Source organism: Eschrichtius robustus, chromosome 1, assembly GCF_028021215.1.
Source record: "Eschrichtius robustus isolate mEscRob2 chromosome 1, mEscRob2.pri, whole genome shotgun sequence".
Classification (NCBI taxonomy): Eukaryota; Metazoa; Chordata; class Mammalia; order Artiodactyla; family Eschrichtiidae; genus Eschrichtius; species Eschrichtius robustus.
In genome coordinates this window covers 101196930-101269018 of record NC_090824.1, presented here as the reverse complement: position 1 = coordinate 101269018, position 72089 = coordinate 101196930, and positions in this window count along the sequence as shown.

Here is a 72089-nt window from a genome sequence, read left to right as displayed (position 1 = left end):
GTTTTCGATGTAGGAAGATGCCCTTGAACCTGGAGATTTGGGACCCATGGGATGGGTACCACGCAGTATTACTTAAAAGGGTCTGCTTTTGCTCACCCAACCTCACGAAACCTCTCAGCCCCAAGAGTGTTCACCCATATGTCTCAATCAGCAGTGGGTCTAGATATGGTCAATCCAGGTGGCATCACAGCCCCTGAACGAATTTTGTAAGAATTTCTCTCTCTTTCACTGTCTTTGTTTCACGGGTTTTTAAAAGTAGTTGATTTTTATAATGGGGTTTAGCTGCTTTTCACTGCTGTGTTTAGGCCGCTTTACACCCACTTGACTCACTTACAGAGGGATATCAACACATAGGTTTTAAGATTCTTACTAGTCAGATATATTCTTGGGCGTTGAATAGGGGGTGTTGAGTCCAGTTCACTGAGCAAGGAGTAGGTCTTGTCTATTACATATTGGGTTTATGGAACGGTATCTGAGCTAATTTGAAACCCTTCTTTTACGCATCACCCCACCTCACCTTTCCCGTTAAGCAGCCATAGTGTGTTTTCTAAACGTGTGACTCTGTTCTGTTTTGTAATTCAGTTCAAGTGTAGCGGTTTTTACATTCCCTTTATAAGTGATATCTTATGATAAGTGTCTTTTTCTGTTTGACTTATTTCACTTAGAATCGTCGTACCTAAATCCACTCATCAAGCTGCTACTAGCTTTATGACGTAGATTTCATGGCTGAGTGATATTCCATTGTACATAAGGACCACAACGTCTTTATCCATTTTTCTCTTTCCTGGGATATTTAAGGTGTAACTCAGTGGAGGTTCTTGTCAGCAGAGCAGCCCTAAACTTTGGGGTGCCTGTGTCTTGCTGATTTTTAGTTTTCCCAATTTATACGCCCATGAGTGGAAGTGCCCTATGCTCTCTAAGCTGAGTTTTTTAGGTGTTTCAGGACACACCGTACACTTCTCCAGAGTGGCTGTTGGCAATTGACATCCCGCCCATCAGCGTAGGAAGGCTCCCGTTTCTTCATGGCCTGTCCTGCATTCCTGGTTTTGACAGTTTATACAGCAGGGCCCTTTTGACCGATGGGAAGCGAGACTTCTTTGTAGCGCTGATTTGCCTTTCCAGGTTGCTTGGTTGGCCAAAAAGGGCGTATGCGTTTTTTCCTGAATATATTCAGGAAAAAACGCATACGCCCTTTTTGGCCAAGGGCATCATTGTCGAGGTTTTGCCGCTTTTCCTGTGCTTTAAAGGCGATTCGATTCTACCTCCTGAAATCAGTTTCCTGCAATTCTGCCTTGCTTTCAAATCCTTTTCGTTGCCTTCCCTCAAGATATTTGTGGACGAGAGTTATCATTGATAACTCTGCAGGTTTGTGAATTGCAGTGTCCCTGGGCTACGTTTTTCAACTCGCATTTTTGGGAGCAGGCCGCAAAAGCGCAGGATTGCTTCAGGCCCTATTCTGGTTCCGGGGGGGCAGGCTGAGCCTGTGGTTAATTCTTCTTCCTGATGGGAAAATAGAGTGACCTGTGCCTGTCCCAACACCTAGAGCTAGTCTCTCATTGGTTCCCCCTCTTCCCGTTCATCCTCAGGACAAATGGCTACCTGTACGGAACAGGAGGTGAAAGGTGCTGATTCTCCAAGGAGGGAGATTGCTAGTAAAGCGGTTGGAATGGCGAACCCGAGCACAAGGAGATGAGAAATGAGGTGCGTTTTGGAAACCTTTCCCGATCACACGGTGTACCATCTTCTGGGTTTCTCATGCATGTTTTCGATGTAGGAAGATGCCCTTGAACCTGGAGATTTGGGACCCATGGGATGGGTACCCCGCAGTATTACTTTAAAGGGTCTGTGTTTGCTCACCCAACCTCACCAATACTCTAAGCCGCAAGAGTGTCCACACTTATGTCTCAATCAGCAGTGGGTCTAGATATGGTCAATCCAGGTGGCATCACAGCCCCTGAACGAATTTTGTAAGAATTTGTCTCTCTTTCACTGTCTTTGTTTCACGGGTTTTTAAAAGTAGTTGATTTTTATAATGGGGTTTAGCTGCTTTTCACTGCTGTGTTTAGGCCGCTTTACACCCACTTGACTCACTTACAGAGGGATATCAACACATAGGTTTTAAGATTCTTACTAGTCAGATATATTCTTGGGCGTTGAATAGGGGGTGTTGAGTCCAGTTCACTGAGCAAGGAGTAGGTCTTGTCTATTACATATTGGGTTTATGGAACGGTATCTGAGCTAATTTGAAACCCTTGTTTTACGCATCACCCCACCTCACCTTTCCCGTTAAGCAGCCATAGTGTGTTTTCTAAACGTGTGACTCTGTTCTGTTTTGTAATTCAGTTCAAGTGTAGCGGTTTTTACATTCCCTCTATAAGTGATATCTTATGATAAGTGTCTTTTTCTGTTTGACTTATTTCACTTAGAATCGTCGTACCTAAATCCACTCATCATGTTGCTACTAGCCTTATGACGTTGATTTCATGGCTGAGTGATATTCCATTGTACATAAGGACCACAACGTCTTTATCCATTTTTCTCTTTCCTGGGATATTTAAGGTGTAACTCAGTGGAGGTTCTTGTCAGCAGAGCAGCCCTAAACTTTGGGGTGCCTGTGTCTTGCTGATTTTTAGTTTTCCCAATTTATACGCCCATGAGTGGAAGTGCCCTATGCTCTGTAAGCTGAGTTTTTTAGGTGTTTCAGGACACACCGTACACTTCTCCAGAGTGCCTGTTGGCAATTTACATCCCGCCCATCAGCGTAGCAAGGCTCCAGTTTCTCCATGGCCTGCCCTGCATTTCTGGTTTAGACACTTTACTCAGCATGGTCCTTTTGACCGATGGGAAGCGAGACTTCTTTGTAGCGCTGATTTGCCTTTGCAGGTTGCTTGGTTGGCCAAAAAGGGCGTATGCGTTTTTTCCTGAATATATTCAGGAGAAAACGCATACGCCCTTTTTGGCCAAGGGCATCATTGTCGAGGTTTTGCCGCTTTTCCTGTGCTTTAAAGGCGATTCGAATCTACCTCCTGAAATCAGTTTCCTTCAATTCTTCCTTGCTTTCAAATCCTCTTCGTTGCCTTCCCTCAATATATTTGTGGACGAGAGTTATCATTTATAACTCTGCAGGTTTTTGAATTGCAGTGCCCCTGAGCTCCATTTGTCAACTCGCTTTTTTGGGAGCTGGCCGCAAAAGCGCAGGATTGCTTCAGGCCCTATTCTGGTTCCGGGCGTCAGGCTGAGCCTGTGGTTAATTCTTCTTCCTGATGGGAAAATAGAGTGACCTGTGCCTGTCCCAACACCTAGAGCTAGTCTCTCATTGGTTCCCCCTCTTCCCGTTCATCCTCAGGACAAATGGCTACCTGTACGGAACAGGAGGTGAAAGGTGCTGATTCTCCAAGGAGGGAGATTGCTAGTAAAGCGGTTGGAATGGCGAACCCGAGCACAAGGAGATGAGAAATGAGGTGCGTTTTGGAAACCTTTCCCGATCACACGGTGTACCATCTTCTGGGTTTCTCATGCATGTTTTCGATGTAGGAAGATGCCCTTGAACCTGGAGATTTGGGACCCATGGGATGGGTACCCCGCAGTATTACTTTAAAGGGTCTGTGTTTGCTCACCCAACCTCACCAATACTCTAAGCCGCAAGAGTGTCCACCCTTATGTCTCAATCAACAGTGGGTCTAGATATGGTCAATCCAGGTGGCATCACAGCCCCTGAACGAATTTTGTAAGAATTTGTCTCTCTTTCACTGTCTTTGTTTCACGGGTTTTTAAAAGTAGTTGATTTTTATAATGGGGTTTAGCTGCTTTTCACTGCTGTGTTTAGGCCGCTTTACACCCACTTGACTCACTTACAGAGGGATATCAACACATAGGTTTTAAGATTCTTACTAGTCAGATATATTCTTGGGTGTTGAATAGGGGGTGTTGAGTCCAGTTCACTGAGCAAGGAGTAGGTCTTGTCTATTACATATTGGGTTTATGGAACGGTATCTGAGCTAATTTGAAACCCTTCTTTTACGCATCACCCCACCTCACCTTTCCCGTTAAGCAGCCATAGTGTGTTTTCTAAACGTGTGACTCTGTTCTGTTTTGTAATTCAGTTCAAGTGTAGCGGTTTTTACATTCCCTTTATAAGTGATATCTTATGATAAGTGTCTTTTTCTGTTTGACTTATTTCACTTAGAATCGTCGTACCTAAATCCACTCATCAAGCTGCTACTAGCTTTATGACGTAGATTTCATGGCTGAGTGATATTCCATTGTACATAAGGACCACAACGTCTTTATCCATTTTTCTCTTTCCTGGGATATTTAAGGTGTAACTCAGTGGAGGTTCTTGTCAGCAGAGCAGCCCTAAACTTTGGGGTGCCTGTGTCTTGCTGATTTTTAGTTTTCCCAATTTATACGCCCATGAGTGGAAGTGCCCTATTCTCTCTAAGCTGAGTTTTTTAGGTGTTTCAGGACACACCGTACACTTCTCCAGAGTGGCTGTTGGCAATTGACATCCCGCCCATCAGCGTAGGAAGGCTCCCGTTTCTTCATGGCCTGTCCTGCATTCCTGGTTTTGACAGTTTATACAGCACGGCCCTTTTGACCGATGGGAAGCAAGACTTCTTTGTAGCGCTGATTTGCCTTTCCAGGTTGCTTGGTTGGCCAAAAAGGGCGTATGCGTTTTTTCCTGAATATATTCAGGAAAAAACGCATACGCCCTTTTTGGCCAAGGGCATCATTGTCGAGGTTTTGCCGCTTTTCCTGTGCTTTAAAGGCGATTCGATTCTACCTCCTGAAATCAGTTTCCTGCAATTCTGCCTTGCTTTCAAATCCTTTTCGTTGCCTTCCCTCAATATATTTGTGGACGAGAGTTATCATTGATAACTCTGCAGGTTTGTGAATTGCAGTGCCCCTGGGCTACGTTTTTCAACTCGCATTTTTGGGAGCAGGCCGCAAAAGCGCAGGATTGCTTCAGGCCCTATTCTGGTTCCGGGGGGGCAGGCTGAGCCTGTGGTTAATTCTTCTTCCTGATGGGAAAATAGAGTCACCTGTGCCTGTCCCAACACCTAGAGCTAGTCTCTCATTGTTTCGCCCTCTTCCCGTTCATCCTCAGGACAAATGGCAACCTGGACGGAACAGGAGGTTAAAGGTGCTGATTCTCCAAGGAGGGAGATTGCTAGTAAAACGGCTGGAATGGCGAACCCGAGCACAAGGAGATGAGAAATGAGGTGCGTTTTAGAAACCTTTCCCGATCACACGGTGTACCATCTTCTGGGTGTCTCATGCATGTTTTCGATGTAGGAAGATGCCCTTGAACCTGGAGATTTGGGACCCATGGGATGGGTACCACGCAGTATTACTTAAAAGGGTCTGCTTTTGCTCACCCAACCTCACGAAACCTCTCAGCCCCAAGAGTGTTCACCCATATGTCTCAATCAGCAGTGGGTCTAGATATGGTCAATCCAGGTGGCATCACAGCCCCTGAACGAATTTTGTAAGAATTTCTCTCTCTTTCACTGTCTTTGTTTCACGGGTTTTTAAAAGTAGTTGATTTTTATAATGGGGTTTAGCTGCTTTTCACTGCTGTGTTTAGGCCGCTTTACACCCACTTGACTCACTTACAGAGGGATATCAACACATAGGTTTTAAGATTCTTACTAGTCAGATATATTCTTGGGCGTTGAATAGGGGGTGTTGAGTCCAGTTCACTGAGCAAGGAGTAGGTCTTGTCTATTACATATTGGGTTTATGGAACGGTATCTGAGCTAATTTGAAACCCTTCTTTTACGCATCACCCCACCTCACCTTTCCCGTTAAGCAGCCATAGTGTGTTTTCTAAACGTGTGACTCTGTTCTGTTTTGTAATTCAGTTCAAGTGTAGCGGTTTTTACATTCCCTTTATAAGTGATATCTTATGATAAGTGTCTTTTTCTGTTTGACTTATTTCACTTAGAATCGTCGTACCTAAATCCACTCATCAAGCTGCTACTAGCTTTATGACGTAGATTTCATGGCTGAGTGATATTCCATTGTACATAAGGACCACAACGTCTTTATCCATTTTTCTCTTTCCTGGGATATTTAAGGTGTAACTCAGTGGAGGTTCTTGTCAGCAGAGCAGCCCTAAACTTTGGGGTGCCTGTGTCTTGCTGATTTTTAGTTTTCCCAATTTATACGCCCATGAGTGGAAGTGCCCTATGCTCTCTAAGCTGAGTTTTTTAGGTGTTTCAGGACACACCGTACACTTCTCCAGAGTGGCTGTTGGCAATTGACATCCCGCCCATCAGCGTAGGAAGGCTCCCGTTTCTTCATGGCCTGTCCTGCATTCCTGGTTTTGACAGTTTATACAGCAGGGCCCTTTTGACCGATGGGAAGCGAGACTTCTTTGTAGCGCTGATTTGCCTTTCCAGGTTGCTTGGTTGGCCAAAAAGGGCGTATGCGTTTTTTCCTGAATATATTCAGGAAAAAACGCATACGCCCTTTTTGGCCAAGGGCATCATTGTCGAGGTTTTGCCGCTTTTCCTGTGCTTTAAAGGCGATTCGATTCTACCTCCTGAAATCAGTTTCCTGCAATTCTGCCTTGCTTTCAAATCCTTTTCGTTGCCTTCCCTCAAGATATTTGTGGACGAGAGTTATCATTGATAACTCTGCAGGTTTGTGAATTGCAGTGTCCCTGGGCTACGTTTTTCAACTCGCATTTTTGGGAGCAGGCCGCAAAAGCGCAGGATTGCTTCAGGCCCTATTCTGGTTCCGGGGGGGCAGGCTGAGCCTGTGGTTAATTCTTCTTCCTGATGGGAAAATAGAGTGACCTGTGCCTGTCCCAACACCTAGAGCTAGTCTCTCATTGGTTCCCCCTCTTCCCGTTCATCCTCAGGACAAATGGCTACCTGTACGGAACAGGAGGTGAAAGGTGCTGATTCTCCAAGGAGGGAGATTGCTAGTAAAGCGGTTGGAATGGCGAACCCGAGCACAAGGAGATGAGAAATGAGGTGCGTTTTGGAAACCTTTCCCGATCACACGGTGTACCATCTTCTGGGTTTCTCATGCATGTTTTCGATGTAGGAAGATGCCCTTGAACCTGGAGATTTGGGACCCATGGGATGGGTACCCCGCAGTATTACTTTAAAGGGTCTGTGTTTGCTCACCCAACCTCACCAATACTCTAAGCCGCAAGAGTGTCCACACTTATGTCTCAATCAGCAGTGGGTCTAGATATGGTCAATCCAGGTGGCATCACAGCCCCTGAACGAATTTTGTAAGAATTTGTCTCTCTTTCACTGTCTTTGTTTCACGGGTTTTTAAAAGTAGTTGATTTTTATAATGGGGTTTAGCTGCTTTTCACTGCTGTGTTTAGGCCGCTTTACACCCACTTGACTCACTTACAGAGGGATATCAACACATAGGTTTTAAGATTCTTACTAGTCAGATATATTCTTGGGCGTTGAATAGGGGGTGTTGAGTCCAGTTCACTGAGCAAGGAGTAGGTCTTGTCTATTACATATTGGGTTTATGGAACGGTATCTGAGCTAATTTGAAACCCTTGTTTTACGCATCACCCCACCTCACCTTTCCCGTTAAGCAGCCATAGTGTGTTTTCTAAACGTGTGACTCTGTTCTGTTTTGTAATTCAGTTCAAGTGTAGCGGTTTTTACATTCCCTCTATAAGTGATATCTTATGATAAGTGTCTTTTTCTGTTTGACTTATTTCACTTAGAATCGTCGTACCTAAATCCACTCATCATGTTGCTACTAGCCTTATGACGTTGATTTCATGGCTGAGTGATATTCCATTGTACATAAGGACCACAACGTCTTTATCCATTTTTCTCTTTCCTGGGATATTTAAGGTGTAACTCAGTGGAGGTTCTTGTCAGCAGAGCAGCCCTAAACTTTGGGGTGCCTGTGTCTTGCTGATTTTTAGTTTTCCCAATTTATACGCCCATGAGTGGAAGTGCCCTATGCTCTGTAAGCTGAGTTTTTTAGGTGTTTCAGGACACACCGTACACTTCTCCAGAGTGCCTGTTGGCAATTTACATCCCGCCCATCAGCGTAGCAAGGCTCCAGTTTCTCCATGGCCTGCCCTGCATTTCTGGTTTAGACACTTTACTCAGCATGGTCCTTTTGACCGATGGGAAGCGAGACTTCTTTGTAGCGCTGATTTGCCTTTGCAGGTTGCTTGGTTGGCCAAAAAGGGCGTATGCGTTTTTTCCTGAATATATTCAGGAGAAAACGCATACGCCCTTTTTGGCCAAGGGCATCATTGTCGAGGTTTTGCCGCTTTTCCTGTGCTTTAAAGGCGATTCGAATCTACCTCCTGAAATCAGTTTCCTTCAATTCTTCCTTGCTTTCAAATCCTCTTCGTTGCCTTCCCTCAATATATTTGTGGACGAGAGTTATCATTTATAACTCTGCAGGTTTTTGAATTGCAGTGCCCCTGAGCTCCATTTGTCAACTCGCTTTTTTGGGAGCTGGCCGCAAAAGCGCAGGATTGCTTCAGGCCCTATTCTGGTTCCGGGCGTCAGGCTGAGCCTGTGGTTAATTCTTCTTCCTGATGGGAAAATAGAGTGACCTGTGCCTGTCCCAACACCTAGAGCTAGTCTCTCATTGGTTCCCCCTCTTCCCGTTCATCCTCAGGACAAATGGCTACCTGTACGGAACAGGAGGTGAAAGGTGCTGATTCTCCAAGGAGGGAGATTGCTAGTAAAGCGGTTGGAATGGCGAACCCGAGCACAAGGAGATGAGAAATGAGGTGCGTTTTGGAAACCTTTCCCGATCACACGGTGTACCATCTTCTGGGTTTCTCATGCATGTTTTCGATGTAGGAAGATGCCCTTGAACCTGGAGATTTGGGACCCATGGGATGGGTACCCCGCAGTATTACTTTAAAGGGTCTGTGTTTGCTCACCCAACCTCACCAATACTCTAAGCCGCAAGAGTGTCCACCCTTATGTCTCAATCAGCAGTGGGTCTAGATATGGTCAATCCAGGTGGCATCACAGCCCCTGAACGAATTTTGTAAGAATTTGTCTCTCTTTCACTGTCTTTGTTTCACGGGTTTTTAAAAGTAGTTGATTTTTATAATGGGGTTTAGCTGCTTTTCACTGCTGTGTTTAGGCCGCTTTACACCCACTTGACTCACTTACAGAGGGATATCAACACATATGTTTTAAGATTCTTACTAGTCAGATATATTCTTGGGTGTTGAATAGGGGGTGTTGAGTCCAGTTCACTGAGCAAGGAGTAGGTCTTGTCTATTACATATTGGGTTTATGGAACGGTATCTGAGCTAATTTGAAACCCTTCTTTTACGCATCACCCCACCTCACCTTTCCCGTTAAGCAGCCATAGTGTGTTTTCTAAACGTGTGACTCTGTTCTGTTTTGTAATTCAGTTCAAGTGTAGCGGTTTTTACATTCCCTTTATAAGTGATATCTTATGATAAGTGTCTTTTTCTGTTTGACTTATTTCACTTAGAATCGTCGTACCTAAATCCACTCATCAAGCTGCTACTAGCTTTATGACGTAGATTTCATGGCTGAGTGATATTCCATTGTACATAAGGACCACAACGTCTTTATCCATTTTTCTCTTTCCTGGGATATTTAAGGTGTAACTCAGTGGAGGTTCTTGTCAGCAGAGCAGCCCTAAACTTTGGGGTGCCTGTGTCTTGCTGATTTTTAGTTTTCCCAATTTATACGCCCATGAGTGGAAGTGCCCTATTCTCTCTAAGCTGAGTTTTTTAGGTGTTTCAGGACACACCGTACACTTCTCCAGAGTGGCTGTTGGCAATTGACATCCCGCCCATCAGCGTAGGAAGGCTCCCGTTTCTTCATGGCCTGTCCTGCATTCCTGGTTTTGACAGTTTATACAGCACGGCCCTTTTGACCGATGGGAAGCAAGACTTCTTTGTAGCGCTGATTTGCCTTTCCAGGTTGCTTGGTTGGCCAAAAAGGGCGTATGCATTTTTTCCTGAATATATTCAGGAAAAAACGCATACGCCCTTTTTGGCCAAGGGCATCATTGTCGAGGTTTTGCCGCTTTTCCTGTGCTTTAAAGGCGATTCGATTCTACCTCCTGAAATCAGTTTCCTGCAATTCTGCCTTGCTTTCAAATCCTTTTCGTTGCCTTCCCTCAATATATTTGTGGACGAGAGTTATCATTGATAACTCTGCAGGTTTGTGAATTGCAGTGCCCCTGGGCTACGTTTTTCAACTCGCATTTTTGGGAGCAGGCCGCAAAAGCGCAGGATTGCTTCAGGCCCTATTCTGGTTCCGGGGGGGCAGGCTGAGCCTGTGGTTAATTCTTCTTCCTGATGGGAAAATAGAGTCACCTGTGCCTGTCCCAACACCTAGAGCTAGTCTCTCATTGTTTCGCCCTCTTCCCGTTCATCCTCAGGACAAATGGCAACCTGGACGGAACAGGAGGTTAAAGGTGCTGATTCTCCAAGGAGGGAGATTGCTAGTAAAACGGCTGGAATGGCGAACCCGAGCACAAGGAGATGAGAAATGAGGTGCGTTTTAGAAACCTTTCCCGATCACACGGTGTACCATCTTCTGGGTGTCTCATGCATGTTTTCGATGTAGGAAGATGCCCTTGAACCTGGAGATTTGGGACCCATGGGATGGGTACCACGCAGTATTACTTAAAAGGGTCTGCTTTTGCTCACCCAACCTCACGAAACCTCTCAGCCCCAAGAGTGTTCACCCATATGTCTCAATCAGCAGTGGGTCTAGATATGGTCAATCCAGGTGGCATCACAGCCCCTGAACGAATTTTGTAAGAATTTCTCTCTCTTTCACTGTCTTTGTTTCACGGGTTTTTAAAAGTAGTTGATTTTTATAATGGGGTTTAGCTGCTTTTCACTGCTGTGTTTAGGCCGCTTTACACCCACTTGACTCACTTACAGAGGGATATCAACACATAGGTTTTAAGATTCTTACTAGTCAGATATATTCTTGGGCGTTGAATAGGGGGTGTTGAGTCCAGTTCACTGAGCAAGGAGTAGGTCTTGTCTATTACATATTGGGTTTATGGAACGGTATCTGAGCTAATTTGAAACCCTTCTTTTACGCATCACCCCACCTCACCTTTCCCGTTAAGCAGCCATAGTGTGTTTTCTAAACGTGTGACTCTGTTCTGTTTTGTAATTCAGTTCAAGTGTAGCGGTTTTTACATTCCCTTTATAAGTGATATCTTATGATAAGTGTCTTTTTCTGTTTGACTTATTTCACTTAGAATCGTCGTACCTAAATCCACTCATCAAGCTGCTACTAGCTTTATGACGTAGATTTCATGGCTGAGTGATATTCCATTGTACATAAGGACCACAACGTCTTTATCCATTTTTCTCTTTCCTGGGATATTTAAGGTGTAACTCAGTGGAGGTTCTTGTCAGCAGAGCAGCCCTAAACTTTGGGGTGCCTGTGTCTTGCTGATTTTTAGTTTTCCCAATTTATACGCCCATGAGTGGAAGTGCCCTATGCTCTCTAAGCTGAGTTTTTTAGGTGTTTCAGGACACACCGTACACTTCTCCAGAGTGGCTGTTGGCAATTGACATCCCGCCCATCAGCGTAGGAAGGCTCCCGTTTCTTCATGGCCTGTCCTGCATTCCTGGTTTTGACAGTTTATACAGCAGGGCCCTTTTGACCGATGGGAAGCGAGACTTCTTTGTAGCGCTGATTTGCCTTTCCAGGTTGCTTGGTTGGCCAAAAAGGGCGTATGCGTTTTTTCCTGAATATATTCAGGAAAAAACGCATACGCCCTTTTTGGCCAAGGGCATCATTGTCGAGGTTTTGCCGCTTTTCCTGTGCTTTAAAGGCGATTCGATTCTACCTCCTGAAATCAGTTTCCTGCAATTCTGCCTTGCTTTCAAATCCTTTTCGTTGCCTTCCCTCAAGATATTTGTGGACGAGAGTTATCATTGATAACTCTGCAGGTTTGTGAATTGCAGTGTCCCTGGGCTACGTTTTTCAACTCGCATTTTTGGGAGCAGGCCGCAAAAGCGCAGGATTGCTTCAGGCCCTATTCTGGTTCCGGGGGGGCAGGCTGAGCCTGTGGTTAATTCTTCTTCCTGATGGGAAAATAGAGTGACCTGTGCCTGTCCCAACACCTAGAGCTAGTCTCTCATTGGTTCCCCCTCTTCCCGTTCATCCTCAGGACAAATGGCTACCTGTACGGAACAGGAGGTGAAAGGTGCTGATTCTCCAAGGAGGGAGATTGCTAGTAAAGCGGTTGGAATGGCGAACCCGAGCACAAGGAGATGAGAAATGAGGTGCGTTTTGGAAACCTTTCCCGATCACACGGTGTACCATCTTCTGGGTTTCTCATGCATGTTTTCGATGTAGGAAGATGCCCTTGAACCTGGAGATTTGGGACCCATGGGATGGGTACCCCGCAGTATTACTTTAAAGGGTCTGTGTTTGCTCACCCAACCTCACCAATACTCTAAGCCGCAAGAGTGTCCACACTTATGTCTCAATCAGCAGTGGGTCTAGATATGGTCAATCCAGGTGGCATCACAGCCCCTGAACGAATTTTGTAAGAATTTGTCTCTCTTTCACTGTCTTTGTTTCACGGGTTTTTAAAAGTAGTTGATTTTTATAATGGGGTTTAGCTGCTTTTCACTGCTGTGTTTAGGCCGCTTTACACCCACTTGACTCACTTACAGAGGGATATCAACACATAGGTTTTAAGATTCTTACTAGTCAGATATATTCTTGGGCGTTGAATAGGGGGTGTTGAGTCCAGTTCACTGAGCAAGGAGTAGGTCTTGTCTATTACATATTGGGTTTATGGAACGGTATCTGAGCTAATTTGAAACCCTTGTTTTACGCATCACCCCACCTCACCTTTCCCGTTAAGCAGCCATAGTGTGTTTTCTAAACGTGTGACTCTGTTCTGTTTTGTAATTCAGTTCAAGTGTAGCGGTTTTTACATTCCCTCTATAAGTGATATCTTATGATAAGTGTCTTTTTCTGTTTGACTTATTTCACTTAGAATCGTCGTACCTAAATCCACTCATCATGTTGCTACTAGCCTTATGACGTTGATTTCATGGCTGAGTGATATTCCATTGTACATAAGGACCACAACGTCTTTATCCATTTTTCTCTTTCCTGGGATATTTAAGGTGTAACTCAGTGGAGGTTCTTGTCAGCAGAGCAGCCCTAAACTTTGGGGTGCCTGTGTCTTGCTGATTTTTAGTTTTCCCAATTTATACGCCCATGAGTGGAAGTGCCCTATGCTCTGTAAGCTGAGTTTTTTAGGTGTTTCAGGACACACCGTACACTTCTCCAGAGTGCCTGTTGGCAATTTACATCCCGCCCATCAGCGTAGCAAGGCTCCAGTTTCTCCATGGCCTGCCCTGCATTTCTGGTTTAGACACTTTACTCAGCATGGTCCTTTTGACCGATGGGAAGCGAGACTTCTTTGTAGCGCTGATTTGCCTTTGCAGGTTGCTTGGTTGGCCAAAAAGGGCGTATGCGTTTTTTCCTGAATATATTCAGGAGAAAACGCATACGCCCTTTTTGGCCAAGGGCATCATTGTCGAGGTTTTGCCGCTTTTCCTGTGCTTTAAAGGCGATTCGAATCTACCTCCTGAAATCAGTTTCCTTCAATTCTTCCTTGCTTTCAAATCCTCTTCGTTGCCTTCCCTCAATATATTTGTGGACGAGAGTTATCATTTATAACTCTGCAGGTTTTTGAATTGCAGTGCCCCTGAGCTCCATTTGTCAACTCGCTTTTTTGGGAGCTGGCCGCAAAAGCGCAGGATTGCTTCAGGCCCTATTCTGGTTCCGGGCGTCAGGCTGAGCCTGTGGTTAATTCTTCTTCCTGATGGGAAAATAGAGTGACCTGTGCCTGTCCCAACACCTAGAGCTAGTCTCTCATTGGTTCCCCCTCTTCCCGTTCATCCTCAGGACAAATGGCTACCTGTACGGAACAGGAGGTGAAAGGTGCTGATTCTCCAAGGAGGGAGATTGCTAGTAAAGCGGTTGGAATGGCGAACCCGAGCACAAGGAGATGAGAAATGAGGTGCGTTTTGGAAACCTTTCCCGATCACACGGTGTACCATCTTCTGGGTGTCTCATGCATGTTTTCGATGTAGGAAGATGCCCTTGAACCTGGAGATTTGGGACCCATGGGATGGGTACCCCGCAGTATTACTTTAAAGGGTCTGTGTTTGCTCACCCAACCTCACCAATACTCTAAGCCGCAAGAGTGTCCACACTTATGTCTCAATCAGCAGTGGGTCTAGATATGGTCAATCCAGGTGGCATCACAGCCCCTGAACGAATTTCGTAAGAATTTGTCTCTCTTTCACTGTCTTTGTTTCACGGGTTTTTAAAAGTAGTTGATTTTTATAATGGGGTTTAGCTGCTTTTCACTGCTGTGTTTAGGCCGCTTTACACCCACTTGACTCACTTACAGAGGGATATCAACACATAGGTTTTAAGATTCTTACTAGTCAGATATATTCTTGGGCGTTGAATAGGGGGTGTTGAGTCCAGTTCACTGAGCAAGGAGTAGGTCTTGTCTATTACATATTGGGTTTATGGAACGGTATCTGAGCTAATTTGAAACCCTTGTTTTACGCATCACCCCACCTCACCTTTCCCGTTAAGCAGCCATAGTGTGTTTTCTAAACGTGTGACTCTGTTCTGTTTTGTAATTCAGTTCAAGTGTAGCGGTTTTTACATTCCCTCTATAAGTGATATCTTATGATAAGTGTCTTTTTCTGTTTGACTTATTTCACTTAGAATCGTCGTACCTAAATCCACTCATCATGTTGCTACTAGCCTTATGACGTTGATTTCATGGCTGAGTGATATTCCATTGTACATAAGGACCACAACGTCTTTATCCATTTTTCTCTTTCCTGGGATATTTAAGGTGTAACTCAGTGGAGGTTCTTGTCAGCAGAGCAGCCCTAAACTTTGGGGTGCCTGTGTCTTGCTGATTTTTAGTTTTCCCAATTTATACGCCCATGAGTGGAAGTGCCCTATGCTCTGTAAGCTGAGTTTTTTAGGTGTTTCAGGACACACCGTACACTTCTCCAGAGTGCCTGTTGGCAATTTACATCCCGCCCATCAGCGTAGCAAGGCTCCAGTTTCTCCATGGCCTGCCCTGCATTTCTGGTTTAGACACTTTACTCAGCATGGTCCTTTTGACCGATGGGAAGCGAGACTTCTTTGTAGCGCTGATTTGCCTTTGCAGGTTGCTTGGTTGGCCAAAAAGGGCGTATGCGTTTTTTCCTGAATATATTCAGGAGAAAACGCATACGCCCTTTTTGGCCAAGGGCATCATTGTCGAGGTTTTGCCGCTTTTCCTGTGCTTTAAAGGCGATTCGAATCTACCTCCTGAAATCAGTTTCCTTCAATTCTTCCTTGCTTTCAAATCCTCTTCGTTGCCTTCCCTCAATATATTTGTGGACGAGAGTTATCATTTATAACTCTGCAGGTTTTTGAATTGCAGTGCCCCTGAGCTCCATTTGTCAACTCGCTTTTTTGGGAGCTGGCCGCAAAAGCGCAGGATTGCTTCAGGCCCTATTCTGGTTCCGGGCGTCAGGCTGAGCCTGTGGTTAATTCTTCTTCCTGATGGGAAAATAGAGTGACCTGTGCCTGTCCCAACACCTAGAGCTAGTCTCTCATTGGTTCCCCCTCTTCCCGTTCATCCTCAGGACAAATGGCTACCTGTACGGAACAGGAGGTGAAAGGTGCTGATTCTCCAAGGAGGGAGATTGCTAGTAAAGCGGTTGGAATGGCGAACCCGAGCACAAGGAGATGAGAAATGAGGTGCGTTTTGGAAACCTTTCCCGATCACACGGTGTACCATCTTCTGGGTTTCTCATGCATGTTTTCGATGTAGGAAGATGCCCTTGAACCTGGAGATTTGGGACCCATGGGATGGGTACCCCGCAGTATTACTTTAAAGGGTCTGTGTTTGCTCACCCAACCTCACCAATACTCTAAGCCGCAAGAGTGTCCACACTTATGTCTCAATCAGCAGTGGGTCTAGATATGGTCAATCCAGGTGGCATCACAGCCCCTGAACGAATTTTGTAAGAATTTGTCTCTCTTTCACTGTCTTTGTTTCACGGGTTTTTAAAAGTAGTTGATTTTTATAATGGGGTTTAGCTGCTTTTCACTGCTGTGTTTAGGCCGCTTTACACCCACTTGACTCACTTACAGAGGGATATCAACACATAGGTTTTAAGATTCTTACTAGTCAGATATATTCTTGGGCGTTGAATAGGGGGTGTTGAGTCCAGTTCACTGAGCAAGGAGTAGGTCTTGTCTATTACATATTGGGTTTATGGAACGGTATCTGAGCTAATTTGAAACCCTTGTTTTACGCATCACCCCACCTCACCTTTCCCGTTAAGCAGCCATAGTGTGTTTTCTAAACGTGTGACTCTGTTCTGTTTTGTAATTCAGTTCAAGTGTAGCGGTTTTTACATTCCCTCTATAAGTGATATCTTATGATAAGTGTCTTTTTCTGTTTGACTTATTTCACTTAGAATCGTCGTACCTAAATCCACTCATCATGTTGCTACTAGCCTTATGACGTTGATTTCATGGCTGAGTGATATTCCATTGTACATAAGGACCACAACGTCTTTATCCATTTTTCTCTTTCCTGGGATATTTAAGGTGTAACTCAGTGGAGGTTCTTGTCAGCAGAGCAGCCCTAAACTTTGGGGTGCCTGTGTCTTGCTGATTTTTAGTTTTCCCAATTTATACGCCCATGAGTGGAAGTGCCCTATGCTCTGTAAGCTGAGTTTTTTAGGTGTTTCAGGACACACCGTACACTTCTCCAGAGTGCCTGTTGGCAATTTACATCCCGCCCATCAGCGTAGCAAGGCTCCAGTTTCTCCATGGCCTGCCCTGCATTTCTGGTTTAGACACTTTACTCAGCATGGTCCTTTTGACCGATGGGAAGCGAGACTTCTTTGTAGCGCTGATTTGCCTTTGCAGGTTGCTTGGTTGGCCAAAAAGGGCGTATGCGTTTTTTCCTGAATATATTCAGGAGAAAACGCATACGCCCTTTTTGGCCAAGGGCATCATTGTCGAGGTTTTGCCGCTTTTCCTGTGCTTTAAAGGCGATTCGAATCTACCTCCTGAAATCAGTTTCCTTCAATTCTTCCTTGCTTTCAAATCCTCTTCGTTGCCTTCCCTCAATATATTTGTGGACGAGAGTTATCATTTATAACTCTGCAGGTTTTTGAATTGCAGTGCCCCTGAGCTCCATTTGTCAACTCGCTTTTTTGGGAGCTGGCCGCAAAAGCGCAGGATTGCTTCAGGCCCTATTCTGGTTCCGGGCGTCAGGCTGAGCCTGTGGTTAATTCTTCTTCCTGATGGGAAAATAGAGTGACCTGTGCCTGTCCCAACACCTAGAGCTAGTCTCTCATTGGTTCCCCCTCTTCCCGTTCATCCTCAGGACAAATGGCTACCTGTACGGAACAGGAGGTGAAAGGTGCTGATTCTCCAAGGAGGGAGATTGCTAGTAAAGCGGTTGGAATGGCGAACCCGAGCACAAGGAGATGAGAAATGAGGTGCGTTTTGGAAACCTTTCCCGATCACACGGTGTACCATCTTCTGGGTTTCTCATGCATGTTTTCGATGTAGGAAGATGCCCTTGAACCTGGAGATTTGGGACCCATGGGATGGGTACCCCGCAGTATTACTTTAAAGGGTCTGTGTTTGCTCACCCAACCTCACCAATACTCTAAGCCGCAAGAGTGTCCACCCTTATGTCTCAATCAGCAGTGGGTCTAGATATGGTCAATCCAGGTGGCATCACAGCCCCTGAACGAATTTTGTAAGAATTTGTCTCTCTTTCACTGTCTTTGTTTCACGGGTTTTTAAAAGTAGTTGATTTTTATAATGGGGTTTAGCTGCTTTTCACTGCTGTGTTTAGGCCGCTTTACACCCACTTGACTCACTTACAGAGGGATATCAACACATAGGTTTTAAGATTCTTACTAGTCAGATATATTCTTGGGTGTTGAATAGGGGGTGTTGAGTCCAGTTCACTGAGCAAGGAGTAGGTCTTGTCTATTACATATTGGGTTTATGGAACGGTATCTGAGCTAATTTGAAACCCTTCTTTTACGCATCACCCCACCTCACCTTTCCCGTTAAGCAGCCATAGTGTGTTTTCTAAACGTGTGACTCTGTTCTGTTTTGTAATTCAGTTCAAGTGTAGCGGTTTTTACATTCCCTTTATAAGTGATATCTTATGATAAGTGTCTTTTTCTGTTTGACTTATTTCACTTAGAATCGTCGTACCTAAATCCACTCATCAAGCTGCTACTAGCTTTATGACGTAGATTTCATGGCTGAGTGATATTCCATTGTACATAAGGACCACAACGTCTTTATCCATTTTTCTCTTTCCTGGGATATTTAAGGTGTAACTCAGTGGAGGTTCTTGTCAGCAGAGCAGCCCTAAACTTTGGGGTGCCTGTGTCTTGCTGATTTTTAGTTTTCCCAATTTATACGCCCATGAGTGGAAGTGCCCTATTCTCTCTAAGCTGAGTTTTTTAGGTGTTTCAGGACACACCGTACACTTCTCCAGAGTGGCTGTTGGCAATTGACATCCCGCCCATCAGCGTAGGAAGGCTCCCGTTTCTTCATGGCCTGTCCTGCATTCCTGGTTTTGACAGTTTATACAGCACGGCCCTTTTGACCGATGGGAAGCAAGACTTCTTTGTAGCGCTGATTTGCCTTTCCAGGTTGCTTGGTTGGCCAAAAAGGGCGTATGCGTTTTTTCCTGAATATATTCAGGAAAAAACGCATACGCCCTTTTTGGCCAAGGGCATCATTGTCGAGGTTTTGCCGCTTTTCCTGTGCTTTAAAGGCGATTCGATTCTACCTCCTGAAATCAGTTTCCTGCAATTCTGCCTTGCTTTCAAATCCTTTTCGTTGCCTTCCCTCAATATATTTGTGGACGAGAGTTATCATTGATAACTCTGCAGGTTTGTGAATTGCAGTGCCCCTGGGCTACGTTTTTCAACTCGCATTTTTGGGAGCAGGCCGCAAAAGCGCAGGATTGCTTCAGGCCCTATTCTGGTTCCGGGGGGGCAGGCTGAGCCTGTGGTTAATTCTTCTTCCTGATGGGAAAATAGAGTCACCTGTGCCTGTCCCAACACCTAGAGCTAGTCTCTCATTGTTTCGCCCTCTTCCCGTTCATCCTCAGGACAAATGGCAACCTGGACGGAACAGGAGGTTAAAGGTGCTGATTCTCCAAGGAGGGAGATTGCTAGTAAAACGGCTGGAATGGCGAACCCGAGCACAAGGAGATGAGAAATGAGGTGCGTTTTAGAAACCTTTCCCGATCACACGGTGTACCATCTTCTGGGTGTCTCATGCATGTTTTCGATGTAGGAAGATGCCCTTGAACCTGGAGATTTGGGACCCATGGGATGGGTACCACGCAGTATTACTTAAAAGGGTCTGCTTTTGCTCACCCAACCTCACGAAACCTCTCAGCCCCAAGAGTGTTCACCCATATGTCTCAATCAGCAGTGGGTCTAGATATGGTCAATCCAGGTGGCATCACAGCCCCTGAACGAATTTTGTAAGAATTTCTCTCTCTTTCACTGTCTTTGTTTCACGGGTTTTTAAAAGTAGTTGATTTTTATAATGGGGTTTAGCTGCTTTTCACTGCTGTGTTTAGGCCGCTTTACACCCACTTGACTCACTTACAGAGGGATATCAACACATAGGTTTTAAGATTCTTACTAGTCAGATATATTCTTGGGCGTTGAATAGGGGGTGTTGAGTCCAGTTCACTGAGCAAGGAGTAGGTCTTGTCTATTACATATTGGGTTTATGGAACGGTATCTGAGCTAATTTGAAACCCTTCTTTTACGCATCACCCCACCTCACCTTTCCCGTTAAGCAGCCATAGTGTGTTTTCTAAACGTGTGACTCTGTTCTGTTTTGTAATTCAGTTCAAGTGTAGCGGTTTTTACATTCCCTTTATAAGTGATATCTTATGATAAGTGTCTTTTTCTGTTTGACTTATTTCACTTAGAATCGTCGTACCTAAATCCACTCATCAAGCTGCTACTAGCTTTATGACGTAGATTTCATGGCTGAGTGATATTCCATTGTACATAAGGACCACAACGTCTTTATCCATTTTTCTCTTTCCTGGGATATTTAAGGTGTAACTCAGTGGAGGTTCTTGTCAGCAGAGCAGCCCTAAACTTTGGGGTGCCTGTGTCTTGCTGATTTTTAGTTTTCCCAATTTATACGCCCATGAGTGGAAGTGCCCTATGCTCTCTAAGCTGAGTTTTTTAGGTGTTTCAGGACACACCGTACACTTCTCCAGAGTGGCTGTTGGCAATTGACATCCCGCCCATCAGCGTAGGAAGGCTCCCGTTTCTTCATGGCCTGTCCTGCATTCCTGGTTTTGACAGTTTATACAGCAGGGCCCTTTTGACCGATGGGAAGCGAGACTTCTTTGTAGCGCTGATTTGCCTTTCCAGGTTGCTTGGTTGGCCAAAAAGGGCGTATGCGTTTTTTCCTGAATATATTCAGGAAAAAACGCATACGCCCTTTTTGGCCAAGGGCATCATTGTCGAGGTTTTGCCGCTTTTCCTGTGCTTTAAAGGCGATTCGATTCTACCTCCTGAAATCAGTTTCCTGCAATTCTGCCTTGCTTTCAAATCCTTTTCGTTGCCTTCCCTCAAGATATTTGTGGACGAGAGTTATCATTGATAACTCTGCAGGTTTGTGAATTGCAGTGTCCCTGGGCTACGTTTTTCAACTCGCATTTTTGGGAGCAGGCCGCAAAAGCGCAGGATTGCTTCAGGCCCTATTCTGGTTCCGGGGGGGCAGGCTGAGCCTGTGGTTAATTCTTCTTCCTGATGGGAAAATAGAGTGACCTGTGCCTGTCCCAACACCTAGAGCTAGTCTCTCATTGGTTCCCCCTCTTCCCGTTCATCCTCAGGACAAATGGCTACCTGTACGGAACAGGAGGTGAAAGGTGCTGATTCTCCAAGGAGGGAGATTGCTAGTAAAGCGGTTGGAATGGCGAACCCGAGCACAAGGAGATGAGAAATGAGGTGCGTTTTGGAAACCTTTCCCGATCACACGGTGTACCATCTTCTGGGTGTCTCATGCATGTTTTCGATGTAGGAAGATGCCCTTGAACCTGGAGATTTGGGACCCATGGGATGGGTACCCCGCAGTATTACTTTAAAGGGTCTGTGTTTGCTCACCCAACCTCACCAATACTCTAAGCCGCAAGAGTGTCCACACTTATGTCTCAATCAGCAGTGGGTCTAGATATGGTCAATCCAGGTGGCATCACAGCCCCTGAACGAATTTCGTAAGAATTTGTCTCTCTTTCACTGTCTTTGTTTCACGGGTTTTTAAAAGTAGTTGATTTTTATAATGGGGTTTAGCTGCTTTTCACTGCTGTGTTTAGGCCGCTTTACACCCACTTGACTCACTTACAGAGGGATATCAACACATAGGTTTTAAGATTCTTACTAGTCAGATATATTCTTGGGCGTTGAATAGGGGGTGTTGAGTCCAGTTCACTGAGCAAGGAGTAGGTCTTGTCTATTACATATTGGGTTTATGGAACGGTATCTGAGCTAATTTGAAACCCTTGTTTTACGCATCACCCCACCTCACCTTTCCCGTTAAGCAGCCATAGTGTGTTTTCTAAACGTGTGACTCTGTTCTGTTTTGTAATTCAGTTCAAGTGTAGCGGTTTTTACATTCCCTCTATAAGTGATATCTTATGATAAGTGTCTTTTTCTGTTTGACTTATTTCACTTAGAATCGTCGTACCTAAATCCACTCATCATGTTGCTACTAGCCTTATGACGTTGATTTCATGGCTGAGTGATATTCCATTGTACATAAGGACCACAACGTCTTTATCCATTTTTCTCTTTCCTGGGATATTTAAGGTGTAACTCAGTGGAGGTTCTTGTCAGCAGAGCAGCCCTAAACTTTGGGGTGCCTGTGTCTTGCTGATTTTTAGTTTTCCCAATTTATACGCCCATGAGTGGAAGTGCCCTATGCTCTGTAAGCTGAGTTTTTTAGGTGTTTCAGGACACACCGTACACTTCTCCAGAGTGCCTGTTGGCAATTTACATCCCGCCCATCAGCGTAGCAAGGCTCCAGTTTCTCCATGGCCTGCCCTGCATTTCTGGTTTAGACACTTTACTCAGCATGGTCCTTTTGACCGATGGGAAGCGAGACTTCTTTGTAGCGCTGATTTGCCTTTGCAGGTTGCTTGGTTGGCCAAAAAGGGCGTATGCGTTTTTTCCTGAATATATTCAGGAGAAAACGCATACGCCCTTTTTGGCCAAGGGCATCATTGTCGAGGTTTTGCCGCTTTTCCTGTGCTTTAAAGGCGATTCGAATCTACCTCCTGAAATCAGTTTCCTTCAATTCTTCCTTGCTTTCAAATCCTCTTCGTTGCCTTCCCTCAATATATTTGTGGACGAGAGTTATCATTTATAACTCTGCAGGTTTTTGAATTGCAGTGCCCCTGAGCTCCATTTGTCAACTCGCTTTTTTGGGAGCTGGCCGCAAAAGCGCAGGATTGCTTCAGGCCCTATTCTGGTTCCGGGCGTCAGGCTGAGCCTGTGGTTAATTCTTCTTCCTGATGGGAAAATAGAGTGACCTGTGCCTGTCCCAACACCTAGAGCTAGTCTCTCATTGGTTCCCCCTCTTCCCGTTCATCCTCAGGACAAATGGCTACCTGTACGGAACAGGAGGTGAAAGGTGCTGATTCTCCAAGGAGGGAGATTGCTAGTAAAGCGGTTGGAATGGCGAACCCGAGCACAAGGAGATGAGAAATGAGGTGCGTTTTGGAAACCTTTCCCGATCACACGGTGTACCATCTTCTGGGTTTCTCATGCATGTTTTCGATGTAGGAAGATGCCCTTGAACCTGGAGATTTGGGACCCATGGGATGGGTACCCCGCAGTATTACTTTAAAGGGTCTGTGTTTGCTCACCCAACCTCACCAATACTCTAAGCCGCAAGAGTGTCCACCCTTATGTCTCAATCAGCAGTGGGTCTAGATATGGTCAATCCAGGTGGCATCACAGCCCCTGAACGAATTTTGTAAGAATTTGTCTCTCTTTCACTGTCTTTGTTTCACGGGTTTTTAAAAGTAGTTGATTTTTATAATGGGGTTTAGCTGCTTTTCACTGCTGTGTTTAGGCCGCTTTACACCCACTTGACTCACTTACAGAGGGATATCAACACATAGGTTTTAAGATTCTTACTAGTCAGATATATTCTTGGGTGTTGAATAGGGGGTGTTGAGTCCAGTTCACTGAGCAAGGAGTAGGTCTTGTCTATTACATATTGGGTTTATGGAACGGTATCTGAGCTAATTTGAAACCCTTCTTTTACGCATCACCCCACCTCACCTTTCCCGTTAAGCAGCCATAGTGTGTTTTCTAAACGTGTGACTCTGTTCTGTTTTGTAATTCAGTTCAAGTGTAGCGGTTTTTACATTCCCTTTATAAGTGATATCTTATGATAAGTGTCTTTTTCTGTTTGACTTATTTCACTTAGAATCGTCGTACCTAAATCCACTCATCAAGCTGCTACTAGCTTTATGACGTAGATTTCATGGCTGAGTGATATTCCATTGTACATAAGGACCACAACGTCTTTATCCATTTTTCTCTTTCCTGGGATATTTAAGGTGTAACTCAGTGGAGGTTCTTGTCAGCAGAGCAGCCCTAAACTTTGGGGTGCCTGTGTCTTGCTGATTTTTAGTTTTCCCAATTTATATGCCCATGAGTGGAAGTGCCCTATTCTCTCTAAGCTGAGTTTTTTAGGTGTTTCAGGACACACCGTACACTTCTCCAGAGTGGCTGTTGGCAATTGACATCCCGCCCATCAGCGTAGGAAGGCTCCCGTTTCTTCATGGCCTGTCCTGCATTCCTGGTTTTGACAGTTTATACAGCACGGCCCTTTTGACCGATGGGAAGCAAGACTTCTTTGTAGCGCTGATTTGCCTTTCCAGGTTGCTTGGTTGGCCAAAAAGGGCGTATGCGTTTTTTCCTGAATATATTCAGGAAAAAACGCATACGCCCTTTTTGGCCAAGGGCATCATTGTCGAGGTTTTGCCGCTTTTCCTGTGCTTTAAAGGCGATTCGATTCTACCTCCTGAAATCAGTTTCCTGCAATTCTGCCTTGCTTTCAAATCCTTTTCGTTGCCTTCCCTCAATATATTTGTGGACGAGAGTTATCATTGATAACTCTGCAGGTTTGTGAATTGCAGTGCCCCTGGGCTACGTTTTTCAACTCGCATTTTTGGGAGCAGGCCGCAAAAGCGCAGGATTGCTTCAGGCCCTATTCTGGTTCCGGGGGGGCAGGCTGAGCCTGTGGTTAATTCTTCTTCCTGATGGGAAAATAGAGTCACCTGTGCCTGTCCCAACACCTAGAGCTAGTCTCTCATTGTTTCGCCCTCTTCCCGTTCATCCTCAGGACAAATGGCAACCTGGACGGAACAGGAGGTTAAAGGTGCTGATTCTCCAAGGAGGGAGATTGCTAGTAAAACGGCTGGAATGGCGAACCCGAGCACAAGGAGATGAGAAATGTGGTGCGTTTTAGAAACCTTTCCCGATCACACGGTGTACCATCTTCTGGGTGTCTCATGCATGTTTTCGATGTAGGAAGATGCCCTTGAACCTGGAGATTTGGGACCCATGGGATGGGTACCACGCAGTATTACTTAAAAGGGTCTGCTTTTGCTCACCCAACCTCACGAAACCTCTCAGCCCCAAGAGTGTTCACCCATATGTCTCAATCAGCAGTGGGTCTAGATATGGTCAATCCAGGTGGCATCACAGCCCCTGAACGAATTTTGTAAGAATTTCTCTCTCTTTCACTGTCTTTGTTTCACGGGTTTTTAAAAGTAGTTGATTTTTATAATGGGGTTTAGCTGCTTTTCACTGCTGTGTTTAGGCCGCTTTACACCCACTTGACTCACTTACAGAGGGATATCAACACATAGGTTTTAAGATTCTTACTAGTCAGATATATTCTTGGGCGTTGAATAGGGGGTGTTGAGTCCAGTTCACTGAGCAAGGAGTAGGTCTTGTCTATTACATATTGGGTTTATGGAACGGTATCTGAGCTAATTTGAAACCCTTGTTTTACGCATCACCCCACCTCACCTTTCCCGTTAAGCAGCCATAGTGTGTTTTCTAAACGTGTGACTCTGTTCTGTTTTGTAATTCAGTTCAAGTGTAGCGGTTTTTACATTCCCTTTATAAGTGATATCTTATGATAAGTGTCTTTTTCTGTTTGACTTATTTCACTTAGAATCGTCGTACCTAAATCCACTCATCAAGCTGCTACTAGCTTTATGACGTAGATTTCATGGCTGAGTGATATTCCATTGTACATAAGGACCACAACGTCTTTATCCATTTTTCTCTTTCCTGGGATATTTAAGGTGTAACTCAGTGGAGGTTCTTGTCAGCAGAGCAGCCCTAAACTTTGGGGTGCCTGTGTCTTGCTGATTTTTAGTTTTCCCAATTTATACGCCCATGAGTGGAAGTGCCCTATGCTCTCTAAGCTGAGTTTTTTAGGTGTTTCAGGACACACCGTACACTTCTCCAGAGTGGCTGTTGGCAATTGACATCCCGCCCATCAGCGTAGGAAGGCTCCCGTTTCTTCATGGCCTGTCCTGCATTCCTGGTTTTGACAGTTTATACAGCAGGGCCCTTTTGACCGATGGGAAGCGAGACTTCTTTGTAGCGCTGATTTGCCTTTCCAGGTTGCTTGGTTGGCCAAAAAGGGCGTATGCGTTTTTTCCTGAATATATTCAGGAAAAAACGCATACGCCCTTTTTGGCCAAGGGCATCATTGTCGAGGTTTTGCCGCTTTTCCTGTGCTTTAAAGGCGATTCGATTCTACCTCCTGAAATCAGTTTCCTGCAATTCTGCCTTGCTTTCAAATCCTTTTCGTTGCCTTCCCTCAAGATATTTGTGGACGAGAGTTATCATTGATAACTCTGCAGGTTTGTGAATTGCAGTGTCCCTGGGCTACGTTTTTCAACTCGCATTTTTGGGAGCAGGCCGCAAAAGCGCAGGATTGCTTCAGGCCCTATTCTGGTTCCGGGGGGGCAGGCTGAGCCTGTGGTTAATTCTTCTTCCTGATGGGAAAATAGAGTGACCTGTGCCTGTCCCAACACCTAGAGCTAGTCTCTCATTGGTTCCCCCTCTTCCCGTTCATCCTCAGGACAAATGGCTACCTGTACGGAACAGGAGGTGAAAGGTGCTGATTCTCCAAGGAGGGAGATTGCTAGTAAAGCGGTTGGAATGGCGAACCCGAGCACAAGGAGATGAGAAATGAGGTGCGTTTTGGAAACCTTTCCCGATCACACGGTGTACCATCTTCTGGGTGTCTCATGCATGTTTTCGATGTAGGAAGATGCCCTTGAACCTGGAGATTTGGGACCCATGGGATGGGTACCCCGCAGTATTACTTTAAAGGGTCTGTGTTTGCTCACCCAACCTCACCAATACTCTAAGCCGCAAGAGTGTCCACACTTATGTCTCAATCAGCAGTGGGTCTAGATATGGTCAATCCAGGTGGCATCACAGCCCCTGAACGAATTTCGTAAGAATTTGTCTCTCTTTCACTGTCTTTGTTTCACGGGTTTTTAAAAGTAGTTGATTTTTATAATGGGGTTTAGCTGCTTTTCACTGCTGTGTTTAGGCCGCTTTACACCCACTTGACTCACTTACAGAGGGATATCAACACATAGGTTTTAAGATTCTTACTAGTCAGATATATTCTTGGGCGTTGAATAGGGGGTGTTGAGTCCAGTTCACTGAGCAAGGAGTAGGTCTTGTCTATTACATATTGGGTTTATGGAACGGTATCTGAGCTAATTTGAAACCCTTGTTTTACGCATCACCCCACCTCACCTTTCCCGTTAAGCAGCCATAGTGTGTTTTCTAAACGTGTGACTCTGTTCTGTTTTGTAATTCAGTTCAAGTGTAGCGGTTTTTACATTCCCTCTATAAGTGATATCTTATGATAAGTGTCTTTTTCTGTTTGACTTATTTCACTTAGAATCGTCGTACCTAAATCCACTCATCATGTTGCTACTAGCCTTATGACGTTGATTTCATGGCTGAGTGATATTCCATTGTACATAAGGACCACAACGTCTTTATCCATTTTTCTCTTTCCTGGGATATTTAAGGTGTAACTCAGTGGAGGTTCTTGTCAGCAGAGCAGCCCTAAACTTTGGGGTGCCTGTGTCTTGCTGATTTTTAGTTTTCCCAATTTATACGCCCATGAGTGGAAGTGCCCTATGCTCTCTAAGCTGAGTTTTTTAGGTGTTTCAGGACACACCGTACACTTCTCCAGAGTGGCTGTTGGCAATTTACATCCCGCCCATCAGCGTAGCAAGGCTCCAGTTTCTCCATGGCCTGCCCTGCATTTCTGGTTTAGACACTTTACTCAGCATGGTCCTTTTGACCGATGGGAAGCGAGACTTCTTTGTAGCGCTGATTTGCCTTTGCAGGTTGCTTGGTTGGCCAAAAAGGGCGTATGCGTTTTTTCCTGAATATATTCAGGAGAAAACGCATACGCCCTTTTTGGCCAAGGGCATCATTGTCGAGGTTTTGCCGCTTTTCCTGTGCTTTAAAGGCGATTCGAATCTACCTCCTAAAATCAGTTTCCTTCAATTCTTCCTTGCTTTCAAATCCTCTTCGTTGCCTTCCCTCAATATATTTGTGGACGAGAGTTATCATTTATATCTCGGCAGGTTTGTGAATTGCAGTGCCCCTGAGCTCCATATTTCAACTCGCTTTTTTGGGAGCTGGCCACAAAAGTGCAGGATTGCTTCAGGCCCTATTCTGGTTCCGGGCGGCAGGCTGAGCCTGTGGTTAATTCTTCTTCCTGATGGGAAAATAGAGTGACCTGTGCCTGTCCCAACACCTAGAGCTAGTCTCTCATTGTTTCGCCCTCTTCCCGTTCATCCTCAGGACAAATGGCAACCTGGAAGGAACAGGAGGTTAAAGGTGCTGATTCTCCAAGGAGGGAGATTGCTAGTAAAACGGCTGGAATGGCGAACCCGAGCACAAGGAGATGAGAAATGAGGTGCGTTTTAGAAACCTTTCCCGATCACACGGTGTACCATCTTCTGGGTGTCTCATCATGCATGTTTTCGATGTAGGAAGATGCCCTTGAACCTGGAGATTTGGGACCCATGGGATGGGTACCACGCAGTATTACTTAAAAGGGTCTGCTTTTGCTCACCCAACCTCACGAAACCTCTCAGCCCCAAGAGTGTTCACCCATATGTCTCAATCAGCAGTGGGTCTAGATATGGTCAATCCAGGTGGCATCACAGCCCCTGAACGAATTTTGTAAGAATTTGTCTCTCTTTCACTGTCTTTGTTTCACGGGTTTTTAAAAGTAGTTGATTTTTATAATGGGGTTTAGCTGCTTTTCACTGCTGTGTTTAGGCCGCTTTACACCCACTTGACTCACTTACAGAGGGATATCAACACATAGGTTTTAAGATTCTTAGTAGTCAGATATATTCTTGGGCGTTGAATAGGGGGTGTTGAGTCCAGTTCACTGAGCAAGGAGTAGGTCTTGTCTATTACATATTGGGTTTATGGAACGGTATCTGAGCTAATTTGAAACCCTTCTTTTACGCATCACCCCACCTCACCTTTCCCGTTAAGCAGCCATAGTGTGTTTTCTAAACGTGTGACTCTGTTCTGTTTTGTAATTCAGTTCAAGTGTAGCGGTTTTTACATTCCCTCTATAAGTGATATCTTATGATAAGTGTCTTTTTCTGTTTGACTTATTTCACGTAGAATCGTCGTACCTAAATCCACTCATCATGTTGCTACTAGCCTTACGAGGTTGATTTCATGGCTGAGTGATATTCCATTGTACATAAGGACCACAACGTCTTTATCCATTTTTCTCTTTCCTGGGATATTTAAGGTGTAACTCAGTGGAGGTTCTTGTCAGCAGAGCAGCCCTAAACTTTGGGGTGCCTGTGTCTTGCTGATTTTTAGTTTTCCCAATTTATACGCCCATGAGTGGAAGTGCCCTATGCTCTCTAAGCTGAGTTTTTTAGGTGTTTCAGGACACACCGTACACTTCTCCAGAGTGGCTGTTGGCAATTTACATCCCGCCCATCAGCGTAGCAAGGCTCCCATTTCTCCATAGCCTGCCCTGCATTTCTGGTTTTGACACTTTATTCAGCATGGTCCTTTTGACCGATGGGAAGCGAGACTTCTTTGTAGCGCTGATTTGCCTTTGCAGGTTGCTTGGTTGGCCAAAAAGGGCGTATGCGTTTTTTCCTGAATATATTCAGGAAAAAAAGCATACGCCCTTTTTGGCCAAGGGCATCATTGTCGAGGTTTTGCCGCTTTTCCTGTGCTTTAAAGGCGATTCGAATCTACCTCCTAAAATCAGTTTCCTGCAATTCTGCCTTGCTTTCAAATCCTCTTCGTTGCCTTCCCTCAATATATTTGTGGACGAGAGTTATCATTTATAACTCGGCAGGTTTGTGAATTGCAGTGCCCCTGAGCTCCATATTTCAACTCGCTTTTTTGGGAGCTGGCCAAAAAAGTGCAGGATTGCTTCAGGCCCTATTCTGGTTCCGGGCGGCAGGCTGAGCCTGTGGTTAATTCTTCTTCCTGATGGGAAAATAGAGTGACCTGTGCCTGTCCCAACACCTAGAGCTAGTCTCTCATTGTTTCGCCCTCTTCCCGTTCATCCTCAGGACAAATGGCAACCTGGACGGAACAGGAGGTTAAAGGTGCTGATTCTCCAAGGAGGGAGATTGCTAGTAAAACGGCTGGAATGGCGAACCCGAGCACAAGGAGATGAGAAATGAGGTGCGTTTTAGAAACCTTTCCCGATCACACGGTGTACCATCTTCTGGGTGTCTCATGCATGTTTTCGATGTAGGAAGATGCCCTTGAACCTGGAGATTTGGGACCCATGGGATGGGTACCACGCAGTATTACTTAAAAGGGTCTGCTTTTGCTCACCCAACCTCACCAAACCTCTCAGCCCCAAGAGTGTTCACCCATATGTCTCAATCAGCAGTGGGTCTAGATATGGTCAATCCAGGTGGCATCACAGCCCCTGAACGAATTTTGTAAGAATTTCTCTCTCTTTCACTGTCTTTGTTTCACGGGTTTTTAAAAGTAGTTGATTTTTATAATGGGGTTTAGCTGCTTTTCACTGCTGTGTTTAGGCCGCTTTACACCCACTTGACTCACTTACAGAGGGATATCAACACATAGGTTTTAAGATTCTTACTAGTCAGATATATTCTTGGGCGTTGAATAGGGGGTGATGAGTCCAGTTCACTGAGCAAGGAGTAGGTCTTGTCTATTACATATTGGGTTTATGGAACGGTATCTGAGCTAAATTGAAACCCATGTTTTAAGCATCACCCCAGCTCACCTTTCCCGTTAAGCAGCCATAGTGTGTTTTCTAAACGTGTGACGCTGTTCTGATTTGTAATTCAGTTCAAGTGTAGCGGTTTTTACATTCCCTCTATAAGTGATATCTTATGATAAGTGTCTTTTTCTGTTTGACTTATTTCACTTAGAATCGTCGTACCTAAATCCACTCATCATGTTGCTACTAGCCTTATGACGTTGATTTCATGGCTGAGTGATATTCCATTGTACATAAGGACCACAACGTCTTTATCCATTTTTCTCTTTCCTGGGATATTTAAGGTGTAACTCAGTGGAGGTTCTTGTCAGAAGAGCAGCCCTAAACTTTGGGGTGCCTGTGTCTTGCTGATTTTTAGTTTTCCCAATTTATACGCCCATGAGTGGAAGTGCCCTATGCTCTCTAAGCTGAGTTTTTTAGGTGTTTCAGGACACACCGTACACTTCTCCAGAGTGCCTGTTGGCAATTTACATCCCGCCCATCAGCGTAGCAAAGCTCCAGTTTCTCCATGGCCTGCCCTGCATTTCTGGTTTAGACACTTTACTCAGCATGGTCCTTTTGACCGATGGGAAGCGAGACTTGTTTGTAGCGCTGATTTGCCTTTGCAGGTTGCTTGGTTGGCCAAAAAGGGCGTATGCGTTTTTTCCTGAATATATTCAGGAGAAAACGCATACGCCCTTTTTGGCCAAGGGCATCATTGTCGAGGTTTTGCCGCTTTTCCTGTGCTTTAAAGGCGATTCGAATCTACCTCCTGAAATCAGTTTCCTTCAATTCTTCCTTGCTTTCAAATCCTCTTCGTTGCCTTCCCTCAATATATTTGTGGACGAGAGTTATCATTTATAACTCTGCAGGTTTTTGAATTGCAGTGCCCCTGAGCTCCATTTTTCAACTCGCATTTTTGGGAGCTGGCCGCAAAAGCGCAGGATTGCTTCAGGCCCTATTCTGGTTCCGGGCGTCAGGCTGAGCCTGTGGTTAATTCTTCTTCCTGATGGGAAAATAGAGTGACCTGTGCCTGTCCCAACACCTAGAGCTAGTCTCTCATTGTTTCGCCCTCTTCCCGTTCATCCTCAGGACAAATGGCAACCTGGACGGAACAGGAGGTTAAAGGTGCTGATTCTCCAAGGAGGGAGATTGCTAGTAAAACGGCTGGAATGGCGAACCCGAGCACAAGGAGATGAGAAATGAGGTGCGTTTTAGAAACCTTTCCCGATCACACGGTGTACCATCTTCTGGGTGTCTCATGCATGTTTTCGATGTAGGAAGATGCCCTTGAACCTGGAGATTTGGGACCCATGGGATGGGTACCACGCAGTATTACTTAAAAGGGTCTGCTTTTGCTCACCCAACCTCACCAAACCTCTCAGCCCCAAGAGTGTTCACCCATATGTCTCAATCAGCAGTGGGTCTAGATATGGTCAATCCAGGTGGCATCACAGCCCCTGAACGAATTTTGTAAGAATTTGTCTCTCTTTCACTGTCTTTGTTTCACGGGTTTTTAAAAGTAGTTGATTTTTATAATGGGGTTTAGCTGCTTTTCACTGCTGTGTTTAGGCCGCTTTACACCCACTTGACTCACTTACAGAGGGATATCAACACATAGGTTTTAAGATTCTTACTAGTCAGATATATTCTTGGGCGTTGAATAGGGGGTGTTGGGTCCAGTTCACTGAGCAAGGAGTAGGTCTTGTCTATTACATATTGGGTTTATGGAACGGTATCTGAGCTAATTTGAAACCCTTCTTTTACGCATCACCCCACCTCACCTTTCCCGTTAAGCAGCCATAGTGTGTTTTCTAAACGTGTGACTCTGTTCTGTTTTGTAATTCAGTTCAAGTGTAGCGGTTTTTACATTCCCTTTATAAGTGATATCTTATGATAAGTGTCTTTTTCTGTTTGACTTATTTCACTTAGAATCGTCGTACCTAAATCCACTCATCAAGCTGCTACTAGCTTTATGACGTAGATTTCATGGCTGAGTGATATTCCATTGTACATAAGGACCACAACGTCTTTATCCATTTTTCTCTTTCCTGGGATATTTAAGGTGTAACTCAGTGGAGGTTCTTGTCAGCAGAGCAGCCCTAAACTTTGGGGTGCCTGTGTCTTGCTGATTTTTAGTTTTCCCAATTTATACGCCCATGAGTGGAAGTGCCCTATGCTCTCTAAGCTGAGTTTTTTAGGTGTTTCAGGACACACCGTACACTTCTCCAGAGTGGCTGTTGGCAATTGACATCCCGCCCATCAGCGTAGGAAGGCTCCCGTTTCTTCATGGCCTGTCCTGCATTCCTGGTTTTGACAGTTTATACAGCACGGCCCTTTTGACCGATGGGAAGCAAGACTTCTTTGTAGCGCTGATTTGCCTTTCCAGGTTGCTTGGTTGGCCAAAAAGGGCGTATGCGTTTTTTCCTGAATATATTCAGGAAAAAACGCATACGCCCTTTTTGGCCAAGGGCATCATTGTCGAGGTTTTGCCGCTTTTCCTGTGCTTTAAAGGCGATTCGATTCTACCTCCTGAAATCAGTTTCCTGCAATTCTGCCTTGCTTTCAAATCCTTTTCGTTGCCTTCCCTCAATATATTTGTGGACGAGAGTTATCATTGATAACTCTGCAGGTTTGTGAATTGCAGTGCCCCTGGGCTACGTTTTTCAACTCGCATTTTTGGGAGCAGGCCGCAAAAGCGCAGGATTGCTTCAGGCCCTATTCTGGTTCCGGGGGGGCAGGCTGAGCCTGTGGTTAATTCTTCTTCCTGATGGGAAAATAGAGTGACCTGTGCCTGTCCCAACACCTAGAGCTAGTCTCTCATTGTTTCGCCCTCTTCCCGTTCATCCTCAGGACAAATGGCAACCTGGACGGAACAGGAGGTTAAAGGTGCTGATTCTCCAAGGAGGGAGATTGCTAGTAAAACGGCTGGAATGGCGAACCCGAGCACAAGGAGATGAGAAATGAGGTGCGTTTTAGAAACCTTTCCCGATCACACGGTGTACCATCTTCTGGGTGTCTCATGCATGTTTTCGATGTAGGAAGATGCCCTTGAACCTGGAGATTTGGGACCCATGGGATGGGTACCACGCAGTATTACTTAAAAGGGTCTGCTTTTGCTCACCCAACCTCACGAAACCTCTCAGCCCCAAGAGTGTTCACCCATATGTCTCAATCAGCAGTGGGTCTAGATATGGTCAATCCAGGTGGCATCACAGCCCCTGAACGAATTTTGTAAGAATTTCTCTCTCTTTCACTGTCTTTGTTTCACGGGTTTTTAAAAGTAGTTGATTTTTATAATGGGGTTTAGCTGCTTTTCACTGCTGTGTTTAGGCCGCTTTACACCCACTTGACTCACTTACAGAGGGATATCAACACATAGGTTTTAAGATTCTTACTAGTCAGATATATTCTTGGGCGTTGAATAGGGGGTGTTGAGTCCAGTTCACTGAGCAAGGAGTAGGTCTTGTCTATTACATATTGGGTTTATGGAACGGTATCTGAGCTAATTTGAAACCCTTCTTTTACGCATCACCCCACCTCACCTTTCCCGTTAAGCAGCCATAGTGTGTTTTCTAAACGTGTGACTCTGTTCTGTTTTGTAATTCAGTTCAAGTGTAGCGGTTTTTACATTCCCTTTATAAGTGATATCTTATGATAAGTGTCTTTTTCTGTTTGACTTATTTCACTTAGAATCGTCGTACCTAAATCCACTCATCAAGCTGCTACTAGCTTTATGACGTAGATTTCATGGCTGAGTGATATTCCATTGTACATAAGGACCACAACGTCTTTATCCATTTTTCTCTTTCCTGGGATATTTAAGGTGTAACTCAGTGGAGGTTCTTGTCAGCAGAGCAGCCCTAAACTTTGGGGTGCCTGTGTCTTGCTGATTTTTAGTTTTCCCAATTTATACGCCCATGAGTGGAAGTGCCCTATGCTCTCTAAGCTGAGTTTTTTAGGTGTTTCAGGACACACCGTACACTTCTCCAGAGTGGCTGTTGGCAATTGACATCCCGCCCATCAGCGTAGGAAGGCTCCCGTTTCTTCATGGCCTGTCCTGCATTCCTGGTTTTGACAGTTTATACAGCAGGGCCCTTTTGACCGATGGGAAGCGAGACTTCTTTGTAGCGCTGATTTGCCTTTCCAGGTTGCTTGGTTGGCCAAAAAGGGCGTATGCGTTTTTTCCTGAATATATTCAGGAAAAAACGCATACGCCCTTTTTGGCCAAGGGCATCATTGTCGAGGTTTTGCCGCTTTTCCTGTGCTTTAAAGGCGATTCGATTCTACCTCCTGAAATCAGTTTCCTGCAATTCTGCCTTGCTTTCAAATCCTTTTCGTTGCCTTCCCTCAAGATATTTGTGGACGAGAGTTATCATTGATAACTCTGCAGGTTTGTGAATTGCAGTGTCCCTGGGCTACGTTTTTCAACTCGCATTTTTGGGAGCAGGCCGCAAAAGCGCAGGATTGCTTCAGGCCCTATTCTGGTTCCGGGGGGGCAGGCTGAGCCTGTGGTTAATTCTTCTTCCTGATGGGAAAATAGAGTGACCTGTGCCTGTCCCAACACCTAGAGCTAGTCTCTCATTGGTTCCCCCTCTTCCCGTTCATCCTCAGGACAAATGGCTACCTGTACGGAACAGGAGGTGAAAGGTGCTGATTCTCCAAGGAGGGAGATTGCTAGTAAAGCGGTTGGAATGGCGAACCCAAGCACAAGGAGATGAGAAATGAGGTGCGTTTTAGAAACCTTTCCCGATCACACGGTGTACCATCTTCTGGGTGTCTCATGCATGTTTTCGATGTAGGAAGATGCCCTTGAACCTGGAGATTTGGGACCCATGGGATGGGTACCCCGCAGTATTAATTTAAAGGGTCTGTGTTTGCTCATCCAACCTCACCAATACTCTAAGCCACAAGAGTGTCCACCCTTATGTCTCAATCAGCAGTGGGTCTAGATATGGTCAATCCAGGTGGCATCACAGCCCCTGAACGAATTTCGTAAGAATTTGTCTCTCTTTCACTGTCTTTGTTTCACGGGTTTTTAAAAGTAGTTGATTTTTATAATGGGGTTTAGCTGCTTTTCACTGCTGTGTTTAGGCCGCTTTACACCCACTTGACTCACTTACAGAGGGATATCAACACATAGGTTTTAAGATTCTTACTAGTCAGATATATTCTTGGGCGTTGAATAGGGGGTGTTGAGTCCAGTTCACTGAGCAAGGAGTAGGTCTTGTCTATTACATATTGGGTTTATGGAACGGTATCTGAGCTAATTTGAAACCCTTGTTTTACGCATCACCCCACCTCACCTTTCCCGTTAAGCAGCCATAGTGTGTTTTCTAAACGTGTGACTCTGTTCTGTTTTGTAATTCAGTTCAAGTGTAGCGGTTTTTACATTCCCTCTATAAGTGATATCTTATGATAAGTGTCTTTTTCTGTTTGACTTATTTCACTTAGAATCGTCGTACCTAAATCCACTCATCATGTTGCTACTAGCCTTATGACGTTGATTTCATGGCTGAGTGATATTCCATTGTACATAAGGACCACAACGTCTTTATCCATTTTTCTCTTTCCTGGGATATTTAAGGTGTAACTCAGTGGAGGTTCTTGTCAGCAGAGCAGCCCTAAACTTTGGGGTGCCTGTGTCTTGCTGATTTTTAGTTTTCCCAATTTATACGCCCATGAGTGGAAGTGCCCTATGCTCTGTAAGCTGAGTTTTTTAGGTGTTTCAGGACACACCGTACACTTCTCCAGAGTGCCTGTTGGCAATTTACATCCCGCCCATCAGCGTAGCAAGGCTCCAGTTTCTCCATGGCCTGCCCTGCATTTCTGGTTTAGACACTTTACTCAGCATGTTCCTTTTGACCGATGGGAAGCGAGACTTCTTTGTAGCGCTGATTTGCCTTTGCAGGTTGCTTGGTTGGCCAAAAAGGGCGTATGCGTTTTTTCCTGAATATATTCAGGAGAAAACGCATACGCCCTTTTTGGCCAAGGGCATCATTGTCGAGGTTTTGCCGCTTTTCCTGTGCTTTAAAGGCGATTCGAATCTACCTCCTGAAATCAGTTTCCTTCAATTCTTCCTTGCTTTCAAATCCTCTTCGTTGCCTTCCCTCAATATATTTGTGGACGAGAGTTATCATTTATAACTCTGCAGGTTTTTGAATTGCACTGCCCCTGAGCTCCATTTGTCAACTCGCTTTTTTGGGAGCTGGCCGCAAAAGCGCAGGATTGCTTCAGGCCCTATTCTGGTTCCGGGCGTCAGGCTGAGCCTGTGGTTAATTCTTCTTCCTGATGGGAAAATAGAGTGACCTGTGCCTGTCCCAACACCTAGAGCTAGTCTCTCATTGGTTCCCCCTCTTCCCGTTCATCCTCAGGACAAATGGCTACCTGTACGGAACAGGAGGTGAAAGGTGCTGATTCTCCAAGGAGGGAGATTGCTAGTAAAGCGGTTGGAATGGCGAACCCGAGCACAAGGAGATGAGAAATGAGGTGCGTTTTGGAAACCTTTCCCGATCACACGGTGTACCATCTTCTGGGTTTCTCATGCATGTTTTCGATGTAGGAAGATGCCCTTGAACCTGGAGATTTGGGACCCATGGGATGGGTACCCCGCAGTATTACTTTAAAGGGTCTGTGTTTGCTCACCCAACCTCACCAATACTCTAAGCCGCAAGAGTGTCCACCCTTATGTCTCAATCAGCAGTGGGTCTAGATATGGTCAATCCAGGTGGCATCACAGCCCCTGAACGAATTTTGTAAGAATTTGTCTCTCTTTCACTGTCTTTGTTTCACGGGTTTTTAAAAGTAGTTGATTTTTATAATGGGGTTTAGCTGCTTTTCACTGCTGTGTTTAGGCCGCTTTACACCCACTTGACTCACTTACAGAGGGATATCAACACATAGGTTTTAAGATTCTTACTAGTCAGATATATTCTTGGGTGTTGAATAGGGGGTGTTGAGTCCAGTTCACTGAGCAAGGAGTAGGTCTTGTCTATTACATATTGGGTTTATGGAACGGTATCTGAGCTAATTTGAAACCCTTCTTTTACGCATCACCCCACCTCACCTTTCCCGTTAAGCAGCCATAGTGTGTTTTCTAAACGTGTGACTCTGTTCTGTTTTGTAATTCAGTTCAAGTGTAGCGGTTTTTACATTCCCTTTATAAGTGATATCTTATGATAAGTGTCTTTTTCTGTTTGACTTATTTCACTTAGAATCGTCGTACCTAAATCCACTCATCAAGCTGCTACTAGCTTTATGACGTAGATTTCATGGCTGAGTGATATTCCATTGTACATAAGGACCACAACGTCTTTATCCATTTTTCTCTTTCCTGGGATATTTAAGGTGTAACTCAGTGGAGGTTCTTGTCAGCAGAGCAGCCCTAAACTTTGGGGTGCCTGTGTCTTGCTGATTTTTAGTTTTCCCAATTTATACGCCCATGAGTGGAAGTGCCCTATTCTCTCTAAGCTGAGTTTTTTAGGTGTTTCAGGACACACCGTACACTTCTCCAGAGTGGCTGTTGGCAATTGACATCCCGCCCATCAGCGTAGGAAGGCTCCCGTTTCTTCATGGCCTGTCCTGCATTCCTGGTTTTGACAGTTTATACAGCACGGCCCTTTTGACCGATGGGAAGCAAGACTTCTTTGTAGCGCTGATTTGCCTTTCCAGGTTGCTTGGTTGGCCAAAAAGGGCGTATGCGTTTTTTCCTGAATATATTCAGGAAAAAACGCATACGCCCTTTTTGGCCAAGGGCATCATTGTCGAGGTTTTGCCGCTTTTCCTGTGCTTTAAAGGCGATTCGATTCTACCTCCTGAAATCAGTTTCCTGCAATTCTGCCTTGCTTTCAAATCCTTTTCGTTGCCTTCCCTCAATATATTTGTGGACGAGAGTTATCATTGATAACTCTGCAGGTTTGTGAATTGCAGTGCCCCTGGGCTACGTTTTTCAACTCGCATTTTTGGGAGCAGGCCGCAAAAGCGCAGGATTGCTTCAGGCCCTATTCTGGTTCCGGGGGGGCAGGCTGAGCCTGTGGTTAATTCTTCTTCCTGATGGGAAAATAGAGTCACCTGTGCCTGTCCCAACACCTAGAGCTAGTCTCTCATTGTTTCGCCCTCTTCCCGTTCATCCTCAGGACAAATGGCAACCTGGACGGAACAGGAGGTTAAAGGTGCTGATTCTCCAAGGAGGGAGATTGCTAGTAAAACGGCTGGAATGGCGAACCCGAGCACAAGGAGATGAGAAATGAGGTGCGTTTTAGAAACCTTTCCCGATCACACGGTGTACCATCTTCTGGGTGTCTCATGCATGTTTTCGATGTAGGAAGATGCCCTTGAACCTGGAGATTTGGGACCCATGGGATGGGTACCACGCAGTATTACTTAAAAGGGTCTGCTTTTGCTCACCCAACCTCACGAAACCTCTCAGCCCCAAGAGTGTTCACCCATATGTCTCAATCAGCAGTGGGTCTAGATATGGTCAATCCAGGTGGCATCACAGCCCCTGAACGAATTTTGTAAGAATTTGTCTCTCTTTCACTGTCTTTGTTTCACGGGTTTTTAAAAGTAGTTGATTTTTATAATGGGGTTTAGCTGCTTTTCACTGCTGTGTTTAGGCCGCTTTACACCCACTTGACTCACTTACAGAGGGATATCAACACATAGGTTTTAAGATTCTTACTAGTCAGATATATTCTTGGGCGTTGAATAGGGGGTGTTGAGTCCAGTTCACTGAGCAAGGAGTAGGTCTTGTCTATTACATATTGGGTTTATGGAACGGTATCTGAGCTAATTTGAAACCCTTCTTTTACGCATCACCCCACCTCACCTTTCCCGTTAAGCAGCCATAGTGTGTTTTCTAAACGTGTGACTCTGTTCTGTTTTGTAATTCAGTTCAAGTGTAGCGGTTTTTACATTCCCTTTATAAGTGATATCTTATGATAAGTGTCTTTTTCTGTTTGACTTATTTCACTTAGAATCGTCGTACCTAAATCCACTCATCAAGCTGCTACTAGCTTTATGACGTAGATTTCATGGCTGAGTGATATTCCATTGTACATAAGGACCACAACGTCTTTATCCATTTTTCTCTTTCCTGGGATATTTAAGGTGTAACTCAGTGGAGGTTCTTGTCAGCAGAGCAGCCCTAAACTTTGGGGTGCCTGTGTCTTGCTGATTTTTAGTTTTCCCAATTTATACGCCCATGAGTGGAAGTGCCCTATGCTCTCTAAGCTGAGTTTTTTAGGTGTTTCAGGACACACCGTACACTTCTCCAGAGTGGCTGTTGGCAATTGACATCCCGCCCATCAGCGTAGGAAGGCTCCCGTTTCTTCATGGCCTGTCCTGCATTCCTGGTTTTGACAGTTTATACAGCAGGGCCCTTTTGACCGATGGGAAGCGAGACTTCTTTGTAGCGCTGATTTTCCTTTCCAGGTTGCTTGGTTGGCCAAAAAGGGCGTATGCGTTTTTTCCTGAATATATTCAGGAAAAAACGCATACGCCCTTTTTGGCCAAGGGCATCATTGTCGAGGTTTTGCCGCTTTTCCTGTGCTTTAAAGGCGATTCGATTCTACCTCCTGAAATCAGTTTCCTGCAATTCTGCCTTGCTTTCAAATCCTTTTCGTTGCCTTCCCTCAAGATATTTGTGGACGAGAGTTATCATTGATAACTCTGCAGGTTTGTGAATTGCAGTGTCCCTGGGCTACGTTTTTCAACTCGCATTTTTGGGAGCAGGCCGCAAAAGCGCAGGATTGCTTCAGGCCCTATTCTGGTTCCGGGGGGGCAGGCTGAGCCTGTGGTTAATTCTTCTTCCTGATGGGAAAATAGAGTGACCTGTGCCTGTCCCAACACCTAGAGCTAGTCTCTCATTGGTTCCCCCTCTTCCCGTTCATCCTCAGGACAAATGGCTACCTGTACGGAACAGGAGGTGAAAGGTGCTGATTCTCCAAGGAGGGAGATTGCTAGTAAAGCGGTTGGAATGGCGAACCCAAGCACAAGGAGATGAGAAATGAGGTGCGTTTTAGAAACCTTTCCCGATCACACGGTGTACCATCTTCTGGGTGTCTCATGCATGTTTTCGATGTAGGAAGATGCCCTTGAACCTGGAGATTTGGGACCCATGGGATGGGTACCCCGCAGTATTAATTTAAAGGGTCTGTGTTTGCTCATCCAACCTCACCAATACTCTAAGCCACAAGAGTGTCCACCCTTATGTCTCAATCAGCAGTGGGTCTAGATATGGTCAATCCAGGTGGCATCACAGCCCCTGAACGAATTTCGTAAGAATTTGTCTCTCTTTCACTGTCTTTGTTTCACGGGTTTTTAAAAGTAGTTGATTTTTATAATGGGGTTTAGCTGCTTTTCACTGCTGTGTTTAGGCCGCTTTACACCCACTTGACTCACTTACAGAGGGATATCAACACATAGGTTTTAAGATTCTTACTAGTCAGATATATTCTTGGGCGTTGAATAGGGGGTGTTGAGTCCAGTTCACTGAGCAAGGAGTAGGTCTTGTCTATTACATATTGGGTTTATGGAACGGTATCTGAGCTAATTTGAAACCCTTCTTTTACGCATCACCCCACCTCACCTTTCCCGTTAAGCAGCCATAGTGTGTTTTCTAAACGTGTGACTCTGTTCTGTTTTGTAATTCAGTTCAAGTGTAGCGGTTTTTACATTCCCTCTATAAGTGATATCTTATGATAAGTGTCTTTTTCTGTTTGACTTATTTCACGTAGAATCGTCGTACCTAAATCCACTCATCATGTTGCTACTAGCCTTATGAGGTTGATTTCATGGCTGAGTGATATTCCATTGTACATAAGGACCACAACGTCTTTATCCATTTTTCTCTTTCCTGGGATATTTAAGGTGTAACTCAGTGGAGGTTCTTGTCAGCAGAGCAGCCCTAAACTTTGGGGTGCCTGTGTCTTGCTGATTTTTAGTTTTCCCAATTTATACGCCCATGAGTGGAAGTGCCCTATGCTCTCTAAGCTGAGTTTTTTAGGTGTTTCAGGACACACCGTACACTTCTCCAGAGTGGCTGTTGGCAATTTACATCCCGCCCATCAGCGTAGCAAGGCTCCCGTTTCTCCATAGCCTGCCCTGCATTTCTGGTTTTGACACTTTATTCAGCATGGTCCTTTTGACCGATGGGAAGCGAGACTTCTTTGTAGCGCTGATTTGCCTTTGCAGGTTGCTTGGTTGGCCAAAAAGGGCGTATGCGTTTTTTCCTGAATATATTCAGGAAAAAAAGCATACGCCCTTTTTGGCCAAGGGCATCATTGTCGAGGTTTTGCCGCTTTTCCTGTGCTTTAAAGGCGATTCGAATCTACCTCCTGAAATCAGTTTCCTTCAATTCTTCCTTGCTTTCAAATCCTCTTCGTTGCCTTCCCTCAATATATTTGTGGACGAGAGTTATCATTTATAACTCTGCAGGTTTTTGAATTGCAGTGCCCCTGAGCTCCATTTTTCAACTCGCTTTTTTGGGAGCTGGCCGCAAAAGCGCAGGATTGCTTCAGGCCCTATTCTGGTTCCGGGCGTCAGGCTGAGCCTGTGGTTAATTCTTCTTCCTGATGGGAAAATAGAGTGACCTGTGCCTGTCCCAACACCTAGAGCTAGTCTCTCATTGTTTCGCCCTCTTCCCGTTCATCCTCAGGACAAATGGCAACCTGGACGGAACAGGAGGTTAAAGGTGCTGATTCTCCAAGGAGGGAGATTGCTAGTAAAACGGCTGGAATGGCGAACCCGAGCACAAGGAGATGAGAAATGAGGTGCGTTTTAGAAACCTTTCCCGACCACACGGTGTACCATCTTCTGGGTGTCTCATGCATGTTTTCGATGTAGGAAGATGCCCTTGAACCTGGAGATTTGGGACCCATGGGATGGGTACCACGCAGTATTACTTAAAAGGGTCTGCTTTTGCTCACCCAACCTCACCAAACCTCTCAGCCCCAAGAGTGTTCACCCATATGTCTCAATCAGCAGTGGGTCTAGATATGGTCAATCCAGGTGGCATCACAGCCCCTGAACGAATTTTGTAAGAATTTGTCTCTCTTTCACTGTCTTTGTTTCACGGGTTTTTAAAAGTAGTTGATTTTTATAATGGGGTTTAGCTGCTTTTCACTGCTGTGTTTAGGCCGCTTTACACCCACTTGACTCACTTACAGAGGGATATCAACACATAGGTTTTAAGATTCTTACTAGTCAGATATATTCTTGGGTGTTGAATAGGGGGTGTTGAGTCCAGTTCACTGAGCAAGGAGTAGGTCTTGTCTATTACATATTGGGTTTATGGAACGGTATCTGAGCTAATTTGAAACCCTTCTTTTACGCATCACCCCACCGCACCTTTCCCGTTAAGCAGCCATAGTGTGTTTTCTAAACGTGTGACTCTGTTCTGTTTTGTAATTCAGTTCAAGTGTAGCGGTTTTTACATTCCCTTTATAAGTGATATCTTATGATAAGTGTCTTTTTCTGTTTGACTTATTTCACTTAGAATCGTCGTACCTAAATCCACTCATCAAGCTGCTACTAGCTTTATGACGTAGATTTCATGGCTGAGTGATATTCCATTGTACATAAGGACCACAACGTCTTTATCCATTTTTCTCTTTCCTGGGATATTTAAGGTGTAACTCAGTGGAGGTTCTTGTCAGCAGAGCAGCCCTAAACTTTGGGGTGCCTGTGTCTTGCTGATTTTTAGTTTTCCCAATTTATACGCCCATGAGTGGAAGTGCCCTATGCTCTCTAAGCTGAGTTTTTTAGGTGTTTCAGGACACACCGTACACTTCTCCAGAGTGGCTGTTGGCAATTGACATCCCGCCCATCAGCGTAGGAAGGCTCCCGTTTCTTCATGGCCTGTCCTGCATTCCTGGTTTTGACAGTTTATACAGCACGGCCCTTTTGACCGATGGGAAGCAAGACTTCTTTGTAGCGCTGATTTGCCTTTCCAGGTTGCTTGGTTGGCCAAAAAGGGCGTATGCGTTTTTTCCTGAATATATTCAGGAAAAAACGCATACGCCCTTTTTGGCCAAGGGCATCATTGTCGAGGTTTTGCCGCTTTTCCTGTGCTTTAAAGGCGATTCGATTCTACCTCCTGAAATCAGTTTCCTGCAATTCTGCCTTGCTTTCAAATCCTTTTCGTTGCCTTCCCTCAATATATTTGTGGACGAGAGTTATCATTGATAACTCTGCAGGTTTGTGAATTGCAGTGCCCCTGGGCTACGTTTTTCAACTCGCATTTTTGGGAGCAGGCCGCAAAAGCGCAGGATTGCTTCAGGCCCTATTCTGGTTCCGGGGGGGCAGGCTGAGCCTGTGGTTAATTCTTCTTCCTGATGGGAAAATAGAGTCACCTGTGCCTGTCCCAACACCTAGAGCTAGTCTCTCATTGTTTCGCCCTCTTCCCGTTCATCCTCAGGACAAATGGCAACCTGGACGGAACAGGAGGTTAAAGGTGCTGATTCTCCAAGGAGGGAGATTGCTAGTAAAACGGCTGGAATGGCGAACCCGAGCACAAGGAGATGAGAAATGAGGTGCGTTTTAGAAACCTTTCCCGATCACACGGTGTACCATCTTCTGGGTGTCTCATGCATGTTTTCGATGTAGGAAGATGCCCTTGAACCTGGAGATTTGGGACCCATGGGATGGGTACCACGCAGTATTACTTAAAAGGGTCTGCTTTTGCTCACCCAACCTCACGAAACCTCTCAGCCCCAAGAGTGTTCACCCATATGTCTCAATCAGCAGTGGGTCTAGATATGGTCAATCCAGGTGGCATCACAGCCCCTGAACGAATTTTGTAAGAATTTCTCTCTCTTTCACTGTCTTTGTTTCACGGGTTTTTAAAAGTAGTTGATTTTTATAATGGGGTTTAGCTGCTTTTCACTGCTGTGTTTAGGCCGCTTTACACCCACTTGACTCACTTACAGAGGGATATCAACACATAGGTTTTAAGATTCTTACTAGTCAGATATATTCTTGGGCGTTGAATAGGGGGTGTTGAGTCCAGTTCACTGAGCAAGGAGTAGGTCTTGTCTATTACATATTGGGTTTATGGAACGGTATCTGAGCTAATTTGAAACCCTTCTTTTACGCATCACCCCACCTCACCTTTCCCGTTAAGCAGCCATAGTGTGTTTTCTAAACGTGTGACTCTGTTCTGTTTTGTAATTCAGTTCAAGTGTAGCGGTTTTTACATTCCCTTTATAAGTGATATCTTATGATAAGTGTCTTTTTCTGTTTGACTTATTTCACTTAGAATCGTCGTACCTAAATCCACTCATCAAGCTGCTACTAGCTTTATGACGTAGATTTCATGGCTGAGTGATATTCCATTGTACATAAGGACCACAACGTCTTTATCCATTTTTCTCTTTCCTGGGATATTTAAGGTGTAACTCAGTGGAGGTTCTTGTCAGCAGAGCAGCCCTAAACTTTGGGGTGCCTGTGTCTTGCTGATTTTTAGTTTTCCCAATTTATACGCCCATGAGTGGAAGTGCCCTATGCTCTCTAAGCTGAGTTTTTTAGGTGTTTCAGGACACACCGTACACTTCTCCAGAGTGGCTGTTGGCAATTGACATCCCGCCCATCAGCGTAGGAAGGCTCCCGTTTCTTCATGGCCTGTCCTGCATTCCTGGTTTTGACAGTTTATACAGCAGGGCCCTTTTGACCGATGGGAAGCGAGACTTCTTTGTAGCGCTGATTTGCCTTTCCAGGTTGCTTGGTTGGCCAAAAAGGGCGTATGCGTTTTTTCCTGAATATATTCAGGAAAAAACGCATACGCCCTTTTTGGCCAAGGGCATCATTGTCGAGGTTTTGCCGCTTTTCCTGTGCTTTAAAGGCGATTCGATTCTACCTCCTGAAATCAGTTTCCTGCAATTCTGCCTTGCTTTCAAATCCTTTTCGTTGCCTTCCCTCAAGATATTTGTGGACGAGAGTTATCATTGATAACTCTGCAGGTTTGTGAATTGCAGTGTCCCTGGGCTACGTTTTTCAACTCGCATTTTTGGGAGCAGGCCGCAAAAGCGCAGGATTGCTTCAGGCCCTATTCTGGTTCCGGGGGGGCAGGCTGAGCCTGTGGTTAATTCTTCTTCCTGATGGGAAAATAGAGAGACCTGTGCCTGTCCCAACACCTAGAGCTAGTCTCTCATTGGTTCCCCCTCTTCCCGTTCATCCTCAGGACAAATGGCTACCTGTACGGAACAGGAGGTGAAAGGTGCTGATTCTCCAAGGAGGGAGATTGCTAGTAAAGCGGTTGGAATGGCGAACCCAAGCACAAGGAGATGAGAAATGAGGTGCGTTTTAGAAACCTTTCCCGATCACACGGTGTACCATCTTCTGGGTGTCTCATGCATGTTTTCGATGTAGGAAGATGCCCTTGAACCTGGAGATTTGGGACCCATGGGATGGGTACCCCGCAGTATTAATTTAAAGGGTCTGTGTTTGCTCATCCAACCTCACCAATACTCTAAGCCACAAGAGTGTCCACCCTTATGTCTCAATCAGCAGTGGGTCTAGATATGGTCAATCCAGGTGGCATCACAGCCCCTGAACGAATTTCGTAAGAATTTGTCTCTCTTTCACTGTCTTTGTTTCACGGGTTTTTAAAAGTAGTTGATTTTTATAATGGGGTTTAGCTGCTTTTCACTGCTGTGTTTAGGCCGCTTTACACCCACTTGACTCACTTACAGAGGGATATCAACACATAGGTTTTAAGATTCTTACTAGTCAGATATATTCTTGGGCGTTGAATAGGGGGTGTTGAGTCCAGTTCACTGAGCAAGGAGTAGGTCTTGTCTATTACATATTGGGTTTATGGAACGGTATCTGAGCTAATTTGAAACCCTTGTTTTACGCATCACCCCACCTCACCTTTCCCGTTAAGCAGCCATAGTGTGTTTTCTAAACGTGTGACTCTGTTCTGTTTTGTAATTCAGTTCAAGTGTAGCGGTTTTTACATTCCCTCTATAAGTGATATCTTATGATAAGTGTCTTTTTCTGTTTGACTTATTTCACTTAGAATCGTCGTACCTAAATCCACTCATCATGTTGCTACTAGCCTTATGACGTTGATTTCATGGCTGAGTGATATTCCATTGTACATAAGGACCACAACGTCTTTATCCATTTTTCTCTTTCCTGGGATATTTAAGGTGTAACTCAGTGGAGGTTCTTGTCAGCAGAGCAGCCCTAAACTTTGGGGTGCCTGTGTCTTGCTGATTTTTAGTTTTCCCAATTTATACGCCCATGAGTGGAAGTGCCCTATGCTCTGTAACTGAGTTTTTTAGGTGTTTCAGGACACACCGTACACTTCTCCAGAGTGCCTGTTGGCAATTTACATCCCGCCCATCAGCGTAGCAAGGCTCCAGTTTCTCCATGGCCTGCCCTGCATTTCTGGTTTAGACACTTTACTCAGCATGGTCCTTTTGACCGATGGGAAGCGAGACTTCTTTGTAGCGCTGATTTGCCTTTGCAGGTTGCTTGGTTGGCCAAAAAGGGCGTATGCGTTTTTTCCTGAATATATTCAGGAGAAAACGCATACGCCCTTTTTGGCCAAGGGCATCATTGTCGAGGTTTTGCCGCTTTTCCTGTGCTTTAAAGGCGATTCGAATCTACCTCCTGAAATCAGTTTCCTTCAATTCTTCCTTGCTTTCAAATCCTCTTCGTTGCCTTCCCTCAATATATTTGTGGACGAGAGTTATCATTTATAACTCTGCAGGTTTTTGAATTGCAGTGCCCCTGAGCTCCATTTGTCAACTCGCTTTTTTGGGAGCTGGCCGCAAAAGCGCAGGATTGCTTCAGGCCCTATTCTGGTTCCGGGCGTCAGGCTGAGCCTGTGGTTAATTCTTCTTCCTGATGGGAAAATAGAGTGACCTGTGCCTGTCCCAACACCTAGAGCTAGTCTCTCATTGGTTCCCCCTCTTCCCGTTCATCCTCAGGACAAATGGCTACCTGTACGGAACAGGAGGTGAAAGGTGCTGATTCTCCAAGGAGGGAGATTGCTAGTAAAGCGGTTGGAATGGCGAACCCGAGCACAAGGAGATGAGAAATGAGGTGCGTTTTGGAAACCTTTCCCGATCACACGGTGTACCATCTTCTGGGTTTCTCATGCATGTTTTCGATGTAGGAAGATGCCCTTGAACCTGGAGATTTGGGACCCATGGGATGGGTACCCCGCAGTATTACTTTAAAGGGTCTGTGTTTGCTCACCCAACCTCACCAATACTCTAAGCCGCAAGAGTGTCCACCCTTATGTCTCAATCAGCAGTGGGTCTAGATATGGTCAATCCAGGTGGCATCACAGCCCCTGAACGAATTTTGTAAGAATTTGTCTCTCTTTCACTGTCTTTGTTTCACGGGTTTTTAAAAGTAGTTGATTTTTATAATGGGGTTTAGCTGCTTTTCACTGCTGTGTTTAGGCCGCTTTACACCCACTTGACTCACTTACAGAGGGATATCAACACATAGGTTTTAAGATTCTTACTAGTCAGATATATTCTTGGGTGTTGAATAGGGGGTGTTGAGTCCAGTTCACTGAGCAAGGAGTAGGTCTTGTCTATTACATATTGGGTTTATGGAACGGTATCTGAGCTAATTTGAAACCCTTCTTTTACGCATCACCCCACCTCACCTTTCCCGTTAAGCAGCCATAGTGTGTTTTCTAAACGTGTGACTCTGTTCTGTTTTGTAATTCAGTTCAAGTGTAGCGGTTTTTACATTCCCTTTATAAGTGATATCTTATGATAAGTGTCTTTTTCTGTTTGACTTATTTCACTTAGAATCGTCGTACCTAAATCCACTCATCAAGCTGCTACTAGCTTTATGACGTAGATTTCATGGCTGAGTGATATTCCATTGTACATAAGGACCACAACGTCTTTATCCATTTTTCTCTTTCCTGGGATATTTAAGGTGTAACTCAGTGGAGGTTCTTGTCAGCAGAGCAGCCCTAAACTTTGGGGTGCCTGTGTCTTGCTGATTTTTAGTTTTCCCAATTTATACGCCCATGAGTGGAAGTGCCCTATTCTCTCTAAGCTGAGTTTTTTAGGTGTTTCAGGACACACCGTACACTTCTCCAGAGTGGCTGTTGGCAATTGACATCCCGCCCATCAGCGTAGGAAGGCTCCCGTTTCTTCATGGCCTGTCCTGCATTCCTGGTTTTGACAGTTTATACAGCACGGCCCTTTTGACCGATGGGAAGCAAGACTTCTTTGTAGCGCTGATTTGCCTTTCCAGGTTGCTTGGTTGGCCAAAAAGGGCGTATGCGTTTTTTCCTGAATATATTCAGGAAAAAACGCATACGCCCTTTTTGGCCAAGGGCATCATTGTCGAGGTTTTGCCGCTTTTCCTGTGCTTTAAAGGCGATTCGATTCTACCTCCTGAAATCAGTTTCCTGCAATTCTGCCTTGCTTTCAAATCCTTTTCGTTGCCTTCCCTCAATATATTTGTGGACGAGAGTTATCATTGATAACTCTGCAGGTTTGTGAATTGCAGTGCCCCTGGGCTACGTTTTTCAACTCGCATTTTTGGGAGCAGGCCGCAAAAGCGCAGGATTGCTTCAGGCCCTATTCTGGTTCCGGGGGGGCAGGCTGAGCCTGTGGTTAATTCTTCTTCCTGATGGGAAAATAGAGTCACCTGTGCCTGTCCCAACACCTAGAGCTAGTCTCTCATTGTTTCGCCCTCTTCCCGTTCATCCTCAGGACAAATGGCAACCTGGACGGAACAGGAGGTTAAAGGTGCTGATTCTCCAAGGAGGGAGATTGCTAGTAAAACGGCTGGAATGGCGAACCCGAGCACAAGGAGATGAGAAATGAGGTGCGTTTTAGAAACCTTTCCCGATCACACGGTGTACCATCTTCTGGGTGTCTCATGCATGTTTTCGATGTAGGAAGATGCCCTTGAACCTGGAGATTTGGGACCCATGGGATGGGTACCACGCAGTATTACTTAAAAGGGTCTGCTTTTGCTCACCCAACCTCACGAAACCTCTCAGCCCCAAGAGTGTTCACCCATATGTCTCAATCAGCAGTGGGTCTAGATATGGTCAATCCAGGTGGCATCACAGCCCCTGAACGAATTTTGTAAGAATTTCTCTCTCTTTCACTGTCTTTGTTTCACGGGTTTTTAAAAGTAGTTGATTTTTATAATGGGGTTTAGCTGCTTTTCACTGCTGTGTTTAGGCCGCTTTACACCCACTTGACTCACTTACAGAGGGATATCAACACATAGGTTTTAAGATTCTTACTAGTCAGATATATTCTTGGGCGTTGAATAGGGGGTGTTGAGTCCAGTTCACTGAGCAAGGAGTAGGTCTTGTCTATTACATATTGGGTTTATGGAACGGTATCTGAGCTAATTTGAAACCCTTCTTTTACGCATCACCCCACCTCACCTTTCCCGTTAAGCAGCCATAGTGTGTTTTCTAAACGTGTGACTCTGTTCTGTTTTGTAATTCAGTTCAAGTGTAGCGGTTTTTACATTCCCTTTATAAGTGATATCTTATGATAAGTGTCTTTTTCTGTTTGACTTATTTCACTTAGAATCGTCGTACCTAAATCCACTCATCAAGCTGCTACTAGCTTTATGACGTAGATTTCATGGCTGAGTGATATTCCATTGTACATAAGGACCACAACGTCTTTATCCATTTTTCTCTTTCCTGGGATATTTAAGGTGTAACTCAGTGGAGGTTCTTGTCAGCAGAGCAGCCCTAAACTTTGGGGTGCCTGTGTCTTGCTGATTTTTAGTTTTCCCAATTTATACGCCCATGAGTGGAAGTGCCCTATGCTCTCTAAGCTGAGTTTTTTAGGTGTTTCAGGACACACCGTACACTTCTCCAGAGTGGCTGTTGGCAATTGACATCCCGCCCATCAGCGTAGGAAGGCTCCCGTTTCTTCATGGCCTGTCCTGCATTCCTGGTTTTGACAGTTTATACAGCAGGGCCCTTTTGACCGATGGGAAGCGAGACTTCTTTGTAGCGCTGATTTGCCTTTCCAGGTTGCTTGGTTGGCCAAAAAGGGCGTATGCGTTTTTTCCTGAATATATTCAGGAAAAAACGCATACGCCGTTTTTGGCCAAGGGCATCATTGTCGAGGTTTTGCCGCTTTTCCTGTGCTTTAAAGGCGATTCGATTCTACCTCCTGAAATCAGTTTCCTGCAATTCTGCCTTGCTTTCAAATCCTTTTCGTTGCCTTCCCTCAAGATATTTGTGGACGAGAGTTATCATTGATAACTCTGCAGGTTTGTGAATTGCAGTGTCCCTGGGCTACGTTTTTCAACTCGCATTTTTGGGAGCAGGCCGCAAAAGCGCAGGATTGCTTCAGGCCCTATTCTGGTTCCGGGGGGGCAGGCTGAGCCTGTGGTTAATTCTTCTTCCTGATGGGAAAATAGAGTGACCTGTGCCTGTCCCAACACCTAGAGCTAGTCTCTCATTGGTTCCCCCTCTTCCCGTTCATCCTCAGGACAAATGGCTACCTGTACGGAACAGGAGGTGAAAGGTGCTGATTCTCCAAGGAGGGAGATTGCTAGTAAAGCGGTTGGAATGGCGAACCCGAGCACAAGGAGATGAGAAATGAGGTGCGTTTTGGAAACCTTTCCCGATCACACGGTGTACCATCTTCTGGGTTTCTCATGCATGTTTTCGATGTAGGAAGATGCCCTTGAACCTGGAGATTTGGGACCCATGGGATGGGTACCCCGCAGTATTACTTTAAAGGGTCTGTGTTTGCTCACCCAACCTCACCAATACTCTAAGCCGCAAGAGTGTCCACACTTATGTCTCAATCAGCAGTGGGTCTAGATATGGTCAATCCAGGTGGCATCACAGCCCCTGAACGAATTTTGTAAGAATTTCTCTCTCTTTCACTGTCTTTGTTTCACGGGTTTTTAAAAGTAGTTGATTTTTATAATGGGGTTTAGCTGCTTTTCACTGCTGTGTTTAGGCCGCTTTACACCCACTTGACTCACTTACAGAGGGATATCAACACATAGGTTTTAAGATTCTTACTAGTCAGATATATTCTTGGGCGTTGAATAGGGGGTGTTGAGTCCAGTTCACTGAGCAAGGAGTAGGTCTTGTCTATTACATATTGGGTTTATGGAACGGTATCTGAGCTAATTTGAAACCCTTGTTTTACGCATCACCCCACCTCACCTTTCCCGTTAAGCAGCCATAGTGTGTTTTCTAAACGTGTGACTCTGTTCTGTTTTGTAATTCAGTTCAAGTGTAGCGGTTTTTACATTCCCTCTATAAGTGATATCTTATGATAAGTGTCTTTTTCTGTTTGACTTATTTCACTTAGAATCGTCGTACCTAAATCCACTCATCATGTTGCTACTAGCCTTATGACGTTGATTTCATGGCTGAGTGATATTCCATTGTACATAAGGACCACAACGTCTTTATCCATTTTTCTCTTTCCTGGGATATTTAAGGTGTAACTCAGTGGAGGTTCTTGTCAGCAGAGCAGCCCTAAACTTTGGGGTGCCTGTGTCTTGCTGATTTTTAGTTTTCCCAATTTATACGCCCATGAGTGGAAGTGCCCTATGCTCTGTAAGCTGAGTTTTTTAGGTGTTTCAGGACACACCGTACACTTCTCCAGAGTGCCTGTTGGCAATTTACATCCCGCCCATCAGCGTAGCAAGGCTCCAGTTTCTCCATGGCCTGCCCTGCATTTCTGGTTTAGACACTTTACTCAGCATGGTCCTTTTGACCGATGGGAAGCGAGACTTCTTTGTAGCGCTGATTTGCCTTTGCAGGTTGCTTGGTTGGCCAAAAAGGGCGTATGCGTTTTTTCCTGAATATATTCAGGAGAAAACGCATACGCCCTTTTTGGCCAAGGGCATCATTGTCGAGGTTTTGCCGCTTTTCCTGTGCTTTAAAGGCGATTCGAATCTACCTCCTGAAATCAGTTTCCTTCAATTCTTCCTTGCTTTCAAATCCTCTTCGTTGCCTTCCCTCAATATATTTGTGGACGAGAGTTATCATTTATAACTCTGCAGGTTTTTGAATTGCAGTGCCCCTGAGCTCCATTTGTCAACTCGCTTTTTTGGGAGCTGGCCGCAAAAGCGCAGGATTGCTTCAGGCCCTATTCTGGTTCCGGGCGTCAGGCTGAGCCTGTGGTTAATTCTTCTTCCTGATGGGAAAATAGAGTGACCTGTGCCTGTCCCAACACCTAGAGCTAGTCTCTCATTGGTTCCCCCTCTTCCCGTTCATCCTCAGGACAAATGGCTACCTGTACGGAACAGGAGGTGAAAGGTGCTGATTCTCCAAGGAGGGAGATTGCTAGTAAAGCGGTTGGAATGGCGAACCCGAGCACAAGGAGATGAGAAATGAGGTGCGTTTTGGAAACCTTTCCCGATCACACGGTGTACCATCTTCTGGGTTTCTCATGCATGTTTTCGATGTAGGAAGATGCCCTTGAACCTGGAGATTTGGGACCCATGGGATGGGTACCCCGCAGTATTACTTTAAAGGGTCTGTGTTTGCTCACCCAACCTCACCAATACTCTAAGCCGCAAGAGTGTCCACCCTTATGTCTCAATCAGCAGTGGGTCTAGATATGGTCAATCCAGGTGGCATCACAGCCCCTGAACGAATTTTGTAAGAATTTGTCTCTCTTTCACTGTCTTTGTTTCACGGGTTTTTAAAAGTAGTTGATTTTTATAATGGGGTTTAGCTGCTTTTCACTGCTGTGTTTAGGCCGCTTTACACCCACTTGACTCACTTACAGAGGGATATCAACACATAGGTTTTAAGATTCTTACTAGTCAGATATATTCTTGGGTGTTGAATAGGGGGTGTTGAGTCCAGTTCACTGAGCAAGGAGTAGGTCTTGTCTATTACATATTGGGTTTATGGAACGGTATCTGAGCTAATTTGAAACCCTTCTTTTACGCATCACCCCACCTCACCTTTCCCGTTAAGCAGCCATAGTGTGTTTTCTAAACGTGTGACTCTGTTCTGTTTTGTAATTCAGTTCAAGTGTAGCGGTTTTTACATTCCCTTTATAAGTGATATCTTATGATAAGTGTCTTTTTCTGTTTGACTTATTTCACTTAGAATCGTCGTACCTAAATCCACTCATCAAGCTGCTACTAGCTTTATGACGTAGATTTCATGGCTGAGTGATATTCCATTGTACATAAGGACCACAACGTCTTTATCCATTTTTCTCTTTCCTGGGATATTTAAGGTGTAACTCAGTGGAGGTTCTTGTCAGCAGAGCAGCCCTAAACTTTGGGGTGCCTGTGTCTTGCTGATTTTTAGTTTTCCCAATTTATACGCCCATGAGTGGAAGTGCCCTATTCTCTCTAAGCTGAGTTTTTTAGGTGTTTCAGGACACACCGTACACTTCTCCAGAGTGGCTGTTGGCAATTGACATCCCGCCCATCAGCGTAGGAAGGCTCCCGTTTCTTCATGGCCTGTCCTGCATTCCTGGTTTTGACAGTTTATACAGCACGGCCCTTTTGACCGATGGGAAGCAAGACTTCTTTGTAGCGCTGATTTGCCTTTCCAGGTTGCTTGGTTGGCCAAAAAGGGCGTATGCGTTTTTTCCTGAATATATTCAGGAAAAAACGCATACGCCCTTTTTGGCCAAGGGCATCATTGTCGAGGTTTTGCCGCTTTTCCTGTGCTTTAAAGGCGATTCGATTCTACCTCCTGAAATCAGTTTCCTGCAATTCTGCCTTGCTTTCAAATCCTTTTCGTTGCCTTCCCTCAATATATTTGTGGACGAGAGTTATCATTGATAACTCTGCAGGTTTGTGAATTGCAGTGCCCCTGGGCTACGTTTTTCAACTCGCATTTTTGGGAGCAGGCCGCAAAAGCGCAGGATTGCTTCAGGCCCTATTCTGGTTCCGGGGGGGCAGGCTGAGCCTGTGGTTAATTCTTCTTCCTGATGGGAAAATAGAGTCACCTGTGCCTGTCCCAACACCTAGAGCTAGTCTCTCATTGTTTCGCCCTCTTCCCGTTCATCCTCAGGACAAATGGCAACCTGGACGGAACAGGAGGTTAAAGGTGCTGATTCTCCAAGGAGGGAGATTGCTAGTAAAACGGCTGGAATGGCGAACCCGAGCACAAGGAGATGAGAAATGAGGTGCGTTTTAGAAACCTTTCCCGATCACACGGTGTACCATCTTCTGGGTGTCTCATGCATGTTTTCGATGTAGGAAGATGCCCTTGAACCTGGAGATTTGGGACCCATGGGATGGGTACCACGCAGTATTACTTAAAAGGGTCTGCTTTTGCTCACCCAACCTCACGAAACCTCTCAGCCCCAAGAGTGTTCACCCATATGTCTCAATCAGCAGTGGGTCTAGATATGGTCAATCCAGGTGGCATCACAGCCCCTGAACGAATTTTGTAAGAATTTCTCTCTCTTTCACTGTCTTTGTTTCACGGGTTTTTAAAAGTAGTTGATTTTTATAATGGGGTTTAGCTGCTTTTCACTGCTGTGTTTAGGCCGCTTTACACCCACTTGACTCACTTACAGAGGGATATCAACACATAGGTTTTAAGATTCTTACTAGTCAGATATATTCTTGGGCGTTGAATAGGGGGTGTTGAGTCCAGTTCACTGAGCAAGGAGTAGGTCTTGTCTATTACATATTGGGTTTATGGAACGGTATCTGAGCTAATTTGAAACCCTTCTTTTACGCATCACCCCACCTCACCTTTCCCGTTAAGCAGCCATAGTGTGTTTTCTAAACGTGTGACTCTGTTCTGTTTTGTAATTCAGTTCAAGTGTAGCGGTTTTTACATTCCCTTTATAAGTGATATCTTATGATAAGTGTCTTTTTCTGTTTGACTTATTTCACTTAGAATCGTCGTACCTAAATCCACTCATCAAGCTGCTACTAGCTTTATGACGTAGATTTCATGGCTGAGTGATATTCCATTGTACATAAGGACCACAACGTCTTTATCCATTTTTCTCTTTCCTGGGATATTTAAGGTGTAACTCAGTGGAGGTTCTTGTCAGCAGAGCAGCCCTAAACTTTGGGGTGCCTGTGTCTTGCTGATTTTTAGTTTTCCCAATTTATACGCCCATGAGTGGAAGTGCCCTATGCTCTCTAAGCTGAGTTTTTTAGGTGTTTCAGGACACACCGTACACTTCTCCAGAGTGGCTGTTGGCAATTGACATCCCGCCCATCAGCGTAGGAAGGCTCCCGTTTCTTCATGGCCTGTCCTGCATTCCTGGTTTTGACAGTTTATACAGCAGGGCCCTTTTGACCGATGGGAAGCGAGACTTCTTTGTAGCGCTGATTTGCCTTTCCAGGTTGCTTGGTTGGCCAAAAAGGGCGTATGCGTTTTTTCCTGAATATATTCAGGAAAAAACGCATACGCCCTTTTTGGCCAAGGGCATCATTGTCGAGGTTTTGCCGCTTTTCCTGTGCTTTAAAGGCGATTCGATTCTACCTCCTGAAATCAGTTTCCTGCAATTCTGCCTTGCTTTCAAATCCTTTTCGTTGCCTTCCCTCAAGATATTTGTGGACGAGAGTTATCATTGATAACTCTGCAGGTTTGTGAATTGCAGTGTCCCTGGGCTACGTTTTTCAACTCGCATTTTTGGGAGCAGGCCGCAAAAGCGCAGGATTGCTTCAGGCCCTATTCTGGTTCCGGGGGGGCAGGCTGAGCCTGTGGTTAATTCTTCTTCCTGATGGGAAAATAGAGTGACCTGTGCCTGTCCCAACACCTAGAGCTAGTCTCTCATTGGTTCCCCCTCTTCCCGTTCATCCTCAGGACAAATGGCTACCTGTACGGAACAGGAGGTGAAAGGTGCTGATTCTCCAAGGAGGGAGATTGCTAGTAAAGCGGTTGGAATGGCGAACCCGAGCACAAGGAGATGAGAAATGAGGTGCGTTTTGGAAACCTTTCCCGATCACACGGTGTACCATCTTCTGGGTTTCTCATGCATGTTTTCGATGTAGGAAGATGCCCTTGAACCTGGAGATTTGGGACCCATGGGATGGGTACCCCGCAGTATTACTTTAAAGGGTCTGTGTTTGCTCACCCAACCTCACCAATACTCTAAGCCGCAAGAGTGTCCACACTTATGTCTCAATCAGCAGTGGGTCTAGATATGGTCAATCCAGGTGGCATCACAGCCCCTGAACGAATTTTGTAAGAATTTGTCTCTCTTTCACTGTCTTTGTTTCACGGGTTTTTAAAAGTAGTTGATTTTTATAATGGGGTTTAGCTGCTTTTCACTGCTGTGTTTAGGCCGCTTTACAACCACTTGACTCACTTACAGAGGGATATCAACACATAGGTTTTAAGATTCTTACTAGTCAGATATATTCTTGGGCGTTGAATAGGGGGTGTTGAGTCCAGTTCACTGAGCAAGGAGTAGGTCTTGTCTATTACATATTGGGTTTATGGAACGGTATCTGAGCTAATTTGAAACCCTTGTTTTACGCATCACCCCACCTCACCTTTCCCGTTAAGCAGCCATAGTGTGTTTTCTAAACGTGTGACTCTGTTCTGTTTTGTAATTCAGTTCAAGTGTAGCGGTTTTTACATTCCCTCTATAAGTGATATCTTATGATAAGTGTCTTTTTCTGTTTGACTTATTTCACTTAGAATCGTCGTACCTAAATCCACTCATCATGTTGCTACTAGCCTTATGACGTTGATTTCATGGCTGAGTGATATTCCATTGTACATAAGGACCACAACGTCTTTATCCATTTTTCTCTTTCCTGGGATATTTAAGGTGTAACTCAGTGGAGGTTCTTGTCAGCAGAGCAGCCCTAAACTTTGGGGTGCCTGTGTCTTGCTGATTTTTAGTTTTCCCAATTTATACGCCCATGAGTGGAAGTGCCCTATGCTCTGTAAGCTGAGTTTTTTAGGTGTTTCAGGACACACCGTACACTTCTCCAGAGTGCCTGTTGGCAATTTACATCCCGCCCATCAGCGTAGCAAGGCTCCAGTTTCTCCATGGCCTGCCCTGCATTTCTGGTTTAGACACTTTACTCAGCATGGTCCTTTTGACCGATGGGAAGCGAGACTTCTTTGTAGCGCTGATTTGCCTTTGCAGGTTGCTTGGTTGGCCAAAAAGGGCGTATGCGTTTTTTCCTGAATATATTCAGGAGAAAACGCATACGCCCTTTTTGGCCAAGGGCATCATTGTCGAGGTTTTGCCGCTTTTCCTGTGCTTTAAAGGCGATTCGAATCTACCTCCTGAAATCAGTTTCCTTCAATTCTTCCTTGCTTTCAAATCCTCTTCGTTGCCTTCCCTCAATATATTTGTGGACGAGAGTTATCATTTATAACTCTGCAGGTTTTTGAATTGCAGTGCCCCTGAGCTCCATTTGTCAACTCGCTTTTTTGGGAGCTGGCCGCAAAAGCGCAGGATTGCTTCAGGCCCTATTCTGGTTCCGGGCGTCAGGCTGAGCCTGTGGTTAATTCTTCTTCCTGATGGGAAAATAGAGTGACCTGTGCCTGTCCCAACACCTAGAGCTAGTCTCTCATTGGTTCCCCCTCTTCCCGTTCATCCTCAGGACAAATGGCTACCTGTACGGAACAGGAGGTGAAAGGTGCTGATTCTCCAAGGAGGGAGATTGCTAGTAAAGCGGTTGGAATGGCGAACCCGAGCACAAGGAGATGAGAAATGAGGTGCGTTTTGGAAACCTTTCCCGATCACACGGTGTACCATCTTCTGGGTTTCTCATGCATGTTTTCGATGTAGGAAGATGCCCTTGAACCTGGAGATTTGGGACCCATGGGATGGGTACCCCGCAGTATTACTTTAAAGGGTCTGTGTTTGCTCACCCAACCTCACCAATACTCTAAGCCGCAAGAGTGTCCACCCTTATGTCTCAATCAGCAGTGGGTCTAGATATGGTCAATCCAGGTGGCATCACAGCCCCTGAACGAATTTTGTAAGAATTTGTCTCTCTTTCACTGTCTTTGTTTCACGGGTTTTTAAAGTAGTTGATTTTTATAATGGGGTTTAGCTGCTTTTCACTGCTGTGTTTAGGCCGCTTTACACCCACTTGACTCACTTACAGAGGGATATCAACACATAGGTTTTAAGATTCTTACTAGTCAGATATATTCTTGGGTGTTGAATAGGGGGTGTTGAGTCCAGTTCACTGAGCAAGGAGTAGGTCTTGTCTATTACATATTGGGTTTATGGAACGGTATCTGAGCTAATTTGAAACCCTTCTTTTACGCATCACCCCACCTCACCTTTCCCGTTAAGCAGCCATAGTGTGTTTTCTAAACGTGTGACTCTGTTCTGTTTTGTAATTCAGTTCAAGTGTAGCGGTTTTTACATTCCCTTTATAAGTGATATCTTATGATAAGTGTCTTTTTCTGTTTGACTTATTTCACTTAGAATCGTCGTACCTAAATCCACTCATCAAGCTGCTACTAGCTTTATGACGTAGATTTCATGGCTGAGTGATATTCCATTGTACATAAGGACCACAACGTCTTTATCCATTTTTCTCTTTCCTGGGATATTTAAGGTGTAACTCAGTGGAGGTTCTTGTCAGCAGAGCAGCCCTAAACTTTGGGGTGCCTGTGTCTTGCTGATTTTAGTTTTCCCAATTTATACGCCCATGAGTGGAAGTGCCCTATTCTCTCTAAGCTGAGTTTTTTAGGTGTTTCAGGACACACCGTACACTTCTCCAGAGTGGCTGTTGGCAATTGACATCCCGCCCATCAGCGTAGGAAGGCTCCCGTTTCTTCATGGCCTGTCCTGCATTCCTGGTTTTGACAGTTTATACAGCACGGCCCTTTTGACCGATGGGAAGCAAGACTTCTTTGTAGCGCTGATTTGCCTTTCCAGGTTGCTTGGTTGGCCAAAAAGGGCGTATGCGTTTTTTCCTGAATATATTCAGGAAAAAACGCATACGCCCTTTTTGGCCAAGGGCATCATTGTCGAGGTTTTGCCGCTTTTCCTGTGCTTTAAAGGCGATTCGATTCTACCTCCTGAAATCAGTTTCCTGCAATTCTGCCTTGCTTTCAAATCCTTTTCGTTGCCTTCCCTCAATATATTTGTGGACGAGAGTTATCATTGATAACTCTGCAGGTTTGTGAATTGCAGTGCCCCTGGGCTACGTTTTTCAACTCGCATTTTTGGGAGCAGGCCGCAAAAGCGCAGGATTGCTTCAGGCCCTATTCTGGTTCCGGGGGGGCAGGCTGAGCCTGTGGTTAATTCTTCTTCCTGATGGGAAAATAGAGTCACCTGTGCCTGTCCCAACACCTAGAGCTAGTCTCTCATTGTTTCGCCCTCTTCCCGTTCATCCTCAGGACAAATGGCAACCTGGACGGAACAGGAGGTTAAAGGTGCTGATTCTCCAAGGAGGGAGATTGCTAGTAAAACGGCTTGGAATGGCGAACCCGAGCACAAGGAGATGAGAAATGAGGTGCGTTTTAGAAACCTTTCCCGATCACACGGTGTACCATCTTCTGGGTGTCTCATCATGCATGTTTTCGATGTAGGAAGATGCCCTTGAACCTGGAGATTTGGGACCCATGGGATGGGTACCACGCAGTATTACTTAAAAGGGTCTGCTTTTGCTCACCCAACCTCACGAAACCTCTCAGCCCCAAGAGTGTTCACCCATATGTCTCAATCAGCAGTGGGTCTAGATATGGTCAATCCAGGTGGCATCACAGCCCCTGAACGAATTTTGTAAGAATTTGTCTCTCTTTCACTGTCTTTGTTTCACGGGTTTTTAAAAGTAGTTGATTTTTATAATGGGGTTTAGCTGCTTTTCACTGCTGTGTTTAGGCCGCTTTACACCCACTTGACTCACTTACAGAGGGATATCAACACATAGGTTTTAAGATTCTTAGTAGTCAGATATATTCTTGGGCGTTGAATAGGGGGTGTTGAGTCCAGTTCACTGAGCAAGGAGTAGGTCTTGTCTATTACATATTGGGTTTATGGAACGGTATCTGAGCTAATTTGAAACCCTTCTTTTACGCATCACCCCACCTCACCTTTCCCGTTAAGCAGCCATAGTGTGTTTTCTAAACGTGTGACTCTGTTCTGTTTTGTAATTCATTTCAAGTGTAGCGGTTTTTACATTCCCTCTATAAGTGATATCTTATGATAAGTGTCTTTTTCTGTTTGACTTATTTCACGTAGAATCGTCGTACCTAAATCCACTCATCATGTTGCTACTAGCCTTATGAGGTTGATTTCATGGCTGAGTGATATTCCATTGTACATAAGGACCACAACGTCTTTATCCATTTTTCTCTTTCCTGGGATATTTAAGGTGTAACTCAGTGGAGGTTCTTGTCAGCAGAGCAGCCCTAAACTTTGGGGTGCCTGTGTCTTGCTGATTTTTAGTTTTCCCAATTTATACGCCCATGAGTGGAAGTGCCCTATGCTCTCTAAGCTGAGTTTTTTAGGTGTTTCAGGACACACCGTACACTTCTCCAGAGTGGCTGTTGGCAATTTACATCCCGCCCATCAGCGTAGCAAGGCTCCCGTTTCTCCATAGCCTGCCCTGCATTTCTGGTTTTGACACTTTATTCAGCATGGTCCTTTTGACCGATGGGAAGCGAGACTTCTTTGTAGCGCTGATTTGCCTTTGCAGGTTGCTTGGTTGGCCAAAAAGGGCGTATGCGTTTTTTCCTGAATATATTCAGGAAAAAAAGCATACGCCCTTTTTGGCCAAGGGCATCATTGTCGAGGTTTTGCCGCTTTTCCTGTGCTTTAAAGGCGATTCGAATCTACCTCCTAAAATCAGTTTCCTGCAATTCTGCCTTGCTTTCAAATCCTCTTCGTTGCCTTCCCTCAATATATTTGTGGACGAGAGTTATCATTTATAACTCGGCAGGTTTGTGAATTGCAGTGCCCCTGAGCTCCATATTTCAAATCGCTTTTTTGGGAGCTGGCCACAAAAGTGCAGGATTGCTTCAGGCCCTATTCTGGTTCCGGGCGGCAGGCTGAGCCTGTGGTTAATTCTTCTTCCTGATGGGAAAATAGAGTGACCTGTGCCTGTCCCAACACCTAGAGCTAGTCTCTCATTGTTTCGCCCTCTTCCCGTTCATCCTCAGGACAAATGGCAACCTGGACGGAACAGGAGGTTAAAGGTGCTGATTCTCCAAGGAGGGAGATTGCTAGTAAAACGGCTGGAATGGCGAACCCGAGCACAAGGAGATGAGAAATGAGGTGCGTTTTAGAAACCTTTCCCGATCACACGGTGTACCATCTTCTGGGTGTCTCATGCATGTTTTCGATGTAGGAAGATGCCCTTGAACCTGGAGATTTGGGACCCATGGGATGGGTACCACGCAGTATTACTTAAAAGGGTCTGCTTTTGCTCACCCAACCTCACGAAACCTCTCAGCCCCAAGAGTGTTCACCCATATGTCTCAATCAGCAGTGGGTCTAGATATGGTCAATCCAGGTGGCATCACAGCCCCTGAACGAATTTTGTAAGAATTTCTCTCTCTTTCACTGTCTTTGTTTCACGGGTTTTTAAAAGTAGTTGATTTTTATAATGGGGTTTAGCTGCTTTTCACTGCTGTGTTTAGGCCGCTTTACACCCACTTGACTCACTTACAGAGGGATATCAACACATAGGTTTTAAGATTCTTACTAGTCAGATATATTCTTGGGCGTTGAATAGGGGGTGATGAGTCCAGTTCACTGAGCAAGGAGTAGGTCTTGTCTATTACATATTGGGTTTATGGAACGGTATCTGAGCTAAATTGAAACCCATGTTTTAAGCATCACCCCAGCTCACCTTTCCCGTTAAGCAGCCATAGTGTGTTTTCTAAACGTGTGACGCTGTTCTGATTTGTAATTCAGTTCAAGTGTAGCGGTTTTTACATTCCCTCTATAAGTGATATCTTATGATAAGTGTCTTTTTCTGTTTGACTTATTTCACTTAGAATCGTCGTACCTAAATCCACTCATCATGTTGCTACTAGCCTTATGACGTTGATTTCATGGCTGAGTGATATTCCATTGTACATAAGGACCACAACGTCTTTATCCATTTTTCTCTTTCCTGGGATATTTAAGGTGTAACTCAGTGGAGGTTCTTGTCAGAAGAGCAGCCCTAAACTTTGGGGTGCCTGTGTCTTGCTGATTTTTAGTTTTCCCAATTTATACGCCCATGAGTGGAAGTGCCCTATGCTCTCTAAGCTGAGTTTTTTAGGTGTTTCAGGACACACCGTACACTTCTCCAGAGTGCCTGTTGGCAATTTACATCCCGCCCATCAGCGTAGCAAAGCTCCAGTTTCTCCATGGCCTGCCCTGCATTTCTGGTTTAGACACTTTACTCAGCATGGTCCTTTTGACCGATGGGAAGCGAGACTTCTTTGTAGCGCTGATTTGCCTTTGCAGGTTGCTTGGTTGGCCAAAAAGGGCGTATGCGTTTTTTCCTGAATATATTCAGGAGAAAACGCATACGCCCTTTTTGGCCAAGGGCATCATTGTCGAGGTTTTGACGCTTTTCCTGTGCTTTAAAGGCGATTCGAATCTACCTCCTGAAATCAGTTTCCTTCAATTCTTCCTTGCTTTCAAATCCTCTTCGTTGCCTTCCCTCAATATATTTGTGGACGAGAGTTATCATTTATAACTCTGCAGGTTTTTGAATTGCAGTGCCCCTGAGCTCCATTTTTCAACTCGCTTTTTTGGGAGCTGGCCGCAAAAGCGCTGGATTGCTTCAGGCCCTATTCTGGTTCCGGGCGTCAGACTGAGCCTGTGGTTAATTCTTTTTCCTGATGGGAAAATAGAGTGACCTGTGCCTGTCCCAACACCTAGAGCTAGTCTCTCATTGTTTCGCCCTCTTCCCGTTCATCCTCAGGACAAATGGCAACCTGGACGGAACAGGAGGTTAAAGGTGCTGATTCTCCAAGGAGGGAGATTGCTAGTAAAACGGCTGGAATGGCGAACCCGAGCACAAGGAGATGAGAAATGAGGTGAGTTTTAGAAACATTTCCCGATCACACGGTGTACCATCTTCTGGGTGTCTCATGCATGTTTTCGATGTAGGAAGATGCCCTTGAACCTGGAGATTTGGGACCCATGGGATGGGTACCACGCAGTATTACTTAAAAGGGTCTGCTTTTGCTCACCCAACCTCACCAAACCTCTCAGCCCCAAGAGTGTTCACCCATATGTCTCAATCAGCAGTGGGTCTAGATATGGTCAATCCAGGTGGCATCACAGCCCCTGAACGAATTTTGTAAGAATTTGTCTCTCTTTCACTGTCTTTGTTTCACGGGTTTTTAAAAGTAGTTGATTTTTATAATGGGGTTTAGCTGCTTTTCACTGCTGTGTTTAGGCCGCTTTACACCCACTTGACTCACTTACAGAGGGATATCAACACATAGGTTTTAAGATTCTTACTAGTCAGATATATTCTTGGGCGTTGAATAGGGGGTGTTGAGTCCAGTTCACTGAGCAAGGAGTAGGTCTTGTCTATTACATATTGGGTTTATGGAACGGTATCTGAGCTAATTTGAAACCCTTCTTTTACGCATCACCCCACCTCACCTTTCCCGTTAAGCAGCCATAGTGTGTTTTCTAAACGTGTGACTCTGTTCTGTTTTGTAATTCAGTTCAAGTGTAGCGGTTTTTACATTCCCTTTATAAGTGATATCTTATGATAAGTGTCGTTTTCTGTTTGACTTATTTCACTTAGAATCGTCGTACCTAAATCCACTCATCAAGCTGCTACTAGCCTTATGACGTAGATTTCATGGCTGACTGATATTCCATTGTACATAAGGACCACAACGTCTTTATCCATTTTTCTCTTTCCTGGGATATTTAAGGTGTAACTCAGTGGAGGTTCTTGTCAGCAGAGCAGCCCTAAACTTTGGGGTGCCTGTGTCTTGCTGATTTTTAGTTTTCCCAATTTATACGCCCATGAGTGGAAGTGCCCTATGCTCTCTAAGCTGAGTTTTTTAGGTGTTTCAGGACACACCGTACACTTCTCCAGAGTGGCTGTTGGCAATTGACATCCCGCCCATCAGCGTAGGAAGGCTCCCGTTTCTTCATGGCCTGTCCTGCATTCCTGGTTTTGACAGTTTATACAGCACGGCCCTTTTGACCGATGGGAAGCAAGACTTCTTTGTAGCGCTGATTTGCCTTTCCAGGTTGCTTGGTTGGCCAAAAAGGGCGTATGCTTTTTTTCCTGAATATATTCAGGAAAAAACGCATACGCCCTTTTTGGCCAAGGGCATCATTGTCGAGGTTTTGCCGCTTTTCCTGTGCTTTAAAGGCGATTCGATTCTACCTCCTGAAATCAGTTTCCTGCAATTCTGCCTTGCTTTCAAATCCTTTTCGTTGCCTTCCCTCAAGATATTTGTGGACGAGAGTTATCATTGATAACTCTGCAGGTTTGTGAATTGCAGTGCCCCTGGGCTACGTTTTTCAACTCGCATTTTTGGGAGCAGGCCGCAAAAGCGCAGGATTGCTTCAGGCCCTATTCTGGTTCCGGGGGGGCAGGCTGAGCCTGTGGTTAATTCTTCTTCCTGATGGGAAAATAGAGTGACCTGTGCCTGTCCCAACACCTAGAGCTAGTCTCTCATTGGTTCCCCCTCTTCCCGTTCATCCTCAGGACAAATGGCTACCTGTACGGAACAGGAGGTGAAAGGTGCTGATTCTCCAAGGAGGGAGATTGCTAGTAAAGCGGTTGGAATGGCGAACCCGAGCACAAGGAGATGAGAAATGAGGTGCGTTTTGGAAACCTTTCCCGATCACACGGTGTACCATCTTCTGGGTTTCTCATGCATGTTTTCGATGTAGGAAGATGCCCTTGAACCTGGAGATTTGGGACCCATGGGATGGGTACCCCGCAGTATTACTTTAAAGGGTCTGTGTTTGCTCACCCAACCTCACCAATACTCTAAGCCGCAAGAGTGTCCACCATTATGTCTCAATCAGCAGTGGGTCTAGATATGGTCAATCCAGGTGGCATCACAGCCCCTGAACGAATTTTGTAAGAATTTGTCTCTCTTTCACTGTCTTTGTTTCACGGGTTTTTAAAAGTAGTTGATTTTTATAATGGGGTTTAGCTGCTTTTCACTGCTGTGTTTAGGCCGCTTTACACCCACTTGACTCACTTACAGAGGGATATCAACACATAGGTTTTAAGATTCTTACTAGTCAGATATATTCTTGGGCGTTGAATAGGGGGTGTTGAGTCCAGTTCACTGAGCAAGGAGTAGGTCTTGTCTATTACATATTGGGTTTATGGAACGGTATCTGAGCTAATTTGAAACCCTTGTTTTACGCATCACCCCACCTCACCTTTCCCGTTAAGCAGCCATAGTGTGTTTTCTAAACGTGTGACTCTGTTCTGTTTTGTAATTCAGTTCAAGTGTAGCGGTTTTTACATTCCCTCTATAAGTGATATCTTATGATAAGTGTCTTTTTCTGTTTGACTTATTTCACTTAGAATCGTCGTACCTAAATCCACTCATCATGTTGCTACTAGCCTTATGACGTTGATTTCATGGCTGAGTGATATTCCATTGTACATAAGGACCACAACGTCTTTATCCATTTTTCTCTTTCCTGGGATATTTAAGGTGTAACTCAGTGGAGGTTCTTGTCAGCAGAGCAGCCCTAAACTTTGGGGTGCCTGTGTCTTGCTGATTTTTAGTTTTCCCAATTTATACGCCCATGAGTGGAAGTGCCCTATGCTCTCTAAGCTGAGTTTTTTAGGTGTTTCAGGACACACCGTACACTTCTCCAGAGTGCCTGTTGGCAATTTACATCCCGCCCATCAGCGTAGCAAGGCTCCAGTTTCTCCATGGCCTGCCCTGCATTTCTGGTTTAGACACTTTACTCAGCATGGTCCTTTTGACCGATGGGAAGCGAGACTTCTTTGTAGCGCTGATTTGCCTTTGCAGGTTGCTTGGTTGGCCAAAAAGGGCGTATGCGTTTTTTCCTGAATATATTCAGGAGAAAACGCATACGCCCTTTTTGGCCAAGGGCATCATTGTCGAGGTTTTGCCGCTTTTCCTGTGCTTTAAAGGCGATTCGAATCTACCTCCTAAAATCAGTTTCCTTCAATTCTTCCTTGCTTTCAAATCCTCTTCGTTGCCTTCCCTCAATATATTTGTGGACGAGAGTTATCATTTATAACTCGGCAGGTTTGTGAATTGCAGTGCCCCTGAGCTCCATATTTCAACTCGCTTTTTTGGGAGCTGGCCACAAAAGTGCAGGATTGCTTCAGGCCCTATTCTGGTTCCGGGCGGCAGGCTGAGCCTGTGGTTAATTCTTCTTCCTGATGGGAAAATAGAGTCACCTGTGCCTGTCCCAACACCTAGAGCTAGTCTCTCATTGTTTCGCCCTCTTCCCGTTCATCCTCAGGACAAATGGCAACCTGGACGGAACAGGAGGTTAAAGGTGCTGATTCTCCAAGGAGGGAGATTGCTAGTAAAACGGCTGGAATGGCGAACCCGAGCACAAGGAGATGAGAAATGAGGTGTGTTTTAGAAACCTTTCCCGATCACACGGTGTACCATCTTCTGGGTGTCTCATGCATGTTTTCAATGTAGGAAGATGCCCTTGAACCTGGAGATTTGGGACCCATGGGATGGGTACCACGCAGTATTACTTAAAAGGGTCTGCTTTTGCTCACCCAACCTCACGAAACCTCTCAGCCCCAAGAGTGTTCACCCATATGTCTCAATCAGCAGTGGGTCTAGATATGGTCAATGCAGGTGGCATCACAGCCCCTGAACGAATTTTGTAAGAATTTGTCTCTCTTTCACTGTCTTTGTTTCACGGGTTTTTAAAAGTAGTTGATTTTTATAATGGGGTTTAGCTGCTTTTCACTGCTGTGTTTAGGCCGCTTTACACCCACTTGACTCACTTACAGAGGGATATCAACACATAGGTTTTAAGATTCTTACTAGTCAGATATATTCTTGGGCGTTGAATAGGGGGTGTTGAGTCCAGTTCACTGAGCAAGGAGTAGGTCTTGTCTATTACATATTGGGTTTATGGAACGGTATCTGAGCTAAATTGAAACCCGTGTTTTACGCATCACCCCAGCTCACCTTTCCCGTTAAGCAGCCATAGTGTGTTTTCTAAACGTGTGACGCTGTTCTGATTTGTAATTCAGTTCAAGTGTAGAGGTTTTTACATTCCCTCTATAAGTGATGTCTTATGATAAGTGTCTTTTTCTGTTTGACTTATTTCACTTAGAATCGTCGTACCTAAATCCACTCATCATGTTGCTACTAGCCTTATGACGTTGATTTCATGGCTGAGTGATATTCCATTGTACATAAGGACCACAACGTCTTTATCCATTTTTCTCTTTCCTGGGATATTTAAGGTGTAACTCAGTGGAGGTTCTTGTCAGAAGAGCAGCCCTAAACTTTGGGGTGCCTGTGTCTTGCTGATTTTTAGTTTTCCCAATTTATACGCCCATGAGTGGAAGTGCCCTATGCTCTCTAAGCTGAGTTTTTTAGGTGTTTCAGGACACACCGTACACTTCTCCAGAGTGGCTGTTGGCAATTGACATCCCGCCCATCAGCGTAGGAAGGCTCCCGTTTCTTCATGGCCTGTCCTGCATTCCTGGTTTTGACAGTTTATACAGCACGGCCCTTTTGACCGATGGGAAGCAAGACTTCTTTGTAGCGCTGATTTGCCTTTCCAGGTTGCTTGGTTGGCCAAAAAGGGCGTATGCGTTTTTTCCTGAATATATTCAGGAAAAAACGCATACGCCCTTTTTGGCCAAGGGCATCATTGTCGAGGTTTTGCCGCTTTTCCTGTGCTTTAAAGGCGATTCGATTCTACCTCCTGAAATCAGTTTCCTGCAATTCTGCCTTGCTTTCAAATCCTTTTCGTTGCCTTCCCTCAATATATTTGTGGACGAGAGTTATCATTGATAACTCTGCAGGTTTGTGAATTGCAGTGCCCCTGGGGTACGTTTTTCAACTCGCATTTTTGGGAGCAGGCCGCAAAAGCGCAGGATTGCTTCAGGCCCTATTCTGGTTCCGGGGGGGCAGGCTGAGCCTGTGGTTAATTCTTCTTCCTGATGGGAAAATAGAGTGACCTGTGCCTGTCCCAACACCTAGAGCTAGTCTCTCATTGGTTCCCCCTCTTCCCGTTCATCCTCAGGACAAATGGCTACCTGTACGGAACAGGAGGTGAAAGGTGCTGATTCTCCAAGGAGGGAGATTGCTAGTAAAGCGGTTGGAATGGCGAACCCGAGCACAAGGAGATGAGAAATGAGGTGCGTTTTGGAAACCTTTCCCGATCACACGGTGTACCATCTTCTGGGTTTCTCATGCATGTTTTCGATGTAGGAAGATGCCCTTGAACCTGGAGATTTGGGACCCATGGGATGGGTACCCCCCAGTATTACTTTAAAGGGTCTGTGTTTGCTCACCCAACCTCACCAATACTCTAAGCCGCAAGAGTGTCCACCCTTATGTCTCAATCAGCAGTGGGTCTAGATATGGTCAATCCAGGTGGCATCACAGCCCCTGAACGAATTTTGTAAGAATTTGTCTCTCTTTCACTGTCTTTGTTTCACGGGTTTTTAAAAGTAGTTGATTTTTATAATGGGGTTTAGCTGCTTTTCACTGCTGTGTTTAGGCCGCTTTACACCCACTTGACTCACTTACAGAGGGATATCAACACATAGGTTTTAAGATTCTTACTAGTCAGATATATTCTTGGGCGTTGAATAGGGGGTGTTGAGTCCAGTTCACTGAGCAAGGAGTAGGTCTTGTCTATTACATATTGGGTTTATGGAACGGTATCTGAGCTAATTTGAAACCCTTGTTTTACGCATCACCCCACCTCACCTTTCCCGTTAAGCAGCCATAGTGTGTTTTCTAAACGTGTGACTCTGTTCTGTTTTGTAATTCAGTTCAAGTGTAGCGGTTTTTACATTCCCTCTATAAGTGATATCTTATGATAAGTGTCTTTTTCTGTTTGACTTATTTCACTTAGAATCGTCGTACCTAAATCCACTCATCATGTTGCTACTAGCCTTATGACGTTGATTTCATGGCTGAGTGATATTCCATTGTACATAAGGACCACAACGTCTTTATCCATTTTTCTCTTTCCTGGGATATTTAAGGTGTAACTCAGTGGAGGTTCTTGTCAGCAGAGCAGCCCTAAACTTTGGGGTGCCTGTGTCTTGCTGATTTTTAGTTTTCCCAATTTATACGCCCATGAGTGGAAGTGCCCTATGCTCTCTAAGCTGAGTTTTTTAGGTGTTTCAGGACACACCGTACACTTCTCCAGAGTGCCTGTTGGCAATTTACATCCCGCCCATCAGCGTAGCAAGGCTCCAGTTTCTCCATGGCCTGCCCTGCATTTCTGGTTTAGGCACTTTACTCAGCATGGTCCTTTTGACCGATGGGAAGCGAGACTTCTTTGTAGCGCTGATTTGCCTTTGCAGGTTGCTTGGTTGGCCAAAAAGGGCGTATGCGTTTTTTCCTGAATATATTCAGGAGAAAACGCATACGCCCTTTTTGGCCAAGGGCATCATTGTCGAGGTTTTGCCGCTTTTCCTGTGCTTTAAAGGCGATTCGAATCTACCTCCTAAAATCAGTTTCCTTCAATTCTTCCTTGCTTTCAAATCCTCTTCGTTGCCTTCCCTCAATATATTTGTGGACGAGAGTTATCATTTATAACTCGGCAGGTTTGTGAATTGCAGTGCCCCTGGGCTCCATATTTCAACTCGCATTTTTGGGAGCTGGCCACAAAAGCGCAGGATTGCTTCAGGCCCTATTCTGGTTCCGGGCGGCAGGCTGAGCCTGTGGTTAATTCTTCTTCCTGATGGGAAAATAGAGTCACCTGTGCCTGTCCCAACACCTAGAGCTAGTCTCTCATTGTTTCGCCCTCTTCCCGTTCATCCTCAGGAGAAATGGCTACCTGTACGGAACAGGATGTGAAAGGTGCTGATTCTCCAAGGAGGGAGATTGCTAGTAAAACGGCTGGAATGGCGAACCCGAGCACAAGGAGATGAGAAATGAGGTGCGTTTTAGAAACCTTTCCCGATCACACGGTGTACCATCTTCTGGGTGTCTCATGCATGTTTTCGATGTAGGAAGATGCCCTTGAACCTGGAGATTTGGGACCCATGGGATGGGTACCACGCAGTATTACTTAAAAGGGTCTGCTTTTGCTCACCCAACCTCACGAAACCTCTCAGCCCCAAGAGTGTTCACCCATATGTCTCAATCAGCAGTGGGTCTAGATATGGTCAATCCAGGTGGCATCACAGCCCCTGAACGAATTTTGTAAGAATTTCTCTCTCTTTCACTGTCTTTGTTTCACGGGTTTTTAAAAGTAGTTGATTTTTATAATGGGGTTTAGCTGCTTTTCACTGCTGTGTTTAGGCCGCTTTACACCCACTTGACTCACTTACAGAGGGATATCAACACATAGGTTTTAAGATTCTTACTAGTCAGATATATTCTTGGGCGTTGAATAGGGGGTGTTGAGTCCAGTTCACTGAGCAAGGAGTAGGTCTTGTCTATTACATATTGGGTTTATGGAACGGTATCTGAGCTAAATTGAAACCCTTGTTTTACGCATCACCCCAGCTCACCTTTCCCGTTAAGCAGCCATAGTGTGTTTTCTAAACGTGTGACGCTGTTCTGATTTGTAATTCAGTTTAAGTGTAGCGGTTTTTACATTCCCTCTATAAGTGATGTCTTATGATAAGTGTCTTTTTCTGTTTGACTTATTTCACTTAGAATCGTCGTACCTAAATCCACTCATCATGTTGCTACTAGCCTTATGACGTTGATTTCATGGCTGAGTGATATTCCATTGTACATAAGGACCACAACGTCTTTATCCATTTTTCTCTTTCCTGGGATATTTAAGGTGTAACTCAGTGGAGGTTCTTGTCAGAAGAGCAGCCCTAAACTTTGGGGTGCCTGTGTCTTGCTGATTTTTAGTTTTCCCAATTTATACGCCCATGAGTGGAAGTGCCCTATGCTCTCTAAGCTGAGTTTTTTAGGTGTTTCAGGACACACCGTACACTTCTCCAGAGTGGCTGTTGGCAATTGACATCCCGCCCATCAGCGTAGGAAGGCTCCCGTTTCTTCATGGCCTGTCCTGCATTCCTGGTTTTGACAGTTTATACAGCACGGCCCTTTTGACCGATGGGAAGCAAGACTTCTTTGTAGCGCTGATTTGCCTTTCCAGGTTGCTTGGTTGGCCAAAAAGGGCGTATGCTTTTTTTCCTGAATATATTCAGGAAAAAACGCATACGCCCTTTTTGGCCAAGGGCATCATTGTCGAGGTTTTGCCGCTTTTCCTGTGCTTTAAAGGCGATTCGAATCTACCTCCTGAAATCAGTTTCCTTCAATTCTTCCTTGCTTTCAAATCCTCTTCGTTGCCTTCCCTCAATATATTTGTGGACGAGAGTTATCATTTATAACTCTGCAGGTTTTTGAATTGCAGTGCCCCTGAGCTCCATTTTTCAACTCGCTTTTTTGGGAGCTGGCCGCAAAAGCGCAGGATTGCTTCAGGCCCTATTCTGGTTCCGGGCGTCAGGCTGAGCCTGTGGTTAATTCTTCTTCCTGATGGGAAAATAGAGTGACCTGTGCCTGTCCCAACACCTAGAGCTAGTCTCTCATTGGTTCCCCCTCTTCCCGTTCATCCTCAGGACAAATGGCTACCTGTACGGAACAGGAGGTGAAAGGTGCTGATTCTCCAAGGAGGGAGATTGCTAGTAAAGCGGTTG